General features: G+C 41.1%; 2 protein-coding genes across 2 annotated transcripts; one reads left to right on the top strand and one right to left on the bottom strand.

Annotated features, from left to right (window-relative positions):
- Nucleotides 1–31,150: 31,150 nt before the first annotated feature.
- On the bottom strand, nt 31,151–71,874 carry MCM9 (minichromosome maintenance 9 homologous recombination repair factor). Its single transcript, XM_089530500.1, has 13 exons — nt 71,800–71,874; nt 69,542–69,858; nt 66,025–66,341; nt 64,299–64,380; nt 62,011–62,211; nt 61,187–61,312; nt 58,153–58,272; nt 42,784–42,958; nt 39,856–40,058; nt 38,446–38,649; nt 37,269–37,351; nt 35,523–35,668; nt 31,151–35,008 (listed from the first exon to the last, which is right to left on the bottom strand). Exons 2-13 carry the CDS (start codon nt 69,849–69,851, stop codon nt 33,511–33,513), a joined length of 3,465 nt encoding a protein of 1,154 aa, XP_089386626.1. The 5' UTR covers nt 69,852–69,858; nt 71,800–71,874; the 3' UTR covers nt 31,151–33,510.
- Nucleotides 47,153–56,416, top strand: LOC149311163 (histone chaperone ASF1). Its single transcript, XM_089530498.1, has 4 exons — nt 47,153–47,490; nt 50,487–50,602; nt 52,835–53,011; nt 56,028–56,416. Exons 1-4 carry the CDS (start codon nt 47,382–47,384, stop codon nt 56,238–56,240), a joined length of 615 nt encoding a protein of 204 aa, XP_089386624.1. The 5' UTR covers nt 47,153–47,381; the 3' UTR covers nt 56,241–56,416.
- Nucleotides 71,875–72,089: the final 215 nt, after the last annotated feature.

Genomic DNA, 72,089 nt, shown 5'->3' with positions numbered 1-72,089 from the left:
GGACAGTCTCAGCAGTCAAAAACCTACGGATCCGACGGATGTTCAAAAGATGGAAGTTACATGCCATAGCAGTTGCCCCAATAAAGGGGCGTAGGGTCAAACGATCATCCAGCAGGACTCCAAGGTTTCTGGCAACTGAGACGGGCCAGTGTGTAACCCTTTAAATGGGCTGCCGCCAGTCATTTTCAGTTATGTCTTCCCACAAGGCAATACCACCCACCTTTTGTTACTTTATTATATTTCACTTATCCCCAGGCTTCAGCTGGTTACCTTCATGGTCCAGGAAGGAATTTTCCCATGTTATTGGGGCATAGGGTCTTTTGCCTTTCATGGGGATAAAAGCCCTTGGGGTCTAGCGGGTCAACAAAGGGAGTAACCTGCACTCCACCTGACCTTTAGGGCTAGTCACACCTATTTGCTGGGATGAAAAGATTTGCACAAATATTTACCAGACAGGCATAGCTAACAGCCCCACTTAACTTTGCTGATTATAAAACCATTGGCCCCACTGGCCCCTCAACCTGAACGTGCATACACCTTGTCACCTGTGGAAGATGTTGTCTCTGAATTTGATTGATTTATTATATCTATAACTGCATTAAAGTTGTGCCCATACTGTTAACCCATAACACGATGCCTGGTCCATTTGTCCTTCTGCTACCTAAATACTTGAAGATACACAAACACATACTGAAAGAACCCCACATTAACTATGCTTATTCTGTGCAGAATGAAAATTTATTTTTTTGGACTGCAACTCTCAGATAGCATGGCCAGTTTCTATCTAGCTCTGGTAGTTGTAGGAGCAGGTGCGATGAGGGTGTGACCCTCCAAGGTCTCTGGGGGGGGGGGTTAATGTGATCCCCTAGCCCCCAAAGATGCCCACCCCTGACATAGATCATTGTTCTGTCTAGTGTAGTGTGTTCTGTTCTAATGGCAGCTCGCCAATATCTCCTGAGTCTTCCTGCATTTTGGAGTGACTGAACCTGGGACCTTCTATATGGAAAATCTGCTTCCCTTCAGCGAACTTAACAAACAGTGGTTTTTAACAATTAACGGGCTAAATTTCTGCATTGTACCTCAGATCCTCATTCAGGGTCTGCTGTGGCCTCAAGCCCTGCTGATCAAACATACATCAATGGCTGAACAATGTTCCTTGTTCTTATGAATAATGCCTGAAACAACCCACAGAGACTGCAAATGAGTCATCATGGCCCAGCAGGAAAGGATCTAAAAATATTGCAGTTTTAGTATGCAAGGGGATCTTGTAGCACCTGTGAGACTAACTCAGAGAAAGAGGTTGGTAGCATACACTTTCATAGACGAAGGGGCTCAACAGGCAGCCCCTAAGGGGCGGTTCTATGCCACCCTTATCCTTGCCGGATTGAGACTGTGGCAACCGCACGCCGTGACCCTGATCTGGCCTTTCCGCAGTGCTAAAAGAAACCACAAAAAGCAGCTCCTTTTCACGCCATGGAAAGGGCATCCTAACCACTGCTGCAGGTCTTTGGCTCTCCTTTGGTGCAGCGCGTTTAAACACTGTGCCAACGGAGTGATGTGATGCCCCCTGCCATGCAGTTGGGTGCGCAGTGTAATGCCAGCGGAGGGTGGTGGGGGTGATGGCTGGCATGCATATGGCACACCCTCATATCGCTCCCACAGCAGTGTATAACACCAGTATGTAGAAGCTCTAAGTCTACTTCACCAGTTTTATTAAAATTCTTTCTCAAAAGTGCTACAAGATCGTTTTACATACTGATGCAGACTAACACAACTCTGGCTTCAGATTCTATTGCTGTTTTATTTATTTTTAGTTGTTCAGATTTCAGGGATGTTGTGGGCGGGGCTGGAGTAGCTGGGTGCATGGTGTAGGCTAGACCTCCCAGGAAAATCCTCTCCATGTGGGAAACAAACCTTCCAAGACTCGGAATGCAGCAACAGTGACGCCTTTATTAGCAACAAGTAACACAACAGTACCAACGAAAATAACTCACTCCACAGTCCAACAACAACTTAGCCGTACTTTCTGTTCAGGCCCTACACGGAGTCAACTTTCTCATCGTTCCGGCCTGTAGCTGGGTTGTCGCTCCGCCATCTGCCGGAGTGTTTTTCCAACGCCTCCCTATCCGCCTTCTCCCAGTCTTGCGGTTCTGGGCCCTGTTCCCAGCAGGCCCCTTTGGGGTCCCACCATTCACACTCTAAGGTCTTTGGGTCCCTACGCCACCAGTCTCCCTCGCCCGGGTACCCGAATTCACCTTCCAATCGGGGGTACCTTAGCCTTACAGCCTCGTGTGGTCCGGGGCTCCGAGGGCTCGCCCTGCTTACTAGGGACACAGGCCTCCCAACCCTCTGGGGGCTTCGAGTGACCCTTCCTTCCCTCCACTCGACCGCCTCTCCGCGTCCTCCTCCTCTGCATCTTCTCCCTCTCTTATAGCCCCTTGAAGCTCCGTCTTCTGCTCTCCTGCTCCCTCCCCCAGGGCTTCTTCCCTCATTTCCTCCACCTGGTCCTCCTCACCCCTCTCAACTCTCCCAGTCTCAGACTCCACCTTACTACAGATGTACAGAACAAATTAGGCTCTACCAGAATCTCTAGATGATTTTGCTGTAGAATCAACAGGATCTCCCATTTCCAGTTGTTTAACAGCAGCAGGTTTTAAGTAAAAACTAGACTATTAAGGAGAAAGAATACATTACATAAAAATATTAATCCCTGAGGTGATCTTTTCACAAAAAGTTCCCTCTCCTCCTTAACAGTCCTTTCTTATGTACCCTGTCTGAAGTTTGCTTTGGATGTGATGCAGAAGCATTGCTTTTTCTACCATACTTTTGCATCATATCTGAAACCCATATATATATATATTTCTCTCTCAGTATGCAAGAAGATATGTACACATCCACATGTGTGATGAACTGTGAATGCATGAGTAATATACATTCCATATCACTATCAGATAGATCCATAACTGGTTGGAAAATCATGCTCAAAGAGTCATCATCAACAGGTATCCTTCAAACTAGAAGGAGGTGCCTCCACTTCCACTCAGAAGTGGAGTACCTCAGAAGAACTCTATCCTAGGACCATTATTCTTCAACATCAATTACTTGGGTGACAGGGTGAAGGGCATCTGTTTCAGGTTTGCAGATGACACTAAACTGGCAGAGGTTACTAACACACTGGAAGATAGGAACAGAACTCAAAAGGACCTAGATAAACTAGAACATTGGGCCGAAATTAATAAAATGAAATTCAGTAGGGACAAATAAAAAATTCTAAATTTAGGCCAAAAAACTAAATACATAGGTATAGGATGGGGGTTACATGGCAAAGCAGTACTCCTTGTGAAAAGGACTCTGGGATTATTGTTGATCATAGTTGAACATGAGACAGGAGGCAGTATGATGCAGTGGCAAAAAAGACAAATACTATTTTAGCCTGTATTAATAGAAGCTTTGTTTTCAAAGGAAGGGAAATAATAGTTCCACTATAGTCTGTGTTGATCAGATCTTTTCTGGAATACTGTGCTCAGTTCTGAATGCCTCATTTTAAGGGGGATACAGCTAAATTATAGCAGGTCCAGAGAAGGGCAACAAGGATGATAAGCAGTACAGAGAAGAAAACATATGAGGAAAGGTTGGAGGAGCTGGCTATGTTCAGCTTGGTGAAGAAAGACAGAAGTGTGTACTCTTTAAATACATCAGGCGTGTCACAGAAAGGAGGCAGCAGGCGTGCTTCTTGCTGCCCCAAAATGTAGGACCAGGTCTAATGGTTTTAAGTTACAGGAGAGTAGATTTCAGTTGAACATTGGAAGGAACTTCTTGACAGTAAGAGTGATTCCACAATGAAATCAGTTGCCTAGAGAGAGGTGGTGGGGTCTCCTCTGGATGTCTCAAAAAGAGGCTGAACAGCTACCTACGGGGGACACTTTAGCTGAGGATCCTGCATTGAGTAGTGGGGTTGGTCTAATGCCCCATGAGGTCCCTTCCAACTCTATGATTCTATGACTCTATGCTATAGCTATGGCTCTACGACATCATGTCTGAAGACAATGAGACTACTAACAAGTAACTAACAGTTTTCTCTGTTATTAAACTCCTCTATGAAATGTCTCTTCAAAACAGCAATGTAGTTTATTGTTTCAGGAATCTGATAAACAATAGATATCAGTTTTACAACTTGTATTTTAGAAAATGAGATGAGAAACCTGCACAGCAGACCAGAGTATATCAATATGATTCTGATCTACTGAGACTAGAAATATTCCTTCACCAATTACAGACTGGGGAAACCTCCTCAGCCTTCCAATCTGTACACATTGAACCCTTTCCAAGTACAATGCTGGAAAACACAGCAACCTTCCATTGTAATAGTTCCAAGACAACATTTTTAACTGACTTTTAAAAAAATGTGACAGTTTGTGCAAACAGATGTGCATCATGGGTTTTTACTAAAATAAGTGCTAATTGTACAGCCATCACACCACTCTCTGCTCCTTAGAAACTATCTCTGCAGATCTGTATTTGTGATGGAAGAGTGCCACATGACTACATAATGCAAACATTTGAAACTAACCTATGAGAACTGGGCATGCCTCAAAGTACTGAAATTCAAATATTTCATCCTGCTCAATTCATCATAGGATTGCAGCCTTGGGATTCAAAATACACTGACTTCATCCTGGAATTGGACTAAGGAATATCTATACGTACTGAAAAAAGTGTCAGGATCACATTTTGCTCACACTATCCTATCCATAGCAATATAATTAACAGGATGTGTTGGACCTGGCCCACAGTTAGCAGATGGAGCCCTACATTAAATTCTGTCTGCACATTGCTAACAATTTGTTTGCTGAATCCCAGCCAGTTGAACTTAAGACAATCTGCTATAGATTGCATGGAACACAAAATAAATTGTCTGGACATGGTTGGCTCCTCAGCTTCAGCAGTGCTAAAAATTAATAAATATAGTTTTATCTTGTAGGCACTTTTAGAAAGCATTTGGATTTGATGAAGAGAAGCACATGGTTAGATTTAGGTGTAACTACTCCCATGGCAAAACTGCATCTTGCTGCCACCATGAATCACAGGTCACTGTATGGTTGGTGGGAATGACATTTTGAACGAAGAAGTGATGAAAAGTATTGCTGCAGGATAGACTGTGGGCTGAGTCTTAGAGATATATGTTAATAGAAGAAGAAATATTATTATTATTATTAACCTTTATTTATAAAGCGCTGTAAATGTACACAGCGCTGTACATACAATCTTTTTAATTGGACGGTTCCAATATTACAAAATATTACTGAGAAAAATATGTCACTAACATTCAGGGGCCAGCACAGATGGTCAAGAAAAAGTGGCTTGATCATGGGTTTTCTGAAAGAGGGCTGAAACCCCGCTGTCTGCACTGTCTGTTCTCAAAGCCCAACACCCATGGTCTGTCTACACCACATAGTATCAATCCGCTGAACAGTTATTTTGTTGTTGTTGTTGTGCATGTGCACCATCACACTAACACACGGCCTGCAACCTCCAATTACTTCTCTCTTCCTGCCCAGATGCCATTCCGCTGGATGCCTGCGTGTATGAATGGCCACATAGTTGCAAGTGTGATGCACCGCCTGTACAGGGCATCGGTGTGCCCAGTGATACATTGGCAAGGCATAATCATGGAGGCCCCCATATATGCCTTCTTCAACCCCCCCTTCACTACATGCCTCCCTCTTGTATGTTATAATTATGTCCGTTGCATTATTGGCAACCTGTCCTGTTTGACATACTTTCGCATTTTTGCTTTGCTATAGTCCCCAACTGGTGCTGGGCTGTTTGTATGCTGACGTAATGATGTGCAGTTTCCACACTAAATCGGCATATTAGACCTTCTTTTTCCTCTGGTTTTAGCCCCGGAGCACGGCTTCATTTCACTTTCCACGTGCTTTTGCCTCATGTGTCATCTAAACAGGTAGACTTCCAAGCAGTTTGAAGCTGCTTTATTTGGCCAGATGACCCCCTCAGTTTGAATTTAAATCAGGATATGTGGCTGTGGCTCATGGGTTTTCTTCCCTTACCTCCATTGTAATCAGCCTAGTGAATGCTGAGGGATTATTATTATTATTATTGGAATTGGAATTATCAATATTTGGAGAACATTAATTGCCTGTCCTTGTCTTAAAGTCTTACAACAAAAATTAAGAAAAAGGAAGCTGAGAAGGTAGGTAGATACCAGATGAAAAGAAATAGAAGAAACGGGAGCATAACAAAGGACAAAAAGAAAATTGGAAAAGGTTTAGCATTTAATGATTAAATATAATCAAAAAACAAAACAGTTAAGTTACAAAGAAAACTATATGAGACTAACACGAATAGTAATGGAAACCAGGATCCAGATTTGGCTTACAAATGGATTCTTAAGTAGTATTTAGCATTTACATTTCTATACTGCTTTATACTGAACTCAGCACTCTCTAAGTGGTTTACAATCTGTAAGCCAATTGCCTTTAATAAGCTGAATATTCATTTTACTGACCTATGAAAGGATGGAAGCTTTGGCAACCTGGGAACCCTCTGGGATCTTACAACATTATGGCTGCAGTACTGGCATTTTAACTACTGTGCCACCATTGTTTCCTCTTGACTTACAGCCACCCTACAACCATGGGGCCATCATGATGCGTACTCTTATCAACACATAGGCATTTTTCTTTTGGGTAGCTAAGGGGAAGCTATTCTAGCAAGGCTAATCTGGAAAGACCTGTCTTAATAGTCTTTTTAAAGGCTTTCAGGGTGGTAATAATGTTGTTATTATTATTATACTTTATTTATATAGCGCTGTAGATTTACACAGCACTGTACATACAGACAATAAAATTGATAAAAATGAAACCTGCCAATGGCGTACACTCTACAAAATATGATAGATCTCATCTGGCAGGTCATTCCAGAGCCTAGGAGCGGCAGATGAGAAGGTCCTCTGAGTCTTCGCAGACAATCTAGTCTTAGGTTGTAATAAAGTATTCAGGTTGTAGCAGGTTCTTCCCAGAGGACCAAAGTGTGTGGGGTAGATTATGTGGAAGAAGGTGCTCCCGCAATGTACAAAACATATGTACATAACATATGTACAAAAAAGTGTATCTTTAAAAACATGCTCATCACTTCTTGGCCTTTTGGGAAAAACATTCTCAGAAAACCCTTTATTCATCTGAAACAATACATTTAAAAATGTACACTTGCAAATGTTTGACCCAAAATGTGCACATTTTAAAAAAATCCATACAGAAATCTGTATTAATGGTAATGTAAAAAAAAAAAATCAAAATCAAATATGAAAACAAGATGGAACAAGCTTTGCTTTTAAAACATGGAAACCAGAGCAAAATTGAGCTTGACGGACTTACCACTGTAGCCATGATTCTCTGATCTGTGCCTACATTTCTGTCATTTATGATTAGCTACTGAATCACACCTGAGAACCTTGTATAAGTAGTGAAAATGGAGAGAGAATAAAGAGGTATTAAGCTCTCTGTTGATTAGACTTCTTGTTGCTTTACTTTGTTCCAATTGCACAGCAGCCAATTTATTTGAAAAGAACAAATAAATGCCACTAAATTATTGATAAGTAATTTGTTTAAAGTGCTGTGCCTCTTTACACGTAGTCTTTACATTGGTGTAATGAAAATGAAAATCAATAGTTGAGCAGTGAGGCATGCAGACTGGAGAAGAGCGAGGGGAAATGAAATATTGGTGTTAAGCAGAACTAACAATGCTTGAAATTTATGACAACTGCAGTCAAATTGAGTCTTTCTTTCAGTTGCATAAATGTTAAGCCCAGCACGTTTTTAGTGCATTTCATATCTAATGCCTAGTAATAGAACTAAATATTTTTAGAGCTGTATAACATCTTGAATATTCCTTTTCTATGAAAACCCTATGGAATTCATGGGGTTGCCATAAGTTGATAGGCAACTTGAAGGCACACACATACACACATAAATAAGAACTACAGCACCCTTCTTTTTGTTCAAAAGCATAGGAAGTAAACTCTAATTATACAGTACAGGATATGACAGGGTTTGAAGTGAATTCAATTGCATATTTGTTTAGATAGAAGAAAGTTGTCTGAGAGTCTTATAGTTAGGAGGACCAGGATCTGTAAATACAGTAAATGCGTTGTCGCTTCCATGGGCAAAATAAGGTTTCCCAAGCCTGAATGAGTTCAGGGGATTACCTCCCAAGTAAATGGGCATGGGATTATTGCATCAGTTTCTATGGGCCCTTTTGCACTACAAAATCATAGTGCTTTGATTCCACTGATTCCATCCAATGGATTTCTGGGATTTTAATTTTAGGGAGGGATATTTAGAATTCCATGCAACAGAGCAATAGTAATTCTCCAGACTACAAACTCTAGGATTCCATAGGCTGAAGCCATGACAGTTAATCTAGAATTATAGTGCTATAATTATGTAGTGTGAAATAATCTTTAGCTAACAGACCAATATACTTTTTGCAGTGTGCCCTTTTGTAAGATTGGCAGTCGACCCTTAGTATCATGCGGGGGTTCCATTCCAGACCCCCTCCCTTCGGATGCAAAAAATTGTGGGACTTCAAGTCCCATGGTTTTTAATGGCTGTGTGCATGCCATTAGGGTTAATGGGGATTGCTGTCCACGGGTGCTTAAATCTGTGGATGATAAATTCATGGTTGAGGCGGGCAGGCTGCATACTGAACCACCAACTATATCCAAATGTGATAGTCTGAAGCTTCAGTTCCACATGGTTATGTTCATCATTACTGCCTTTCTTTAACCATTTGGAAATGTAAACAGAAAAATAACCACAGGGTGAAATCAGTACACTGGGCCCTTAGTATACACTGGGGTTCTTTTCCAGGAACCCCCGTGGATACCAAAATCCATGAATACTCAATTCCCATTGTAGACAATGGGATAATAATATGGTGTTCCTGACATCAAATGACAAAAGCAAGGGTTGCATCTGCACCACAGACATAATCCAGTCTGACGCCATGGCTCAATGCTATGAAATTCTGAGAACTGTAATTTTGTGAAACATTTAGCCTTCACTGTCAGAGAGCTCTGGTGCACAACAAACTACAATTCCCAGAATTCCACAGCACTGAGCTATGGCAATTAAAGTGGTGTCGAACTGGTTTATTTCTGCAGTACAGATGCAGACAAGGTTTGCTTTTTGAAGTTTTTTTTTTGGGGGGGGGGGGATATTTTCAAGCCATTGATGGTTGAATCCATGAATGTAAAATCCATGGATATGGTGAGCCTACTGTATTCAGAAGCTAGAATTGACCTCACTTTTCCTAAGCAGATACAGGAGTCTGTAACAGTTACGTTTTGTACCACAGTTCCCAGAATCATCTAGTCAGCACATGCATTGGCCAATGCTGACTAGGGGAGTCTGAAACCTGTAGTCCAAAAACTTTTCTAAGCTCAGGATATAGGTGCCATAGAAACTAGAGACACCTTATTTTCTGTAAGACTCTATCCTTCATGGGCTTTTGCTGTACTAACAGGTGAAGAATGATTACTTTGATCACCCAGTCACAACTTGCATGCCTCTCTGCAAAATATACTGAACATTAATTACATTTTGTGTTGCTTTCTCTTGTATCTCTCATGAAGTTGGATTTATGATTAAATAAGGCCTAAGGATAATTTAAAACAAACCAATGAATAAATCCAGAATACAAAAAAAAGATGATCAGTTCAGAAGGTTCAGAACTGAAGAATGAACCAATATTTGATTTGTTGATTTGTTTACAGTTCAGAAAGGAATCTGAGCTCATAATGCAGGTGAAGAACCAGTGGGCTTTGCTTTAATTTCTTTTTCTTGGTATAACTTCCTCTCCACAATTTATGCAAATTTTTTGAAATTTCATTTTGATAACTCTCACCAACTAAACACCCAGTAAGGACGCTAAAGCAGTAGGTGAGAAAATACTTAGTTGGTGACAGTACAGTATAATCACTTGGGAGTAAAAAAATAAATTAAGGCTCGGCTGCATGTGTTGTTGTTACTTGCCTTCAAGTCAATTCTGACTTATTGTTACCCTATTCTAGGGGTTTCTTGGCAAAATTTATTCCAAGATTTGCCACTGCCTTCCTCTAAGAGTGAGAGAGTGTGACCAAGCCAAGGTTGTCCAGAGGGTTTCCATGTCTGAGCAGGGACTGGAATCCTAGTGTCCCAGGTTCCTACTCCAACATCCAAACTACAACACCACACTGGCTCTATGTAATACAGTTAAAATGGTTTTTAATCTAGTGCTGAACCGCAGCTTGGAAGGCCTACAGTTGCTTTATCTTTTCCATGCATCTGCCCCATCTCTTTTCATTTATGGAGTCTGCCCCAGCCTCCTTCTTCTTATTAGATCTGCTTCTTATTAGATCTGCTGAGTTTATTAATTTGCTGATCAGGTTTATTTATTTATTTCATTGTATGCTGCCTTGCTCCCATAGTGGGATCCAAGGCAACTCACAGAGAGAGTCAGTTAAAAAAACCTTCACAATAAAAATGTAAAAACAGTTAAGATCATCATATAAAATAGTATAAGATCATTTAAAAGATATACAAAAGTTTAAAAAGATAAAGCACTCCAATATACATCATACATTAAAAGCCTGCTTAAACAAAATGATTGTGTTATCAATAAAACAGGAGACTGATTTTTAGGGAACTGTGGAGTGGCTTTAGCCGCCTGAATAGGAAGTTCAATTTATGTTGTCGAAGGGAGGCTGGAAGCCGCAGTTCTCAAACAAACCAAGTATGGGATGGATTTAATTTACTTTTGTCTTGATCAGCAGTATTTGCCTGTCAGCCTATATTCCTGGCTGATGTGGTGTCTGACTCCAGAGTTTTTGGTCCAGTATTCAGGATTTCCAGTGTCTTGAGCTTTGTTTGTTTGTTTTGTTTCATTCTGCTATAATTTTTGTCCCAACACTATGATGCTGAACACATGCACACATACAGTGGGCCCTTGGTACCCACAAGGGTTTGGTTCCAGGAGCCCCTGTGGATACCAAAATCTGTGGATGCTCAAGTCACATTCTACACAGTGAACTAACAAAATGGTGTCCCTTATATAAAATAGCAAAATCAGGGTTTGCTTTTTTGAATATATTGAGGGGGGGGGGGGATATTTCCAAGCTGTGAATGATTGAATCCATGGATAAAAAAACTGTGGATATGGAGGGCCAACTGTATATATATTCTTTACAATGCTGATATGACTTGAGTTTCAAATTCAGAGGCCCACTGTGGGACACAAGTACTATGGAAAAGTATATCCTGATCTTGCCCTCAAGCATGTTCTGGCTTTCCATTACTGAAATACCCTGAAGTGCATTTAAGGGCAGCTTCTCACAGTGTCTTGTGTTTAGGTATATGACTGAGTGCTTTGTGAAGGACACTCTCGTGTGTATAATTTGTTTCTTGTTATTTTCAAATATTAAGAAATGGTCTTGGTACCATGGAGTCACAGCAAAAATTTTAGATATATGATTGATGTATTTCTGACACTATTTAGCTGAATATTAAAGGAAAACCAGATGGAAAATCATATACTTATTTTACACGTTGGATAAGGTTTCTGTGTCAGAGCTGGGAAAGCAATAATACTGCAAAGATGAGATATAAGTGTTGTCAATAAATGAATACATAGGGCTAGGCAACCTGGTACTTTTGAGATGTCTGGACTGCAGCTGCCATGATATTTGACCACTAGCCATGCTGGCTACATCTGAAGGCATTTGGAATCCAAAAATAAATAAAATCTGGAGGGCACCAGATTCCCTCCCCTGAAATACAGGAACTGGTGAATTCTTCTAAATTACCTCCTCTTCACCCATCTCCAAAGTGATGCAAACAAGACCAATCTAAGTGTGGCAGTGATCCAACTGTTTTGAGTTTGGCTGGATTTATAAAGAAGTCTCAGTAATCGAGTCTTGGATTCATTTTATTCAAAAAAGTGAGCCAGTTGCAGAAATCTAGTCTGTCTGTTTTGAAATACGTAATTAAAAAAAAATTCTCTTGGAATCTAAGAATTTGTGCTATAAACTTTATGCTTGCAATGAGGGTGAATTTGCACTTGCTGTTTTATGCCAGGCTTAGATTCTTGAATTCAAAAGAATATGAGATCCCTGAATATCCATATGTATCCCTAGAAGGAAACAAGCATGAAAAGATAGACATTTCCACCCTCTATATGACAAGGTTGTGTAGGAGTGAGGTACAAACTGTTCCAAGCCACTGTGTGATATATTTAGTATAGGCTTGATTAGTACCATTCACAATTGGCAGGCTGAACGCATAATTGTATAAGTAAATGTCAGATGCAGAATCATCCAGCAACGGTGTGCTTCCTACCAAGATACTATACAAAATGACTCTGGGGGTGCATTCGGAGACAATATAATATTACAGTGATATTTTCAGTTGTAGTGAAAGCCTTCTTCATGGTTTTGAATTCTAAATGATAGCTACCCATGCTACAGAAATTTAATTCTGCCGTTATGTTTACTCTTCATCCATACTTCAGATGGTCAAATGTTTAGAATAACACCTATAGATTTTTCTGCTAACCCATTTGGCATACATAAATAAGGATGTTTTATTCAAAGCAGGGATGGACAACTGGGAGAGCTAGCATGGCGTAGTGGTTTGAGTGTTGGACTACATCTCTGGAGACCAGAGGCTGATTCCCAGCTCAGCCAAGAAACCCAAAAGGTGACCTTGGACAGGTCATATGCTCTTAGCCTGAGAGAGAGACACTGGCAAACCTCCTCTGAACAAATCATGCCAAGAAAACCCCATAACTCCCAAAACCGCAAGGGTCACCATTAAGTTAGAAATGACTTGAAGGCACACAACAACAATGGGCAACTGGGCCCTCCAGATGTTGCTAGACTGCAACTGCTGTCAGACCAAGCCAACAGAAGCATAGGTGAAGGATTATGGGAGTAGTACTTCTTCAACATCGGGAAGGCACTATTGCCCATCTCTTTCATTATTTCTTCTGAACATAAGAGAGGGAGTACCTTGGTGACAATACAAATGTCAGCCAATCCATGCTATGCACTGCAGGCATCTGCTTTAGACTTCATGTACTGGATTTTTAAGGCCCAGCCTTAGAATGGGATAGTTACGTTTGAACTGAATGTGATGAGGCTGCTACCAATTCAACTTCACCACTCTAGAGAGGTTCCATCTGTCTGTCTGTTAAATAAACTTGTTTAGGTTTTTTTCTTAAACATGATTCATAAATAAAACTCTTTGAGCACAAACTGGATCCAGATGCACAACAAAATAAAGAATATCTGAATAATGATCACAATCCTATGCACCTTCATCTGGGATGAAGCCCCACTGAACACCATGGGACCTCCTTCTGAGTAAATTTACACAATTGCAAAGTTACTTAATTAATAACAAAACAATCCAGCAGTGCTGTCAGTGCTGATTTATAAACTGTTGTCAGAATCACAAAAAAGCTCATTTAACTGATGAGAAGGCAGCCCTGTGAAGCTGAAAAGCCCACCAAGATATCCTAAGAAATAGCAGTCTAAAAATTAGAACCAGCACAGTGATATTAAATATGTCAGGGGGTATGTTTGAAAAGAACAACAACAACAAAAATTTGTCAGTATAAAAAGTACTTTTTTGTTCCAGCATCATTGCATATAATTTTAAGGCATTTTCCTTCAGAGGGAAATCAGATTTCCATTTGCCCTATTATTTCTCTCCCCTACAATTCTCACTGGAGTTTTTCACTCCATTTGTGCTCTCTCTCTCTCTCTCTCTCTCTCTCTCTCTGTGTGTGTGTGTGTGTGTGTGTGTGTGAGTATGCATCATGTATTATGTATTGGGAGTATCAGGGATGGGAAATGAGTTGGTCTGGATTATAGTTTATTTATAGATTTTTTGTTTGCTTGTTTCCTGCATCCTTTCTCTGTGTTTGCATTCATTTATGACCTCACCTTTCAGTAGCCATATGGAGGAAAAAAAGGGGTGTTAAAAATTAATGCAGCTGTTCCCTTCCCTCCTAAACTGCAACCAAGGGGAAGAAGTAAAATCATGGATGGGATGTTCAAACCTTCTAACATTTCACAGATGAAAATCAGGACACGTGAGACCAAGGAACATCACAGTATGGTCAGGACAGCAAAAGTTATAAATGAGGGTGAGCAGCACACAGACGAGGAGGTGCCTGAGCCGAGATTCAAACCCTGGTCTCAGATCAGCACTCAAACTGCTACGCCAGAAGGGCTCTCTGGTGTGGATGTCACACAGGAAATATTCAATTTCTTCTGCAGAGCACCAGTTATGAAGGGAAGGCAGCAGCCGGATCAGTGGATTTATAGGCTAATCCAGTTTGACAAATCCTGAGAAAGGCTGCATCTCAGAGAATAAGGATGAGGGTGTACATTTTTAAAACACACACAAAAAGAACCTATACTTTTCCTAAACATAATGGAGGAGAGAACTAGTGCTTTAACAGAGTGACTAAATAATAGAGTGCTCATGGTGGCTAAAATACAAAGACCCTAGAATGCTTCACATTTAATTGAAGAAGAGGTGAAAAGATTTGTATGTGTGAAGGTGGAACAGTGTGTGGAGGGGGAGTATGTATGTGTGTATTTGGGGGGGGGGGGGTTGACAATCCTTCAATAAGCCTCTGCCACAACAAACAATAAATCTCCAAAGACACATACCAGCTATAAAGGGACAATACTTTCCTTCTACTCCAAAGGCTGTCCTTGAGACCTGCTCTTCCCGGAGGGATTATATGAGTGTTTGAAGGAGAGTAAAACATGAATGGGTAAAGGGGTTAATTTGAATATCTATTAAAAACTGTTTTGAAGTCAGTTTATTGACAGTCACATAAAACTGTCTGCCAGGCAGTAACTCAATCTGGGTGAAGAGTCTGTTCACTTAAAAAAGGAAAGACCACTCCAGATGGAGTTGGCTGGAAACAGAGATGAACAGATGAAAATCCAAGATATGATTTTAATCATCAAAGAGAAGAAGGAACAGCAGAATAGTAATAACCGCAGCAGTTGTGGTGGTGCTGATAATGATAATAATAACAACAACAATAACAATAGACTAGTACCAGTAGTTTCTAGCTTGTTTGTATCAGTTTTCTATGAAATCATGAGAGGTTTCTCAGCCACCTGAGCCCCAGAATCCTCAGGAGAGGGACTGGCCCTTGATATGGCAGCATCTATAAAAAAAATCTGACTGCTAATTTCATATTTCTCCTCCATTAATATTAATCTTTTCACTCAAGCAACAATAAATGTGACCTGTCAGATTTCCCCTCCCCATATCTTTAGGTTTTGTTTTGGGATAGCCATGCTAAAATGGCAGCATTTTGCTGTTACTATCCACTTACCATTTCTGTTGTTTTGAAAAGGTTTTTTGTGTGTTCTTAACAAATGAAACAGAAAACTCAGGGCACTGCCTTGCTCCCATGGGCTCCTCTAGACTGGCAATTTTGTGCTGCATGGTAGCACACCATCTGATGTTGCTTCTTGACACTTCCCTGTCCAAATGATCTGCTGATGCTTTTAAAAATCTCTGCAAAGAAGAGGCACACTGTGATTTATTTGTGGACACCTTGCTTGTGATGTGGGTTCTGACATTTGATACTGCTGTGCCCAACCCTCTTGCCCACAGATGTGTTTCAATCCTCACATGGTCTCTTTTGTCCTTACTACCTCCTTGCAATATTTTCTTTCAATTTTCCTAGAACTTTAGCACAAGTGCTATACATTTAGAAAGATTTTTTAAAAAAATAAAAATTGCAAGGAGATACTTGGGTTCAATTTCCAACTTGGCCATGGGAGCCCACTGGAGGACATTTGGGCAAGTCACACATTGTCAGCCCAGAAAACTCTGTGATAGGATCACTATAAGTCAGAAACAACTTGAAGGCACTCAACAACAGCAACAAACTATATGTTTTTAGACTGGAATACTCAGGCAATGAGCATAAAGCTTTATTCCTACAGACAGATTCCTACAGCCATAACAACAACAGCAACTTTCAGGACCTATGGAAGACCCTCAGGACGTTCTGGGAGATGCCTCCATTATCTTGTACCTGGCTATCAGAACATAGGCAAACCCTCCTCGGCACCAAATTCTTCCCACAGGGAGAGGGGAAAGTGCATTTGGATAATTCTTGAGCTTATCCCTTCACAGCCAGCTTCATAAAGAACATACAGTTCCTTGCAGAAGTATTCACACACTCCTTTTTGAGTTTTCCACATCTTGTTATGTTACAACTTGGAATTAAAATGAATGCAGTTGGCATAGTTACCACTTGATGGACACAAGATACTCAATACTGTAAATGTGCAAACTATTTTTATTGTGGCAAAAGGGTCAGGTAAACAAAAAACCAAACTCTCACTTGATGTAAATGTATGTGGGATTCTGCTGTATGGTCATAATCCTATGACCATTTAGGGCATAGAATCAAAGTGGGATAGTGTACAGATCTGTGAAAGGCAAAGCTGGAATGGAATGTAACAATAGATGCACCCAAAGGAATTGGTAAATTAACAGACCACTGGGAAGATGATCTCAGCCAGCCAGGTCAGGGCTGATTCTGTGGTTGCAGAAATCTGGGGTTGATTTACCAATCGATTGTTTTTTCAGGGTTAGAACTTAACTCTCTAGCATATCTCTTTGAAGGCTGAGCCAGTGACTCATAGGTAAGTATACTTGATTGATTAGATTTGAATGGGTGGGTGGGAGGGAAGCAGAACTGAGAGATTATCCTCATGCTTGCTAGCAAAAGTCCAGATGAGTCATATCACGCAGCCAAGAAACACAGTGAATTTTGCACGTGGCATTGCCACCATTGTCTAAAGGACTGAAGCAAGCAATCCTTCATATGTTCCAAAACCAGATTAATTTTTTAAATTTTTTTAAAATTGACATGGAAAGAAATATCATGTAGTCAAAAACTATTTACAAATGATTAGTCACAATTAAAGCCTGCAGGTTTTTGCTTGCATGCAACACCGTCCATGTATAACCATTCGTTGTGGGCCTTCAAGTAGTTTCCGACTTATGGTGACCCTAAGGCAAATCTATCATGGGGTTTTCTTGGCAAGATTTGTTCAGATGGTTTTTGCCATTGCCTTCCCCTGAGGTTGAGAGAGTGTGACTTGCCTTGTCATCCAGTGGGTTTCATGGTCGAGCTGAGAATCCAACCCTGGTCTTCAGAGTTCTAGTCTCTAGAACCACTAATTCACACTGCCTCTGTATAAATGCTAGGTAGGTTTTTAGGAAGCCGTCATTTTATTGTTAAAACTAGTTATTATACTTTTCAGGGCTATTTTGAGATTAAAATGAACTTCACATACTCCACTTTACATTTTTCAAAGGGTGAGAGAACAAATATGGCAACCCTTGTACAGGGTTAAAAAGTCTCAGTGATAAAGTGTGATGGTATTTTTATTGCTAATATTGTTTTTAAACAATAGAAATGCAATCGCTATATTTTTAACATCTCTCACCCAGAGAACTTTGGTTGTGGGGAAATGTAAAAACACAATAAATAAAATAAAATATAGGACCCTTTGAGCCTCAAAAGGCATTTATATAAAATCATGAGCCCCGAACCATGGGGCAGGGGAGACTCAAGCTTCCCACCAAACTCAGCTGGGATGTTTGAGCCTCTTGAAATGATCAGGCAAAATTGATCCAGAAAGACTCCTACATAACTGAGCCGTCTCAGGAATCATCAGTCAGAAATATGCCAAATAAATATTTTAATATTGCTTTAGATGGACAATGGGGATTATCATTATTTTAACGCAAAACAACAACAACCCTGTTTCCATTGTCTTGTAAAAACATCTACAAGTAGTCAAAATTAATAACAACCTGCCTGCAAATGTTGACACCTCCTTCCTTCAAAACCAGTTCTGGTGTTGTGAAGTCGAAGGCTTTCATGGCCGGCATCCATGTTTTTTTGTGGGGCCCGAAAAAACCACAAAAAACCATTTCTGGAGTTGCTGCATAAAATATGAATATAATAATAATAATAATAATAATAATAATAATAATATTTACATACCGCCCTGTGGCAAACCAATCCGGGCAGTTGACAACAGTAAAATATAATATACAACAATTAAAAACACTATCCCTCCCCCCCTTAAGACAATATTAAACAGTATAACATATTAAAACACAATATCAAGCATAAAAACAGCAATTAAACTAAAAACCCTGATATTTCCTGAGCAGCCAAAATATAATAAGCACTATATCACATTTTTGCAGTCATGCTTTCTTTTCTCCAAGAAGGGGGTGTTCGTGATCCACCACCCCACACACATGTCCTAGCCTGGCCCTTCATATTCATGCCTCTCTTGTGTCATTTTGTAGCTTTGTCACTGCTCAGTCTAAAGCTACTTTGATGCCTTTAGATACATGTATTGCAAAGAGCTTGTTCTTTCTACTTGGTATGTAATCCCAGACAACGAGAGGGAAAGGAAAACCATCACTTGTGTTGTCCTTTCTCTGAAATGAGGTGAGAAGACAAAGAGCTGCTTCAGCCTGTTGCCAAGACAATTAGGCCGATCGTTTCTGTCATCCCACATTGTGATGTGTTTTCGCTGCCTTCTAGCTCTGTTTTCTTGGCAATGCAATGTATCCTCTCTTCCCTGACACAAACACTTCCTCAGCTATTTAGGTCTCCCAGTTGGTCAAAGTTGGAAGGAAGGCAAAGTCTTTCAGTCCTAATTTCAGACAACTGTATGAAATTTCTGAGATGATTAACATGAGAATAGTGGTTTGTTGTTGTTGTTGTTGTTGTTGTTGTTGTTGTGTGCCTCCAAGTCTTTTCTGACTTATGGCAACCTTATGAGGTTTCTTGGTAAGATTTGTTCAGAGGGGGATTGCCTTTGCCTTCCTGTAAGGCTGAAAGTGTGATTTGTCCAAGGTCACCCAGGGGGTTTCCGTGGCCAAACATGGATTTGAACCTATTCTTGAGTTGTAGGCCAATGCACAAACCACTATAATACAACAATCAATTTATAGGATAGGGACTTTAAAATTGTGTGGACCTCACAAGAATGAACTGATGAGGTGTTGCAGAGAGTTAGATGTGAATTGGAATTGTAGGTGTAGGTAAATACTAGAGATAAGTGGAGCAAATGAGGAAAAGACAAATGCTATGTCTGTGGCAAGGGGTGGCAGCAGAGTCTATTGGTTGCCCAGTTCCACATGTGGAAATACGCTATGTCTCTCCTCTCAACACTCCAGCAGACTCACTGTTTAGCCACTGTATCCCCATCTCACAACCATTCTGTGGCTGGTGGAGACTGGGGAGGGTCAGAGAAGCATCTGGCTACCTCTCTAGCCAGATGCAGAATGACTCCATCATCTGCTGATATCCGCTCGGGTCCCATGTGGTGAGCAGAAGAGAATACAAACTTCTACAATACCAAAAATAGATATAATCAGCCTTCTGTATCCATGTATTATGTATCCATGGATTCAGCCATCTACACTTTGAAAATATTTTATTTAAAAAATCCAAAAGACAAGCCTTGATTTTGCCATTTTATATAAGGGACACCATTTTACTATGTTGCTGTATATAATGGGACTCAAGCGTCCACAGATTTTGCTATCCATGGGTGTGGCCAGAACCAAACCCCAGCAGATTCAAGGGCCCACTGTATCTATAGGCATAAGGTGGGCTTACATCTGTACGTGTCATAGCAGGATGCCAACCACAGACTGTGAAGTACAGGAGGGACCATCTTGGGATCATGTAGCAGGGACGTAGCCAAGGGGGGGGGTTCTTGGGGTCTGGACCCCCCCTTCCATTAGAAAAATGAATGGTGCATGCTGCTGCCCCGCCGCACCCAAGCCCCATTATAATGGTGGCACTTAGTCTGGACCCCCCCTTTCCTAAAATCCTGGCTACGTCCCTGCATGTAGATCTTGACCACTTGGCTCAATAACTTCCTCCTCCTCCTGCCCTTTTTGCGCCATTTGTGTTGGTGGTGGAAAAAGTCAAAAATTGCTAGTTACCTCTCTGGGACAATAATCTTCAATTCTCAGTACATGATTGCATTCTTTCTCTGTATAGAAAAATTAGCCCTGTAGAGATCTAAGGTCTAGGTCCACAGGTTAACTAAAAACAAGTTCATACTGTCTTATTCTTCCATAAGATGTCTTTACTCTGAACATAATTTCTGGCAATCTTTGAGAATGTTCCTCCCCCCACCCCCGTATTTTCCAGCTCAAAATGCCAATGACAAAAATGACATTAAGAAATTTCCACTTTGGAAGAAATGCCAAGAAATTGACAAGTCCATCTGTAAGAAACTGGCATGAAGAAGGCCTTGAGTGAGAAAGACAAGAGATTGAGAATATTCAGCAAAGATCTCATTTCAAACCTCTGGGGCCTTGAACCTAATCCTAACAGTGTGTTTTGTTGCATTCAGTTAAACTAGAATGTCATACACTGATATATTCAGTCATTTCAGATTGTGAGCAGTAATGTTGTTGTTATTGTTGTTTCTGGTTTATGGTAACCCAAAGGCTAGCTTACCATGGAGTTTTCTGGGGCTGAGTGTGTGTGACTTATCCAAGGTCACCCAGTGGATTTCCATGGCCAAGTGAATATCAATCCCTGAATGCCAGAGCTGTAGTCCAACAGTCAAACCATTGCACCATGATGGCTGTCTAGTATTACTCTGTTCTGCTTTGGTCAGTTCTGACTTGGAATACCATGGCTAGTTTTGGGCACCACAGTTCAAGGCGATATGATCTGTTCACATGTTGAAAGGCCAGTTCTGTGGTGAATCTGGTCCTTTAGGCTGGTAATCCAAATCCAAATTAAAATAATTTCCCTTTAAGCCAGAGTTCTCTGAAAAATGTGGTGTTTTGCTGGCTATTGCTACATGTGAACAGCTGGATTGTGCCAGATTCAGGTGGGTGGCAAGCATCACCATTTTGTTAAAAGTGCCAATGCTATTTGCCACCCACTCTGAGTCCAGCAACTTGTTGCAAACAAAAAAAACAAACAGTTTATTTTTCCTTGGGTCCACTGCTGCTACTGCCTTCCTGAGTAAGCACACATCCTCAGCAGAGCCCCAGTGGGAAATCGCTTGCTCTGATGTTGTCAGGAGGTGGCCAGGCTTTCAAAGACCTCGGAACAAGTGATTGCTTCCCCCTCGATTGCTTTCCTGGACACCAGAACAAGCAATCCCCATCCTTACTCACTTGCCTGGATGCTTCCTAATGACATCAGAGCAAGCGTTGGCCCCCACCCCCTTGAGCGCTTGGTTGGCTGCTTCCTGTCTAGCCAAGCATCCATCTCTGCTGTTGACACATCACTTACCTGGCATCAGAACGAGGCGTCCAGCCAGATGGTCAGTGATGGTGGGGAGCGATTGATCTGATGCCAGGGAAACTGAGAATCCAGAGAGGTGTTTGGATGGGATGACAATGGTGCAGCAGTCTGGGGAGAAGGGAATGGCACAGCGGTGCTGATTCAGCTTTGGCCTAGAGCAAGATATGGAGAGGAAGATAGCGCTGGATTGATTTCAGACCAGTATGTGTGACACTACTGGGTTGGATCCCAGAAAGGGACCCAAGGCAGCTCACAGATACTGATACAGGCTAACACTGAATTTAAGATGTATTGGTAACGTTTAATCTTCCTTGACATGTCAAAGTTTCATTTCAATATTTTACTATAGACATATTATACCACTTCACATGTAATTGCACTGACACCCATTTCAGGAGATGCTGGGTCCTCCAAGGCCCATAATATGTGAAAACTATTAAACACAGAGAATGATCCTGTCTTTGGTGTTGCTGGCTTCTTCCTTTCCCAGTCCTAGGCCCGGTACAGACAGGCCCTTTGCAGCATGCCTATGACATGCTAGGGTTGCTCGAGGGTGGGGCATGCACACACCCTGCAACCCTAGCACGTCATGGATGCGCCGCAGCTGCACAGTGCTGTATAGATGGTGTACGCAGAGATGACGTTGCAGCTGTGCCGTGTCCAAACATTGTGGTGCAGCTGTGATGTCACCATGCCGTCTCTGGCACTTTGCAGTGTTGCAGCGCCACCGCAAAAAGAAGCTGCTTCCTTTCTTGCTGCAGCGCTGCACAATTTGGTTGCTGCGGTGCTCCTGCGGAGCAAAGAGAGGTGCCGGGGAGGTACCTCTTTTTGGCGCTCTGTACCGCGCTATAGTTAGCATTAGGTTCAGCTGCTGTTGTCCTGAGGAGAGAAAATAAGAGAGTCAGATCAAATATGCTGCATTGGATATATAAGGTGGTAAATGTTAAGTTAATGAGTAAAGTTATGCGACCCCCAAGCAAATTTGTTACAGTTTTTCTTCCTCTTATTTATAGTTTTTTCTTTTTAAAATATGTTTTATTCTTTTAATAACTATCTGTTTTAATATTGTAAATTTAATTCTTTTTAATGTAATAATAATAATAATAATAATAATAATAATAATAACCTGAAAGAAGAAGAATCCTCCTTCCGACCACCATTTTGAGGGGGAAAGAGGCCTATGTGAGAGAGCAAATGAGCTGGGCTTTCCCCCTTCCCTACTGTCATTCCCTTCTCCTTTTGACCATCCATTAAGAACCCAAGCCCTTCCTCCATTCCATCTGCCTTGGTCCAGGTGTCAGAGGTAGAGAAGAACTACTGGACCTGATCCTATTCCCCACCACCTCTCCCTTCTCCTTTTGTGTCGTGTCTTTTTAGATTGTAAGCCTGCGGGCAGGGAACCATCTTATTAAAAAGATTGTATGTACAGCACTGTGTAAATTTACAGTGCTTTATAAATAAAGGTTAATAATAATAATAATAATAATAATAATGTACTTATTATTATTTATTTTTAATTTAATTTAATTTTTTATGTTTTTAATTGTACTGTTTTTAATGCTGTGAAGCTGCTCTGAGTCCCAGTCCTCGGAAAAGAGTGGGATACAAATAAATATAATAAATATAATAAAGTATAAAGTGAGAGATTGTAAAGTCAGCAATTCACAATATCTATATATCTTTAGAGTTGCGGTTTTCTTTTCGCTTATTGCAGTATTGGATACAATTGATGGAAATAAATTTAGATTAATAGGTAGAAATCAAAAGAAAAGAAACGAAACAAACAGAAGCCATTGCAAGATAGTATTAAAGATCAGTCCAATGAAAGTGGGAAGTACTATCATTGCAAGGTAACTAAATAACTATGTATTGAATTTGTATTTCATGTGTTAATCTTTTTTAATATTTGGAATCAATAAAAATATAATTTTAAAAAAACCTTTAGGTGGTTCAGTTGCTGAGCTCCTGCAGAAATGCTCTCCATTAGAGGCATTAACACATACTAGTTCCTTTGTCTGCACAATAGAAGGTGCAGGAGACATGCAGCCACTAAACCACTCTGCACTTATTATGTCAGCTCTGGTTTGATTCTGCTTTTCAGCTCACATTGAGGAAGTGAACTCTAGCTGGAAGTGGACTAGGCCAGCCCCCAGGCTGAGGCATTCAGGAGATCTTCCTTTATAAGAAAGCAAAGGCTTGGCTTCTGCTCTTACTGAACATAAGCACAAAGGTTTGGTGGGATGTAAATGGCTTTTAAAGACAAACACTCTAAAGCAAAAAAATAAATAAAAGGAGGGATGGAGGGAGCGAAGGAGGAGGGGAGGAATGTTGGTTTTACACGCTGGAGAAGTGTCTAGAATGTAGATGGTAGAAGGCAGTGGTTCTCAAACTGTGGGGCTGGACCCCCCCCCCCCCAGGGGAGCATGAGAGTTGCTCAATGGGGGCCCAAGACTGATCCCTGATCCTTCCTCCTCCTGTTTGCAAAATTTTTCTGTCCTGGAAGGAAAGAGAAAGGCAAAGAGGGCATTTGGAGCCGCTGCTTGAGGGAGGAGGAAGAGAGCTATTTCCCTAGAAGATGTTAAAATATGAGTATACATGCATGTGTGAATGAAAATATGCACACTAAACAAACATAATATTGTTTATTCATATACTGCTACAAGTGAGGGGAGGTGGCATCCAGTTGTAGAAGTAAGGGGGTCACAAGGGTAAAAAGTTTGAGAACCACTGATGCAAGAGTTGTTTAACACACACAGTCCTTTTCTGAAAAAATGTAGAGCTTACTATGAAGCAAAACCTAGCGATGTGACCTGTTATTATGAGTAGAAAATAATACCACACCTCACAGAAGAGGGAGGCATCAGCAAACTGGGGAGTCTGAAGTTTCCAGGTCAAGCTTTATCACATTGTTCACTGCAGAAAAACCACTGTAATGGAGCCCAACACTTTCTCCAGTCCCCATCTTGCCAATGCGAATGCTGCAAATAAACAAACAAAACTTCCACCTAGATAGAAGGCAAGAAAGTTGGGCTGAGCTGGGTAGGCTCCCATAAAAAGGCTTTGTAAAAAGGAGGTTCTTTGTCAGTGGCTTTGTTAACCTAGGTATACTTGTACTTGCAGGAGGAGGGCAAATTACTTTCCCTATCCAGCTACCCTTAGGTAGGCACCCTTCTATAGGTACAATATGTTTTCCCCCCAAGTAAGTGTTCACAGGTTAGATTTCAGATGGAAATTGCTATTCATACAATAACTCAAATACAATTGCAAATTTATCAGTGTGTGAAGATTTAGTACCCTTCTGATTGATCGTGCTAAAGGAGGCTCAGCTACATAGGGATTTTGATGGTCTAACTTAGCAAGATCATTTCAGAGGGGCTTAATCCCCCCCTTTACTTGTAGGGGGCTCTCCTATTCCAGGCTCCATAGCACCAGTCAGCGGAGGCATATCCCTGTCCTGCCCACCCCCTGCCTGCCACTCCAAATGTCTGCCTTGCTCTCCCCCCACCGCAGTCTGCCTGCCAGCCTATGGAATACTTCAATACTTCGAGCTACCTACTGGCAGGTTCCCCTGGACAGCAAGTTGCCAAAGTCTCTTGCTACCTCTCAGGAAGTCAGGGAGGGAGCAAGGAAGGGGTGTGGAAGAAGAGCCCCTTCCTTGGATCTCTCCCCTTCACACACAGCCAGGAGCCCCTTTCCACTCTGCTGAAAACCACCACCTGGTCCCAGAGTCACAATGAGAAAAGGGGTTAAACCTATTAATCTACCTAAAGCTAAAACAGACCAAGGGAAACAGGATGACACATTGATCAGGAGCATTTCACCATGGCTGGCACATTGAACAGGAGCATTTCACAGTTGCCTTACTTGGATATGTATTGGTTTTATGTGCGTACATACAGTTGTGCATGTAATAACAATTCATGCTACGTCCTAAGGGGGGGGGGGAGAGATATTTACACAATTTAAATCTGAGGTTGTGTCCCATCTAGCTTTGGAGGAAGTGTTAGTTTCCCAAATAGATCTGGCAGGAAGATGTTTGTCGCTTGGGGGAAAAAGGGGCACCTGCCATCCATATATCAAGGTGGATGCTCAGAGGCATTGTTCAGATTGCTGGCAGTGTATGTCACACTTGGGCTTCTGTGGGTCTCTGTACTATGTAAGATAGTTCTCATTGTCCTTCTTTTATTTCAATCGTTTCTCTCTTCCATCCTGGCCCTTCCCCCAATCCCAGGAGATGGAAATTCATCAAGGGCTGTGGTCACATGAATTCAAGGAGAAATGAAAGTGATCTGATGCAGGAGAAAACACGCAGATTTACTCGGCTCAGCAACTTCTGCAGTTTGACAAATAAGAGATCTTTTTACATAGGCACCAGCAAAGTAAGTGCCGCTCAATGACACATTCTCCTTGGACAAAACCTCCAAAGAGGAGAAGGAGGGGATAATGCTTCCGTCTCCTGTGACTTTACTTGAAAAGAATCCAAGTTCAACTTATTAGTATGTCTGAGATTAGAAAGCTAGGACCAGCAAGCACCCTTTCCAGATTTGTCCCTTGGGACTTTATCAGGAAACTACCTTGTACTAAGCAAATTTGTTTAATAGATTCAATATATAAACTGCCTTTGAAGACTGATGTTTTTCCCCCAAAGAATTTTTCAAAATATAATTTTTTAAAAATTAAAATACATATCAATAATAATAGAAATAAAAACGAGCAATAAAATGATTCCCTGCATACAGGAACATGTGTCCAGGCTCCCCTAGGGGGATTAGGAGGTATTTGGAGGCAGAAGCAATTTGACTTTTAACCCTGAGAGTGTAGTAAAAATTTGTGGCCCTCCAAGATCCCCATGTATCTCCTGGGGTGCCAAAGCAGGCCCCTAACTGCCACTACTGTCTTAGGAGATATGTTCCTGCTTGATTGTCGTTTTGGCTAGCCTTAAGAACATACACTATTTCGGACGTTAAATTTAGAGCAGTGCTAGACAAAGGAAAGGTCCATGGACCCACACTAGTTTGTGAGCTACTAGCTTCTGGTTTTCAATTAATTTCCAGGAAAGAAAGGAACCATTGTAGCCAATAGAGATAAATATGGTGCCGGTGCCAGTCCCAGTCTGGCACACTAGGGGAAAGCCCTGCCAGTCCTCCACAGGAGAGAGCATAAGAAGCACTGATACAGAAGATGCATTAAGTTTCTATCTATTATTTGTGGCTCAATGCCTATTTTTTAAAAAAGCTCTTAGGCAAGAGTGAATAGCAGTAATTTAAAAGATTAAAAGAATGTGGTTAATGAAGGCAGTAGCCATTAAGTATCACCAAAGCTACTTTTTCCCAGGTGTAATTGCAGTTTAAAAACAGATACATATAGTAATCTCCTATATGCCTTTTATTGTATTTGCTGTATTTTTATAAACTGCCTTGAGCCTCAGCCAAGGAGAAGGGTGAGATATAAAGAAAGGGATGGATGGATGGATGGATGGATGATTTCTTCCATACAGTAGGCAACTTGTAAAAGTAGACGCACTGTGGGAGAAGTGGGATTAAGAGAATGCCAGTAGAGAAGACAGCCTTTCCCCATTCACTCAGTGTGTGTGTGTGTGTGTGTGTGTGCGCCTTCAAATTGCCTGTATACTCTCAAGTAATCCAACTGCAAAAGACATCAAACATTAGAAAAACAAATACCTCCAAAGGCTCGCAGCCTCTTAAAATATGAACAAAATTATTCTGGTACAAACTTCCGTAAACTTCCTGACACAACATTATGACACTTGTGGTATCCTGGCTCGTTTTTGGTTTTGGGATACTATGCTAGGCTCTCTATTCATTGGTTTTGCTGCAATTGACAAAGAAAGTGGTGACAAGTTTGTAAATCTAAAAGTTAGAGTGACCTCTGGTGGTCAGAAAATGACTTTTCCAATGAATATTTCGAGCTCCATCATACTGCCCCAATAACTAACAGTAAAAGGATAACAGTCTAATACTACTACTACTACTACTACTACTACTAATAATAATAATAATAATTCTTACCTGCCTCTCCCCATGGATCAAGGCAGGGAAACAACAATTAACAGACAAACAGCATCATTTAAAACACACATTAATTTAAAAGGACAAATGAGATCTACACATATTAAAACAATCCATTTAGAGACCCTTCTTCCAATGGCAGGATTATATTTTAGGGTATATTGAGTGTTTTAAAAGCTCCACCTGGAGTATTTGGTTTCTGATTACCATTTCATGCATGCAGGTTTTCACCGATGCCACAGCTACCAAGTAATGAAAAAGCCTATGTGGATCTATGATGTAAGGTAAAAATCTATTGGGAGGGGATGAGAATATGATATGTTGGGAATGGCTGAGGATTGACTGGATGCCTCAAGATCTTTTCTTTTTTAGCAGACAGGTGTGTGATAGTTGGGTCTGTCAGAGTTAGATTTTGGAGTTAGAGATATTGTAGGATCAGAGGTAGAGATCAAAGTCAGTGTTAGTTAGGATATGAGTGAAAGATGTGTGCTAGAGTGTGAGTCAGGGTTTAGATGTATTAAAGAAGCAATCTGTGATTCTGTGTTGCATTTCAGTATACTTAATCCATTTTTTGTATTATACACTTTTTCCTTTGGGAACGCTACACAAGGGACATTGGAAAGTTTACGTTCTGACACATGGTGTCTGCGGTGGCAACAATTAATCAGTGGGGATAGTGACCAGTGGGGATATAAGATGAATAAAGTCTTGCACAGGAGCATCTAGGACAGTGATGTCCAAACTCTGGCCTTCCAGGTGTTTTGGACTTCAGCTCCCAGCATCCCAGACTATTGGCCAAGGTGGCTGAGGCTTCTGGGAGCTGAAGTCCCAAAAACACCTCGAGGGCCAGAGTTTGGACATCGCTAATCTAGGAGGTCCCCATAGTTGGTGGCCATAGTAGTGGGACAAAAGATGGTCCTCACAGTTGGTGGCAGTGGAGAAATTAGTGGAAAACCTCACAGGATGCACCCACAGAATATATATGGGAGGGCATTTTCCCAGCCTCTCGTTGTTGCTTTTTCCTATCAGCCTGTAGAATGAAGAACAAACATGCATCTTGTAGTATGTTACCAGCTCACAGAATATGTACCAGTCCAAATGTTGACCTTACAGAGCTCAAGCGAATGAAATTTAAGACAATTCTGAGGAGTGAAAGAAAAACTTGGTAAGACTGGAAGATTTACCCTTTTAACATTTGGTCCAGTTCACTGGATCCGATTAAGATCTTTTATACCCTGTCTCAAGGGAGTGGAGAAGACAGATATAAAGGGGAGATGGCAGATATAAAGGAGAGATTATGTGCATTTTAGCCTGCTAGAAAGCCAATTAACTAGCCTGTTTAGTCGCCACTCTTTTCAGAAGCAACATAAGCATCTTTCAGAATCGGATGTAATCACTTCACAGGATCTGTGGTCATGAACTGTTATAGTATCTTGGATACTATTTGCATTATAGTTGTATGTGGCATTTGTTTCTTCCAGCTTTAATGATGATATGCTATTCCCTTGGCCTAGGATGCAAACGCTGGATGAAAGGTGATGGTGAACCAGAAGTCACTGAGACTGAGAGGAGAAGAAAAGGAATGTGGCAGCACCTTTAAGACTGACTGGTTATTTTTGCATGAACTTTCATGGATATAAACCCACTTCTTCAGATGCAGTACTGAGTAGTATGAAGGCCTCAAATATAAAACATATTTATATATTGCAAGTGCTGGCAATCTCAAGGCTGGATTTATGCTATGCTCTATATGTAGAGTAATATCTGTGCAAAGTTTGGAAACTTCAATTAGTTCTAAATATAGCAGCCAGATTGTATGGAGTGTATTACTGGGACATCTAGAAATGATCGTATTACACCGATATATAACTCTACTGGCTGCCAGTTGATTTCTGGGCAAGGTCAAAATGTTGGTTATTACCTTTAAAGCCGTATATGATTTGGGTCCAGGTTACCTTCAGGATCATGTCCTCCCATATAATCTGCCCCGGCCCCAAACACCCATGTCCTCTGGGGGACATTTACTCCAGTCAGCCAGGACTAGGTTGCCAAGTGTCAGCCAGAGGACTTTTTCTTCAGCCACCCCTAGACTGTGGAATGACCTGTTGGAAGAGATTTGACAGCTGAATACGCTGTCTGAATTTAAAACAGCATTAAAGACCAGCCTCCTCTGGCAGGCCTATCCAGATAATTTTTAAACTATGGACTGATTTGTTTAAACATGTATTAGCCCCATATATTATTTTAAACTGATGCTATGTGCTTTAACTGGTTTATGTATTTTAACTGATGTTATATGTTGCATGTTGTTCCCTATCTCGATGCATGGGGAGAGGCAGATAAAAAATAATAATCATCATTTGTTGTGGGAGTGGGATAGAATGTAGTAAGATCCTGAAAGGTGTGAATCCCACTCCCACAACAGTATAAATATGTATATCCTCATGTATAAGTCTAGATGTTTTAGTAAAAAAATTGATCCCAAAAACCTGGGCTGGCTTATCCACAGTTGAGTGTAAGTACTATACTTATCAAAAAAGGAACCATCCCCTGGTGAAAGGTGAGAGCTTAATCCCTTCTCAGAGCATCTAAAAGAAGCATCAACCCTCTGTACTATCTCATCCACCCAGCCTTTAGGGTGAGCAAAACAATTATGCTTGTCAAAATGTTTAGGTTTTTAGCATCGTTTTCCTTTGCTTCATCCTTTACATCCTTTGTTATGTGCTGCTAAGTTTTATCCTTGACTTATCCACGGGTCATATCAAAATCCCTAAGTTTGACCTCAAAACCTGCCCTCGACTTATACATGAGGTCGACTTATAGTCGAGTATATACAGTATGCTATATACCTAAGGCACTTATAACCGCATCCAAAGAAGTGGTTTATATATCCTAATGCAAAAATAAAAACTAGTTAGTCTTAAAGGTGTTGCCACATTCCTTTTATTCTCCCTCTCTCATCCACATGTTTACACTGCAAGAGACTAACACAGCTACTTCTTTGCAAACAATACGCCTGCATGTGAAACAGCCAATATGTGCAGAATCAGGTGGGGTGATCTCTCTTCTTCATCAAGCATGTACTCCAAAAATAAGGTTTGGAAGGTTGGGAAACCCTCTGCAGCTGGCTTAGAGCAATCACAGAAGGGTGCAGGAGGAGTGAGAGGGAAGAATATTCTGTGCAAACTGCCACTGGGGTGTTTGTTTTAAGCATGCACAAACTTGTAGCTGTCAGTGGGTTGGTGCAAATACAAAAATAGGCAATGCAGTTAAAATCAATGGGGTAAGCTGTTAGACAGGGTGACCGGACACCCTCCTTTTCCAGGACATGGCCTACATTTTAACCTTCTGTCCAGGAGGAATTCCAAGATCTCCTCCATTTTGAGCATGATTAAGCAGCATGAATTCATATTTATAAGAGTGTTTTCAAGCTTTTATGTGGCCATGTCCTATATTCATCTCGATTCTCCTACATTTTGCAGTGCCTTGTCCTCCTTTGCAGCTAGGGCATCTGGTCACCCTGGCTGTTAGATAAAATGATTGCGTTGAAAAGATAAAAGGTGTTCTTACAGAAATTCCTGTCAAAGGAAAAATGGTGACATTCAAAGGAGGAATTTTTTTTCTGTGCAAGTGTCATGCTTAAGAAAAAGTAATATATTCTAAAAAAAAGATAATCATCTTTATTGATATATTGTGGATAAAAAGCATAGTATTTATTATTAACAGAATTAATGATTTCATTGCAACCAATACTGAGCATTTACTACCTAGTTTTTGATCAATAAGTGCATCATGTATGATATGCAACAGAAGACCCAATTAATGTTTTATAATTCACCAAGAAGTCTAGCTTGTATTTCAGCATGACCTTGTTTGTTCTCTGTTCACAGACACTCTGTGTACATTAATACCTCTTGTGGCAAGAGGGTGCTTCAAGGATCAGATTGGTGTGTCTGTGGCATCTTGATTTACTACTAAATAAAGAAGAAATTGATATTTGATATTAAATTTCACAAAGCCACAATGAATCTTGGACCAAGGACTAGGCAATCAAAGGACAAAGGCAAATGCTGTCATTCATAAGATTTCTCAAGTACTGTATGCAATTACAGTACTTGTAAAAATGTACCTAGATATAATTTGATGGCCAGCATTACGTTTTATAATTGAATTATTTAACTACCATCTGTTGATACAAAGCTTTATCAAGGCAGTTTCTGAAGGTGGGTTACGCAGCTAAGTATGTGATACAGAACTGTCGCCACAGATTGACATCCTGAATCAATAGACATACATCTCACATGTAGTTACCTCCCCATAGCTAGATCTTCTGGTACTACCCCCCACAAACCCACCTCTAAATCCAGGGTAAACTTGCACTGGAGTAAGGGCAAATTGGTCACAGTGGGCCACAGAACTGGGTGCAAATCACAGCTACCCATCTTTACCACTTCCCTGAATCAGATGAGGCCCTGCATGGAAAGACGACTCTTCCCTGTGATAAATGCATCAATACTGATAGGTTGTCACAGTACATAGCTAGGTTTAGGTTCCAGATTTGCTGTTTGCTTTGTTGATACTGGACACTAGAACGCAAGACTAGAACGCTTGCTGTTCTCACAATTACATGTACATGTACCAACATTCAGTTTTGAAGGTATTGCGATCCAAGACACACTGCAGAAATAATCCCATTTGATATCAGTTAATCCCATTTGATATCAGCCTTGGCTCAGTGTTAGGCAATCCTGGGAATTGTAGTTTCTTGTGGCACCAGAGCTCTCTGACAGAGAAGGCTAAATGTCTCTCAAAACTACAGCAGTGAGCCAGAGCAGTTAGGTGATCTCAAACTGGATTGTTTCTGCAGTGTATTTTGGACCTGTATGCATATATTTGTCTAAAACATTGAGCAATTCCCTTTTTATTTTGTTTTGTTTTTTTACTCTTTCTAAGAGCCCGTTGTGACTTTCTTTGCATTTATCAAGTAACTAGATTGAAGCCAAGGAGAACCTACTAATGGACATTTTACACAAGGACAAAAACCAGAAATCATAAATTTTAATTGATACATGATAACCAAACTCCACTTCCTCAGTCATTTTAAGCCCTACAGTGGCTTAACCATCCCAGTTTCTTTTGACTGGACATAAGATGCAAGCCTAAATAAGCCAAATATTAGGAAGCCCATCGAATCTACAATACAATAGTGAAAAGAAGAATGTGTGCTGAGGAGTCCATAGTAAACAAATAAATGAAATTCTCCAATAAAATACCAATGAACCTATCCATGATGAATAACTAGACTACCATAGCCTATTCCCATTCTTTGCATGAAAAGGTGTATAGCTACAAGAGATCCAGGAAAATACTTTTGGCTATTTATACCAGACAGTACTATCTAACTGATACAGTGTGAAGATCACTTGAATACCATAGACCTAAAACCATTATGGAATAGAACCAGTCCTTGATAAAGCAACGAAGTAAACATTAAATGGCGCGGGGGGGTGGGGAACGGGACACATAATCATTATTTTTAAAGTGCAGTTTGCAATTTTTCCTTTTACTTGAAAAAAGAGCCTAACTGAACCTGACCAAATTGAGCATTTGTGTAATAAGCAGATGGTAGGATAAAAATAAGGGGGAAATTCTGATTTATTTTTAAGGATTACTCTTTCAGCAGTTTTACCAAAATATGCCATCTGAACTATTAATGGAATTAGACATCTTGAAACAGTTAGCTTGAAAGAGTTAGCTACAACAGCATCTGATCTACTGCTTTCTTCAAAGGACTCCTCTATAGTTAGTCCTGCTCACTTCAATAAGATTTATTCTGTTTGAGGCTAACAGTCTGAGTGTTCTCAAAACACCACCATCCAGGGGGAAGAGATTTCAAAGTATGATCATTTTATCATCTGATCTATAACAAAGCCATTTGGGCTCTTATTATTTTAGGGCAAGATGAAACTAGATTTTATTTACCACAGTTTTCCCCAAACCCCAAATTAAGCCAATTACAGAAACTGTCAAAGTATCTTTTTGATGAGGCCACAGAAATTATGTTTCAAGATGTGTTTTTTTCTTGGCTCTCTTCATTCCAATCAAAGTCTAACTCCGTATCATCAAAATCAGTCACTGAGAACAAAGATTTGCCTGTGACCATGCCACCTTTGCCTAGTTCAAAGCACTTCCTTGTGTGACCTGCATTATCACTTTGGGTCTTCAGGGGTTGCTTTTGCCTGTCCTCCTTTTTACAACTGACATTCAAAGAAACTGAGTGAGGCTTTGTTTTTGATTCTGTAGGCTCTTCTCTGGATTCAGCAGGTGGCATGAAGGCAAACCTGGCCAATTTTGCTAATGTGCTGGAGCACACCTTTTTTGTGTTCAGGCCACCCAATATTTCTTCTCCCATGCTGGTATTTTTCATAGCTGAAGGGGCAATAGTTTCATTTTGCTGCTGTTCCTCTCTTTTGTTATCACAGGGTGGTTTCACCATGCTCTTAATTCCTACATTAGTATCATGTTCTTTCTGGTGTTCCTCAGAACATGCTTTTTTGGACCTTTCCTCTACTAACACACTTGTGGTAGAAGAGCAAGGGCTGCAAACAGTTTTGGGTAATCTAGCATGGGCGTCATTTTCAGATGTGTGAGAAAGCCTTGGCTTCTGCTTAAAGGAAAATTTGGTTAGTTTAGGAGGTGCAGGTCCTGAGTTCTTGAGGATTTTAGGTTCACTGCTTTCTTCTCCTCCTTTCTCTGCCTGGTCTCTGTTTCGCTTTCTGGTTGAAGTTACCATTTCGTGATATTTTGAAGACACATAGTGAGAAAGGGAAGCTTTTAAGTCCATTATAGGAGACTGGGGAGCAATGCCTGGATGAGAAGATAATGAAGCTGGGAGATTTCCAGTCTTAGGATCAGGTGTGCTTGCACAAAACCCACGAACTCTCTCAATATTCACCCTTTGCCATTTCTTAGAGGCCCTTTGAGTAACTACTAAGTCAGGGGATGGAGGGGAAGGCAAACCTTTGTGGCTTACTCTTGGAGATAATGTCAAAGGCTTGTCTGCCTCCTCAAGATGAGAAACACACTGACTATAAGGATTTCCTGCAGCTACTGTTGTCAGTGATTCCTGCATCTCTGCTTGTTTGGCTTCTCTGAAATAATTTCTCTCTTTCAAGCAGACCTGGTTGCTTGGTGTTTCCAAAGAGGAATGGTCTTGAGATGGTCTTACAACTGCAGACTTGCAAGTGCTCTTTTCAGCTTCATTGCTGCCACCTGCTAAAGATTCAAACCAGTTCAAACTGCTGTCACTGCTGTTCTCATTACGTTTGCACGGTAGTTCTGTTATTCTGTTATCATCACACATTTGGCTGTTTGTGAACACTGGATCCATATCAGTTGTAGGGTTTATTTTGGCTAAGGGGGGTTGCAACTGAAAATCTGAATGATTTCCCTCTTTGTCCAAATGTTGAGGATGAGACACTGCCTTTGATTTCCCAAGTGAATGATGGTTCAAAGATGATTCTTTGGATTGCAGAAATTGAGATGAATTTTCATTCTGTAATCTACAAATTAACACACACACACATATATATATTTAGAAAATGAAGTTCTAATTTTTCATAACGTCAGAAGAATCCCTTGCATTTCAAAAGACAGAGAAAATACCATTTCATATTTGAGTTAAAAATCCAGTATACTTGGTTTCTTTTGAGAGAACAAAAGAGTTCCCATGCAAGTATAAATTCTTATTCTTAATTTCCTTTACAGTGCAGTGCAATGCATAGTTGCACAAGAATGAGTCTTCCTTTTTAAATGGGCCTGCATCCTAGAAAGCTTGTTTCAAATTGCAGACACAGTTGTTTATGCTGATTTTGTATATAGACGAACAAGTAAACAAAACTGACCAACCCCCCTTTCAGCTATTAAATATTTAGCATCATGTGCTTTCAGACCATTCCCCAGGACAGCAGCGCTATTAGCGTTCATCATGTGACATTGCTGAAACCGTATGGGTATTATCTTAATCCAACTGCATTTAACCATCTATTTTTTCCTCCCATATAAATGTTTCCCCACCTGTCAAGCCTTTTCAGTTCTTCATACAGAAGCTCTTGCAGCTCCAACTTCTCTAAGATCAGTTCACACTGCATTCGGTATTGCTCCACTGGGTCCTCAGGAAACGAAGTGTGCAGTGCATTGACCCCTCCAAGAAGTGCACCACCCTACAGAAAGAAAAGAAATGCAGTGCAAAAACACTTCAGTTACCTAAGGCTGAATTAAATTCAACATAGTGAAGATTAACAGTATTTTTAAACACTGAATAAAATTATGAACCTACATGAGCCCTTCATTTATAGCCAGGGTGGGTGACTATCGAAGGCTAGTTAGCTTTGTTAGGCCTTGGAGACCTTGGAGAACAGCACCCTTCACCGTATCAATAAAATCATAATATTTTATGCCCTCCAAATGATCAGGGTTTGAATCCCTGCTTAGCCGTGGGAACCCACTCGGTGACCTTGGGCAAGTCATACTCTCTTTGCCTCAGAGGATGGCAATGGCAAACCCCCTCTGAAGAAACCTGCGAAGAAAACCCTATGATAGAGTTGCCATGAGTTGGAAATGATGTGAAGGTACACAACAACAATAACAATGACAAAAGGACACAAATGCTCTCTAGGAAACTAATTTTGTGACGAATTTCTTTATATAAAAATGAAGATAATAATATCTTCCTGTCTGTTAATATATAGATTAAATTTATTATTGGGTAATTGTAAAGAACTTTGACATCTTAACTTGGAATATGTTATAGTTACCTGAACAGTTTAGGAAATATCATAGTTCTATTGGGGGTAGATGGTGTACTATGTAGAAATTAAATTTACATGAGTAAACAGGATAATTTTCTTTTTCAGACACTGACAAGACTGAAAATATAACAGCTGAGTACAAGGAGCAGATTTCTCCTAGTATTGATATCTTCCTAACTAAGCCCTAACTTATTATAATCCCCGAAATTTCAAAAGGGCAGAGATAATTCCTAAATTCAGCCACACAGAAAAACATTGAAGTCATACGACTGAAATCATATGGAAGTAATTTTGGTGAAGCTGACTGTATTATTTCATGTGGCCTCCAGTCCTTAAAACTGGGAGTGTCTGCTCCATCTGTTTTACCTGTATGTAATATTTAGCACATTTTAAAATTAATTTGTTTAGTCTGTTTTTATTTATTTATTATTTTATTTATTTACCTTATTTGCATGCCACTTTTCTCCCAGGAGGGACCCAAGGTGGCTCAAAGATAAAAATAGAATACGGTTAGCAGTAGTTTCCTGCTGTAATAGTTTTTTCACAACCCCCTTTGCTATCATTTTGTAATATACATACACCCCCACCCCCCACCCCCTTAGACTGCTTGATGTATATTGTAAGCAACCCTGAGGTCACTTCCCTCTCTCTCTCTCTCTCTCTCTCTCTCTCTCTCTCACACACACACACACACACAGAGCAAGTTTTTTACACCATGCTGGCTTCTAAGTTATAATACTAGTGACTTGAAAAATAGTTTATAAAATTCTACCAAGATTCCAAGCAAAGAAAATTCTATTATGAATTTGTGTGTGATGTGATAAGACATCTTCTGTACTAGATCTAATGTGCATAATAGTTGGCAAAAGATTGTTGTTGTTCAAGGAACATAATTCTTAGATGGAAGATCATGCCTTTTTGTACCATTGGTGTCTACAGCTTCTGATCACAGGCACCAGACAGGACTGGTTTGATTATGTGCTCTAAAAGAACTGTTTAAAAGAAAACCTACCTGCATAGAAGACTCCATCACCGAAACCACAGTTACAGCATCTTCCACAGTTACTGTCTCCCTAAACATCAATCGAGCATGTGCTATAAAATGGTGAAATATGAACAACCAATGTTAGAAACCTTTATGAGGAAATAATGGGATTAAATGTACCAGTGAATACATAACTTTAGGCACGGCAACATTAGCCACAATTACTTCCTTAACAAACTTTTAAAAACCAGTTGCATTTTTTAATGAGTGAAATTACATAAAATAAGAAGTGTGGTAGAAAAATCACACAGCTTGAAGGTGGCCTTCAGAAAAATGGCAATCAAAGTATTTTTAAGAAAATGGGCAGCCACAGATAGCAACCACTGGATGTATCACTGATACTTTCCACCCTCTTATGCTGGACAAAAAGCATATACATCTGCTTTCCTGAAAAAGATGGTGGTGGCCTAATCTCTCATCATGTCAAGCTAATGATAAGGCATCTAGTGGTCTACTCAGAGGCAACAGTACACTATGTGATCGAATGTGGGCCTCTTGTGAGAAGGCCTCCGGTGTACAATCCATCACTGAGGGAATTTCCACAAAAAAGTGCTTCCTCATATTTATTTAATTTTTATTCCATCATCCTCCCACTATAGGACCCAAAGTGATGCTCAAGATATTCATGCTCCAATAGTGGCTGTAGTATTTAAAAGCCTCTTCACTAAAGTTCATGCAGCTCATACATGTGCTAACCACTACCTGGAACATATAATGCTATCATGGGAGAACTTCATGCACGAGCCAACGTACAGATTAAAAATCTTGTAAACAGTATTACGAGCATTGATATTTTTGCAGTCTCCATATGCAAATTGCATTTAGGAGGCAAGTCTAACTGCATTAACAGTAACTCTCCAGTGATTCCATGAATGTGTGTAGTGTGTGTGTGTGTGATGGTAACATAAATAGGGAAGAAACTGTCAATATTTATTCAATACTGGTGTGTTTTTGAAAATAACATTTTCTTCTTTGGGGCATTCAGCAATCTGTAAAAGTAAACTGCTTAGCTTTCTTGTTAAGTTAGGCTCTTATGAGCAGTTTCTCTCCTTTTTTTTGGCATGCATTTAGGGTTTCCCTTTTTGGTTTGGTTTGACTGATGTAACAATTAAAAGAGAATGGAGAAGGGTCACCAAGCTCTCACCTTCGGCTAACCGTATCAAGCTTTCTAATAAGCGAATGGTGGTCCGTGCAGCATTTCTGCAGTCACTCTGCCTTTGCATCTGGTAATAGCGGACAAGAATCAGGTTGCTTTCATCAGTCAACACTGGCTGTAGGTTCTTTATAAGGCAAAAGTATGTTTTCATCTTTTCCATAGTCCAAAGCTTTTCACACACACTGGGGCAGCCTATCAAAACAGTTTTCAAAAGCAACCATATTACCATAAAACATTAACACAAAGCAAGCCAGAATACTGCCTTTTAGTAATGAATTGCAACTTAATGTTAAATAGGGTTACCAGATCTCATGTGCCCCACCCTCAGGACAAGGAGGAAGAATCTCAGAGCAAGAATGCTACCTTGCAAAATGTGCATTTGTATATTTTCTTTTATACAAAAGGTTATTGTAGCCCCTTTGAGACTAATTAAGATTAAGAAGTTTGTAACATGAAGTACAACATGAAGATGAAGTAGTCTGAGGGCCCAAACAGACAGGCCAAAATAAAGCTGCTTCGGGTCACTTTGGAGGTATGCTGTTTAAATGGAACACGCATCTTAAGACGCCAGAAGCTATACCAAAGCTGCGCTCCAGTACCTAGGGCTGGAGCATGGCTTTGGTGTGGCTTCCGGCCTCTTAGCCGGAATGTGTCATTTAAACAGCACACTTCCAAAATGGCTCAAAGCAGCTTTATTTTGGCCTGTCTGTTCGGGCCCACAGTCCATGAAAACTCATGCTACAAACGTCTTTCTCTCAGTCTCAAAGGTTCTACAAAATCTTTTTGTAAACTGATACAGACTAACATGGTTACATCTTTTTATATATTCTCCTTTGCTCAACGTTATCACTAGTAGGCACTTTTTGTGACATCACCAGGGCATTTCCAGCAACTGTCCCCTAGAATCAGGTTTTAGCCCTGAAATCTCAGGGTGTGGGATGGCACTATCCTGTCAACCCTAATGTCTAAAGAAGCTTTATTATATTTAAGAGAGGTCTTTGATATAACCTAAACCTAGTAAGAATTCAACAACCGTATTTTATCTTCTTGATTCTTCCTTCCCTCTTAATACAGCCTATTTTGCTGTAGCATGCCATGTGGCACTCTCAACCCTACACTCCATAATCTGATGTATAGAGTCTTGACCATTCATTTCAATGATGTGCAATTGCTGGTGTGCTTTTTTCTTTCAAACTGGAGTCATTTTAAAATAGTAGTAGCCAAAATAAATGCTGAAATAAATAAAAACACAACAGATCTCCCTGGAGGGTTATCAGCTGTTACTCTTGATCACTTTTCAGTGTTGATAGCATGGAGTAATTTTGAGCTCAACAAGACATAGTTTAGTTGGCATACAGAGATCAATATATTGTACAGAATCAATATATAAGTCACTACCTTTATTTTCTAATATGAAGGAAGAAACAATGCGATCCCACTCTTCATTTCTTGCATCCAACAATACCAGGACAAGATCAAACCTGCTAAGAAGAGGACTTCCAAGAGCTATGTTCACTGAGACAGATTCATTGGGGTCATACTGGCCCTTGGGATTGGTTGCTGCCAAAATAGTGGTCCTCGTGTTCAGTTTGCACACTAAGCTAAAGAGAAAGGAGGTCTACATTTACACATCAAACATATTAATCAAACTATTTAAACAACATCAAACTATTTTTTAAAAAATGGTTTAATATCTTGACAGAGCATCCTTATTTTGGACTTTACTTGTCTAAAAAGTACTTCATAAATTGTATGCAGAGTGCAATGTATGTATGTGACAAACCATACACAGGGAAACAGATGAATAGACCAGGGAAATGCTGCTTGGGCTGCAGGCCACACTCAAAATTTTAACTTTCCCAATTACCCAGTATTTGGTTTGATTTAACTGGTAACATTTGCCATTGTTAGACAACTGGAATTTAAGTCTGAAAAGCCAATCCTAAAATCTTCTATTCTCTAGATTCTGCTAGGCACTTCACATAACCCTATCCAGTTCTATCCCAACCTTTGTTGTGTGCCTTCAAGTCATTTCCGACTTATGGTGACCTTGTGGCAAACCTATCATGAGGTTTTCTTGGCAGGAATTGTTCAGAGGAGGTTTGCCATTGTGTTTCCCTGAGGCTGAGAGTATGTGACTTGTCCAGGTCACCCACTGGGTTTCATGGTTGAGCTGCAGGGAATTGAACTCTGGTCTCCAGAGTTCAACCTTCAAACCACTATCACATGCCCTACCAGACTGTTATTAAATCCCAACCCAGGGGAATTATTATTTAAAAAATTCTATGATACCTGAAAATGTATATATACATGTTTTTTGACTGACATGTAAGATGTCTAACACTTCTGACTCTGACATTCCCATGTACTGATATAGATACTGCATGTATGATGAGACAAGAATGTTCTTCCTCTCAGTGTATATTATGCACACAGATGTTTTCACACATGCTTACAGAGTTTCAGCGTATAAACAACACTGGTTATAATAAGAGTATCTGAGATCCAGTATACATTTTCCCACTTCCTTAATTTATTTGACCTTGACTGAAGCTTTGTTTTCGGAGCTCTAGAAGGGTGTTTTTGTTCAGGCACTCACAGCATAACCCCTTCTTCATTGCAGACAGCTAAACAGCTGTTCTAAATCTGATTTAGGAATAATCTATTTCGAGTTGGTGCCATCTTAGCTCTTACCTCATGTATCGAGCGGGAACAAGTGTAGCACCAATAATCTTAGCTTTCATATCAGTAGTACATAACATGGGAAAAGTATTTTGACTCTTAGCCAGAAACAACAGAGATTCAAAAAAGAAATCAATGTTGACTCCACTCCACATAATGCCTTAAAGATTTCTAAATATGGAAGCAAAAAGGTTGGAGCCCCAGAATACATACTTGGAATGGAAGAAGGGTCTAAAATTCCATCTGCAACACTAAACAACCGTTTCATTGCTCTCCTGACTAAAAATGGGTTTTTCTCCCTTTTCACTCAAGATAACATCCAATAATGGTCATTTTAAGGATGTGTTTATGTTCAGTCTTACACTGGTACAAAAAACATTATTGTAAGCATAAGGTCAGTGGCATCACTAGGGGTGTGGGGTGTGTGGACCAGGTGACACAACCAGAGGAAGTGACACCTGGTGGGGTGATCATTCACTGAGCACCTCAAGACCACAACGGTCACTCCCTTCTGTCAGCTAGGGCACCCCTGCCATTTGTCTGCTATGGCCATTAGTGGGGTGGGTGTGGAGTGCTGCTGTTGCTGCCCACCAGCCCCTCATGGTCTGGCAGGGCTGGGAAAGGGAGGCAGTGATGGCCATGGACTCTTCCCCTTCCCCAGAAGGAAGCACAGGGCAGTGGGAGGGAAGGGAGCTAGTAGCGCAGAAACCACTACCCAGAAATTGTCTCCTTAGGTAATTGAAAGGTTGTTACAGTATGTTACTCCCTCCTGACATTTTCTCCCCCCCCCCCCCCCCCCGTCCTGAATGCATTTGTGCATACTCAGAGGAGGAAAGGAGTCGCATTCAGTCAGAAGACATACAGAGAAAGACAGAGAGATCCATAATTACTCTGTGTACGAGAGTGGAGAATGAGAATAGGTGACCATGTTATGTGTTGCTTTTTATGAATGAAACAGGACTTGGAGGTATTAACAGGGATTTCTGGGAGTTGTAATCCAAAGAAGTAATTTCCCTTCAGCTGTGAAATAATGGTCCTATCCACACTGCAGAAATAATCCAGTTTGACACTGTTTTAATGCTAGGGGATTCTGGGAATTGTAGTTTTGTGAGACATTTAGCCTTCTCTGTCAGAGACCACTGGACCCACAATAAATCACAACTCCCAGGATTCCCTAGCACTGAACCAAGGCAGTTAAAGTGGTGTCAAACTGGATTATTTCTCCAGTGTGGATTGGACCAATGAATACTTTTTATGTTGGTCTGCATATCCTACTGTTAATCCAAACTGTTAGTTCAAACTCATGGGATTCCCCTCCATCTATTGTTGTTGTGTGCCTTCAAGTCATTTCTGCCTTATAGGGACCCAAAAGGGAACCTATTACAGGGGCCTTCTTATCTGTTTGTCTAATTCTATGCTTTCTGATGTGTGCTGCTTACCACACAGCCCCCCCCCCCCCCATCTTCTATTTCATTATCAAAATGAGAAAGAGGGTGGGTTGTAGTGTCTTTATTTTGTGAGAGTCTAAGCTGCCACAGTACACCACACTGGCTCTCATATAGTGCCAGTGCAAGTGTCAGGAGATAAAAGTGAAAAGGGGTACAGATGTTAATTCATCAAACATACTAAAAAACAAATACCTACCCAGCCTTTGCTACACTGATTGTTTGCTGCTCCATTGCTTCATGAATGCTGGTTCTGTCATGTTCCTTGATGCTGTTAAACTCATCAATACAACAAAGGCCACCATCCGCCAGCACCAGAGCTCCAGCCTCCAAATTCCATTCTCCAGAGTCTTTCACAGCAGTGACTGTCAAACCTTCAGAGGGGAAAATGTTTCTTGTAGTAACTTAGTTTTTTTTAAGAGGGTGCTGAGCTCGGGCTCAGAGTTCCCTATGAGTAAGACTTGCTAAAGACCCTTTCAACTATAGTGCTATACTCCATTTCAACTAGCCAGGGCTCCATCCTGTGGACTTCTGAGTTGGTTGTTTGGCAGGGCACTAAAGTAACTCTCTGGCTAAGAATTTTAAATATCCCTCCCTAAACTGCAAGCCCCAGGATTCCACAGGAAATTGGCATGGTACTTAAAGCGGAATCATGTACTAAAAAGTGCTATACAGTGGGCTTTTTAAATTCCAAAAAGCGAACCTTGATTTTGCCATTTCATATGTGACATTATTTTATTACACCATTGTATATAATGGAACTTGAGCATTCACAGATTTGAACATCCACAGGGGTCCTGGAACCAAACCTCACCAGATACCATAGGCTCACTGTATTTGCATATCTCTGCAAACTGCAATCTGCTGAAAGAGAAATTGCCAAAGCAAAACAGAAACTATAGTTTTCTGTGGGTTTTTCAGGCTATGTGGCCATGTTCTAGAAGAGTTTAAGTGTTGGGCTATGACTCTGGAGACCAAGGTTCAGTTCCCAACTCAGCCATGGAAACCCACTGGGTGACCTTGGGCGAGTCACACTTTCTCAGTCCCAGGAAACCCTGCCTTAGGCTTGCCATAAATTGGAAATAACTTGAAGGTACACAACAACATCACACAGTAACATCTTAGTCACATACATGCAAGAGACAATATATAAAAAATACAAATAGAAATAGAGGGAGAATGCAATAGGATAGCATGAACAATGGGAAGATTGGCATGAAAGGAAAAAGTTTCTTTTATGAGGCAGATAGCAATAGCAATATCAAGTACATTTCTATACCACTTATCAATGCACTTAAGCACTCCCTAAGCGGTTTACAAAGTGTAAGCTAATTGCCCCAACAATCTGGGTACTCATTTTAGCAACCTCCTTGGAAGGATGCAAGCCTGAGTTGAGCTTGAGCCCTTTGGCTGGTATTGAACTTGCAACCTTATGGTTAGTGAGTGAGTGGCTGCAGTACAGGCCCTGAACTTTCAACCAAAAGGCAATAGTTGAGAGCCAGTGTGGTGTAGTGGTTTGAGTGTTGGACTAGAAGCCAAAATGACCAAAGTGAGGCTATCTAACTTTGGACATGAATCACAGAGTTGGAAGAGACCACAAAAGTCTATTATCATTATCATCATCTTATTTATTTATATCTCGCCTTCCTTCTGGTACAGAGACTCAAGGCGGCTAACAAAATTTAAGAGTCCAAGTTAAAACAGTACAAAGCATTAAAAGTCCATCCCCCCTGCCATGCAAGAATACTCAATCAAAGTACTCCCAACAGCTGCTCATCCAGCCTCTGTTTAAAAACTCCAAAGGAGGAGATTCCACCACGTTACAAGGCAGCATATTTCACTGTCAAAAGAGCTCTTACCATCAGGAAGTTCTTCCTAATGTTGAGAAGGAATCTCTTTCCCTGTAGCTTAAACCCATTACTCTAAGTCCTAGCAGAAAACAAACCTGCTCCTCCTTCCATATGACATCTTTCAAATATTTAAAGATGGATGTTATGACACCCCTCAACCTTCTCTCCAGGACATGAGATAATTTGATTCATTAGAAAAGACTGTACTGCTCAGTAAGTGGAAATCAGTTGGAAAAGAAGACCCTACTACAGGTGGATCGAGTAATTCAAGGTAGTCCCAGCTGTAAATCTGCAACACCTGAGCATCTGGTCCTATAAGTCTCTCATTCAGAGGGGTGCCATAAGTTGAAGCCAACTTTAAGGTAATTAACAACAACAATTGTACTTTGGACACATCTTGAGATGAGATGATTCATGAGGAACAGTCATACTTAGTAAAGAGAAATAAATAAATAAAAGTTGGATGCAAAAGTTTGAGATGCGGTCTTCCTCTTCCCTCCACCTTTCCCAGCAGCATTGGTCCAAACCACACTGCAGAAACAATCCACTTTGTGACTGCTTTAACTGCCTTGGCTCAATGCTAGAGAATTGTGAAACTAGTTCTGTGAGAAATTTGGCCTTCTCTGTCAGAGACCTCTGGTTGCAGAATAAACTACAGTTCCCAGGATTCCCTAGCAGTGAGCATGGGCAGCTAAAGCAGTCTCAAACTGGATTATTACTGCAGTTTAGGACAAACAGCAATAAGTGGGCTGAAATACCCTGCAGAAATAATCCAGTTTGGGACCGTTTTAACTGCCCTGGTTCTGTGGTAGGGAATCCTGGGAACTGAAATGTATTGTGCCACCAGAGCTCTCTGACAGAGAAGGCTAAAAGTCTCACAAACACTACAGTTCCCAGGATTCCCAAATAGCACTGAACCAGGGCAGTTAAAGTGGTCTCAAAGTGGATTATTCCTGCACAGGGGCATCCTTAAGGTTGGTGTCACCTGGTGCAGCAACTCATGGCGTCACCCTCCCCTTGACCTCCTCTCTTTTCACACCATACAGGATCCCGTTTTTCATGCGTGATAAACTCCCATGATTCTCTAATGCCAATAGGTGAGACTTAATCAACGAGCAAAATTAAAATTATATATCTTCAAAATTACAGTATTGTACGCACAATCTGAACGTATTTACAACATATACATAGTGAAGATTTGGTTAAAATGTGATATATAAAAGAAAAACTAAAAAGAAAGTTTAAAAATCATTTTTTAAAAAATTAAAATTTTGAAATTTTAATTAATTTTTTAAATTTAATTTTAAAAATGTGAACATTTAAATTTTTAACATTAAAAATTTAAAATTTAGGATGTGAAAATTTAAAATTTTGATTTAAAATTTTAACATTTTGAAATTTTAAATTAAAAATTTGAAATGTGAAAATTGGGGGTAGTGTCTGTCTCTGCTTCCTCATCTCCCACTGGGCTTCTCCCTTGCTCCCACCATATCTTAACAGCCTTTCAATGGGAAACAGATGAACGCCACCCAGCCTGGTTGTGCCAAAATACAGACGCCCGAGGAGCAGTGGTGCCACCTGGTGGCCCCCTAGTGACTGGCGCCACTGTAAATCCTGCAGTGTGTTGTTGTTGTTCTTAAAGGTAAGCCCTGGTGGCGCAGTGGTTAAACGCCTGTACTACCATAAGGTTGTGAGTTCAATACCAGCCAAGGAAGGGCTCAGGACTGACTCAGGCTCGCATCCTCCTGCGGTGGCTAAAATGAGTACCCAGATTGTTAGGGACCATTCGCTTACACACTGTAAGCCATTCAGGGAGTGCTTAGTTCACCGATAAGCGGCATAAACATGTATTTGCTATTGCTATCAAGGCATTCCCCGTTGACAAGGTTGTCAAGCCATGTCCGACTCTAGGGGCAGCACTCATCTCTGTTACTAAGCTGAGGAGCCAGCGTTGTCAGAGACTCCTCTGTGATCATGTGGGAAGCATGACTGCACAGAACGCTGTTTACCTTCCCACCGGAGTGGCACCTATTTATCCACTTGCTTTTGCATGCTTCCGAATGGCTAGGTTGGCAGAGGCTGGGACTAGCGATGGGGGCTCGCCTCACTTGGGCCAGTCAGCTTTGGAGCTCATCACTTTACACTCTTCCTTTTATATTTGTGTCTTTGATAATTCACGGATTTGATTAATATCTTCTCTCCAGGAATATCTGGGTCCTCCAGTGCAACTCTATGGTCAACTTGAACTAAAAGTTGCACTGAACGCCCTAGAGATTCCCAGAGAGAATACTCTCCTAGGCCTTAGTAGCTCCTCCAGTCCAGTTCTAGGGTCAGTGTCTGTCGGACGTTGACCACAGAGTTGCACTGGAGGGCCTGGAGATTCCTAGAGAGGTAAAAACATGCTGCTGTTGTTGTTATTTAGGCTTTTTCCATATCCAGGGGGGCCTTGTGCCCCTGACCCCAGCGAATATGGAGGGACCAGCGTACACTCTTAAAAGGGGGTAAGGTCGCTTTAAGTCACAGAACCATAGAGTCGGAGGAGAGAGGCCACCAGGGGCCTCCAGTCCAACCACGCAGGAAATCACCGCCGAAGCTCCCGCTGCCTTCTGGGACTCCTTCAATGAGAGAGCTCCTAAATCCTCTGAACTACAAAACCCACAATGCAACGGGAGGCAGAGCGCAGCATTTAAAGAGACCTTCGCCCCGCTGTGTACAGAGTATTGAAGCCACAAGCTCCAGAGCCGGCGCCTTAGGGCCACCGTACCCCGGCTGTCGTCCCAGGCGATAAAAGGCGGGCCTTGCCTGGCAGAAGAAGAAGAAGGAGGAGAAGGCTCTGCTCCAGCAGGTGGAGCCCCTCTTGCTGGGCCGCAGGGAGGAGGCAGCCATTGCCCGAATGGGAGGCTGAAGGGGAGGGAGGCCGCCGCCGCCGCCGCGCTTTGGGTCCCCGATGGCCAAGGTGCAGGTGAACAACGTGGTGGTGCTGGACAACCCCTCGCCCTTCTACAACCCCTTCCAGTTCGAGATCACCTTCGAGTGCATAGAGGACCTCTCCGAAGGTAAGGCCGCCCAGGAGGAGGCGCAAGGCAGGCAAAGGATGCAGACACACTGCAGAATTCACCCGGTTTGGCAGCGCTTTAACTGCTCTGGGCCCCTCAACAAACTCCAGCTCCCAGAATTCCATAGCAAAGAACCAGACAGAGTTAAAGCGCTTCCAAACCGGGTTATCTCTCCAGTGTGGCTGCAGCCTGGGTGAGAAGCACGGGCTTAAATCTTTCTGCGAGAGGTTTTTCTTGACGCCTCCATTTGGAGCCTGACTAAGAAGCAGGCCTTTCTATCTCTGGGAGTGTTCCGGAGTTTCATGTGGCCACGGCCTCTGTTTTTCCTGAATGCTCTCCATTTTGAGCCCAAGAAGCATGCCTTTATATTTGCATCTGTCTGGGTGCTTTGAGCTTTCCTTTGGCCATTCTCAGCATGGCTGAGCAGCATGAGCTTTTCTTTCTACTGCTCCTAGCTTTAATGTTGCCGTGTCCTACATTCTGAGCACGACTGAGGAGCATGGGCTCGTATTTACAGTCATTTCTCTTTGCTTTTATAATGTCCTACATTGGGGGTCTTCCCCTTGAAGGTCCTCCATTTTGTGGTGCCTGGTCCTCCTTGGAGGTTATAAGGACATGATATGGTGTCCTCGCAGAATGGAGGACCTCCAAGGGAAAGCTAAATACACTATATGTAATACATATACATTCTTGTCTTTGGTTTTTATATACATATATATATGATATGCATACATATGTATATATGTGATAGGTCTGTGTATATAAACACATACACCAAGCACTCAGAAGAGTGTAAACTTCATGTTCCTCAGTCAGGCTCAAAATGGAGGAGGAGGAGGAGGACCTTTTGGGATTCCTCCTGGACAGGAGGAGGCTGAAATGGAGGACGTGTCCTGGAAAAGGAGGACGTGCCAGTAGTCACCCCCCAAAAAGGGCGGGAAAGGGGGTGCCTGGGAGCCCGCCGGCGGGAAAGGGAGGGCAGGGCCCAAGTTGGGAGGAAGGCGCTTGTGTGGGGCAAGGGATGGGAGCAGCCATGTTGGAGGGAGGGAAGGACTCCCCGGGGGGGCAGAAAGCAGCCCAGAAAGGGAGGGGGGGCAGGGGCAGTTGAGTCTCCTTCTCCCTCCTCTCCTGCAAAGAAGGCTTTTATCTGGGGCAATTCATGGGCAGAAACAGGCTGCCTTTCTGTTCCAAATCACTCTCTCCTATACTCTCTCTGTGTGAGAGAGATAGTGATATATCAGAGAGATACACACACACACATATATATGAGAGAGTGATTTGGAAAAGAAAGGCAGCCTATTTCTGACAATGAATTGCTCATATATATATGTATGTATGTGTGTGTGTACAGTGTGTTTGTATGTCTATATGAGAGAGAACTGATAGTGCTTTGGGGGAAAAGGCAGCCTGTTTATGACAAGAATTGCTCATCTCTCTCATATATATATATATATATATATATATAAAATACAGCAGCCCCTCTGTTTTCATGGATGATCCATTCCAGATCCCCCCATGAAAATGGAAAATCGCTGGTTTCAAGCCCCATTGGCTTGAATGGCAGCGCAGGCACCCATGGACGCCTGCCCCATTTTGTCCCCTTCCGTTTACTGCCTGCAAAGTCCGCGAAAACGAAGGGGCGACGGCATATATATAATATATGTAATAATAGTTTGAAAAAGAAAGGCAACCTGTTTCTACTAAGAATGCTCTGGATACACACACACTATGTATAACACACACACACACACAGTGGTCCCTCCACATTTGCTGGGGTTAGTGGTGAAGAACCCCCATGAATGTGGGAAAACCACAAATAAAAAAGCCACTATTCCTTTTACGTAAGAGAACACCTCTCTAGGAATCTCCAGGTCCTTCAGTGCAACTTTATGGTCAACGTCTGCCAGAGGTTGACCACAGAATCATGCTGGAGGACCTACAAATGCTTAGAAGTGTTTTCTCTAGGAACTTCTAGGTTCTTCAGCACAACTCTGTGGCCATCTTCTGTCAGAGTTTCACTGGAGGACTTAGAGGTTCTTAAAGAGAACATATTAATCAAATCCACAAAAGTCAGAAGCCGCAAATCTGGAGGGCCAACTGTAATCTCGCCCTCTTCAGGGGTATCCATGTTGGCCATACAGCAAAGTACAGTTAGCATCCCAATAGTTATACCTTTTTTGGGCCAACCAGAAGGCGCAAAATTCAGTCCTCTGTGCCTAACAAAGGAGCTTGTCACTTCACAAAGGAGGGAGACAACTTGGGTTGCATCCACAGAGCAGGAATAATCCATTCTGACACCACTTTAAATTGATATGTGTTTTAATTGTTTTTCATTCATTGTTGTTGTCCCCTGCCCCAAGCTATAAGGAGTGATAAGAAATAACAACAACAACAACAATAATGCCATGGGGCAGTGCTATGGAATTCTGGCAGTTGTATTGTGGCACCAGAGCTCTTTGGCAGAGAAGGTTAAATGTATCACAAAACTACAGTTTCTAGAATTTTATAGCACTGAGTCATGGTTCTTAAAGCGGTATCAAACCGTATTATTTCTGCAGTGTGGATCCAGCCTTGTATTTAAAGGTGCATCTCTTTTTGTTTTGCTAATTGAACTTAATTGTGTGGTTTTGATTAGGGCTGACCCACAATGTCTGGTGTCATCTTTGAGTGTTTCTCCTCGCCTTGTAATTCTGTACAAGGCTCCATTTTCCTTTAGTGACACCAATTTTAAGGGATTAGTACAGCTAATAATAAATGCAGATCCCTCAAAATTAAGAGGTGTAGAAACCTTCTTGGAAGTAAACAAGTGATTTTTAACACTTGAGCTAAGTTAAGGATGGTTACGATCGCAAGTTCTTTCTCTTCTCTCTGTTAAAGATCACAATTTCAGGAATTGGAAGAAATAGCGGTAAAAGTAATTCTTATCTTTGTGTGGCTCCATGTGCAATAGAAGTAGTTTATGCTGTTTCATTAAAACTTTTTGTCTTCTAATGTAGATTTGGAGTGGAAAATTATCTACGTGGGCTCAGCTGAAAGTGAAGAATACGATCAAGTTTTAGATTCAGTTTTGGTGGGCCCTGTACCCGCAGGAAGGCATATGTTTGTATTTCAGGTAAGTTTTGTTTTTATGCATTTTGGGGATGCTGCAGAATTAATGTTAGCTGGGTACCTCTCTTTCTAAATGCTAATTTTAAATTGAGAACATGTGGATGAGTGCAAGTCTGGATACCTGTTATTTATTATAATTTATTATTTATTATAATAGTAAGTAGTCTCTCCCCACATAGAGAGTTGCTGAAGGTTTTGGGAGGGGCCTGTTCTGTGTGTCACCAATACCTGATATGCAATTGTTAAACAAGCAGAACAGGGCAACCTTGGTAGTGGTGCCTAGGCTCTAGAGTCCAAGGTAGGCGGCATGTGGCCTTCCAGATGTTCACTGACTGCAGCTGTCCAGCTGCCTTAGCCAACATACCCAGTGGTGAGGGGAGGTGCAGCTCAGGAACATCTGGGCAGCCAATCCTGTCTAGAGTTTAGGACTTACTCTCCAATGACCCTTCCTTTTCAACCGAATGGTTTGCAGATAAAGCCTTTTCAAACATGCATTTAATGTTGTTTAACCACTTTGTTAAAAGTGGATGGGCGAGGGCGGCTATGAAGGAACTAAAAAATATCCTGAAATGCAAAGATAACAACTGTGCGCAAATGTTAGAATCGTACAAGTCACTGTATTCCCTGTTATCATGTATGGATGTGAGAGCTGGACAGTTAAGAAACAAGATAGGAAGAAAATCAATGCATTTGAGATGTGATGCTGGAGAAGTGTGCTGAAGATCCTGTGGATGGCAAAAAAGACAAACAAATGGGTGCAATAGCAGACCAAGCCAGAAATCTCCTTGGAAGCCAAAATGACAAAACTTAGGCTGTTGTATTTTGGACACATCATGAGAAGAGAGGACTCGTTAAAAAAAAAATAATGCTGGGAAAGGTGGAGGGAAGTAGAAAGCGAGGAAGACCACATGCTAGATGAGTACTGTATTAAGGAGGTCGTAGGTATGAATTTGCAGGAACTAAGCAGAGCAGTGGAAGACAGTGAGTCTTGGAGATGTTTCAACTACAAAGTTGCCATGGGTCGAGATCTCCTTGAAGGTAGTTAACAACAACAACCACTTTGTTTACTTATTTTGTTATTATGTTGGTTTTAGTCACTGTGGCTTCGTTCTTAATTGGCTGATATGTTTTTGGTAATTCCATATTTTTTCCTCTGAGCCATATTGAGGAACCTGTTGGTCCCCAAATGGACAGAGATCTTGGAAGCTAAGTAAGGTCACATGAAGGTCTACTCTCTCACACACACAATATTAAATATATATAAATAATGAGAAAATTTAATTTCTCTTGCACTGGTTCTAAGATAGAGACATAATTTTTAAAAGACACAAACAAACACATAACACCGCCATAGGAAAGACAGGCCACTATTGAAGATGTGTGTACTATTTTGAGCCTATATCCAGTGGCTAGTCCTACCTGAGCAGATCCATTGAATGGATTGCTGAACATCGCATATTACCTCCATTGATTCAGTGGGTCTGCACTAGTTAAGACTAGTAAATCTACAGTGCTATATAAAGCATAATAATAATAATAGTAATTGGGTCTGTACTTAGATCTTTTCATTCAATAAGCCATTGCCTATTTTCAGAGGAATCATCTACTCAGAGGTTCCCAACATGGGATGCCCACACCCCCAGGGGGTGCGAGATTGAATTTCAGCATGTGTGACAAAGACTGGCTTGTGTCCTTGGAATCATGAGTTATTGCTCATTTTATTCTTGAATAAATTAGAATCTAATTGCTCAGTTTAGATATGCACCGAGTTAAAAGCTTAGCTTTTTCTAAGTTCAGTTTGTTCACCAGCAATATTGTACGTTCTTCAATTTATGGTTCAAAAATTATAAATTGAGACTTTAATCTTCAAATGTGTTATTAGTTTTGCAGGGGACGTGGGGCATAGAAAGGGTTGGGAACCACTGTTCTAGCCATTGCCTATTTTTAGAGGATACCTGTACTGGAATGGATAGTCCCAGTATGTGTGAGTGCTTTAAACTGCTGTATAAAAATTGCTACCTGAATAACTTGCTGTGATACTACATTTCTGTATCTTAAAATTTGTAGGCCTTGTGATGGGTGGGTTCAGGCAATTTATCTAAGGGGAAACAAATCAGTGGTGATTTAAAATGCTTCCACATTTTTCAAGATGTGAATCTCTTTATCCACTTAAATAGTTAAGTACTATCAGGTGGGAAGTTTCTAACATTTTTTCCCTTTTTTCTTTTGGCTGCAGGCAGATGCTCCTAATCCAGGACTTATTCCTGATGCAGATGCTGTAGGAGTCACAGTTGTATTAATCACCTGCACCTATAGAGGTCAAGAATTTATTAGAGTTGGCTATTATGTAAACAATGAATATACGGAAACAGAACTGAGAGAGAATCCTCCAGTAAAGCCAGACTTTTCTAAGGTAGGATATGCATGTCTTTAGTTGTGCAACATCTTTTAAGTTCAATTTAAATAAAAGGGAATTGAAACCAAAGAGCAAGCCAGACATTATTTAAATCAAAATATATGACTTGTATTGGAAATTCAAAAATAATGAGTTTCTCAAATTGGATTTATCTTGGGTTATCAGCAGTAGCGTCAGCCCTCTGTGTCCATGGATTTTTTTATCCACGGCTTGAAAATATTTTTAAAAGATAAAAATTCCCAAAAGCAAACCCTGATTTTACCATTTGATATAAGGGACACCTTTTTATTGCACCATTGTATTTAATGGGACTTGAGCATCCATGGATTTTGGCATCCAGGGGGGCTACTGGAATGAAACCCCAGCAGATACGAAGGGCCTACTGTATATTGTACACATCTTTTTAAAAGTCATCAGTTACTGTGACAATTTATTCCTATATATGGAGGTCTTAAGAGAAAGTAGATGCAGATTTGCAGGTGTTTTCAGAGTTCTAATAGGGATTTTTGACTCGTACATTTGTTACAGTATCAGCCCAGATGACTATGTTTTCAAAGCAAAGCAAACCTTGAGGAAATGTGCTTTCCTGTATCCCAGCAGTAGATCTGAGTGTGGAAGAACTTGTTAACCTGGTTCTGAGGTTTACACATTTCTGGGGTGAATGTATGCTCAGAGACCCTCTAATACAAGATGCATTTCTACCTGACTGAGCTAGATTTGTGGGGTTTATTTTACCTTTTAGTTATAACCTAGAAGCCTGCTCATCCATAATTAGTTAGCCCTTCACATATGTGGGAGTTAGGGGCATAACCCCCAACCTCACAAAAGTGAAAAAACTGACAGTAAATAAATAGAAATAAAAATTGCAAGTAGTTAGCTTCTGATGGACATTGACCATAGATTCCTGCCAGACGACCTAGAGATTTCCTAGAGATAACATATTACAGTGTTATTCAATGAATGGCGCACGCACGCGCGGCACTTGCACCTCTGCACCGCTGCTTGCAGAAACCCCATTATCCTCAATGGGACTCGAGCATAGGCGGAACTTGCCTTATGTGGCGGGGTCCGGAACGGATCCCTGTGCAAGGAAAGGGACCACTGTACTGTAATCAAATCTGTGAATCATCAAATGGGCAAAAAGGGAAACCAGCAAATATGGAGGGCTGACTGTATATTCACATATTGGAGAAATCACGGCCTACTTGCTGCTAAGACATTTAGCCACACAGTTTGTTTTTTGTCCTGTAAGCCAGTATGCTATTTTGCTGGCATGTCGTAGCTAAAATGTTATCTATATTCCAGTAGCACAAGCCCTGTTCAGTTTCAGATGAAGTCTCAGAATATATCAAATCAACACTGGAATGTATGCATAAGTGCTACCGAATGTATTATGTAACATCTTTTCCTTGAAGAAAGAACATAGCTCATCACTCCAAATCTTACTTTGCTTTATGTTTAAGTGGAATTTAAAGAAAATAATGAGATGCAGGTCTGTATTATTCAGAAATATAACTAAGGGCAGCTGTAGTAAAAGGGTTGTTTCTTTCCTCACACCCCCCTGAGTTTTGCTATACTATTTCAGCTGGCATAACAAAATTGTCCAGATCTGTTACAACAATTAAGCCTTCCTATTTTTAAATTTATTTGTGTTTGCTTTAGGCAAGAGTGCATTATCTGTATGGTCTTATTTCATTCAAAATAATGTATATTGATTCTTACAATAGTAGCACTGATCTACAAAAAGTTTGCAAATTGATAAAATACAGTTAGTTTAAATTTTAAATTTAAAGCAAACATTAAAATTTAGTTTGTGTGATGAAATATCCAATTCGCATCTAGCTCTTAACATGCTTATGAAACATTAGATCAGTTTTGGAAATATTAATGCCTTTATGACCATTCTTTGAGACACTAAGGTCAGGTTAAGGTCCAACAGGGCTCTTTCAGCATTAATTTTAACTACTGAGCTACATTTTACAGTGGAACACCAGTTTATTTAATTTTAGAGTATGAAGATCTGAGCCACAAACTGAGCCAGGGGCAATGAATGGAAAATCTGGATCATGGTGTGAAAAATGAAGGGGCCAGGGAGAAGGGATGGTGTGTTACAGTGAGGTGGGGGGGGGTCACTTTCTATGCAGGGAGAATAATATGTGAGGAGGTACATGCTGTCCATGGGTGAGGGTGAAGCTGGTGATAGTTAGAGCCTTATCTTTCACACATATTTGTGCAAGTTGTTGTCATTTACTGGTTAAGGGGAAGAATTAACCTATTCAGAATTTACTTGCTTATGATATTTAAAATGTTGTAATATTTTTCCAACATCTGCTCTTCTATAGTGAGAACACTAGTCAAAATCTAAGCTGACACTAATGGTAGTGGTTGGGTTTTGTGTCCCTTTTCCTTGGCAGCTTTCTTTGGTACTGCAAACCTGCTTCATAGAGTTTTTTGGTCCTTTGGGGCAGATTTTGAGGGTGTATGGCTGGAGGGAGAGGGCCTGTACTCCTGACTGCCTACACTGACACAACAAGCTCTGGCAAGCACCATGACAGCCACTAAGCAGCACAACATTCCAGCATGGGTATACAACTGTGATGGACCTCAAGGCCAGTTTTCTGCCTCTGAGGCCCTATGGGAAGCATATGGACTGCCAAAAGTGCCACATATCCCCTAAAGTGCACTGCTAGTTTTTTGGGGAGGGGGTATGCTGAATAGTGCAGGTGGCTCTTGTAACCTGTTTAAAAGTTGAGTTGTTGCACTTGGGGGTTTCTAGCACAAGCAATTTACCAGCTCTTTGGGCCAGAAAAGGGGGAGTTTGAAGGGGTCAAGGGCCAGAAGAGCTGTCTTGGGGGTGTCATATGGTCCAGGAGCCACAATTCACCCACTCCTGTTCTAGAGCAGGAGCAGCTTCATTATTCTCTCTCCTGTATTTAAATTTTGAAGGTCTGTCTCAGGAATCTTGAATACCTGATATAGTTCCTAAATGTTCATTAACCCCTTTGTTTTCCAGCTCCAAAGGAATATTTTGGCATCTAATCCCAGAGTCACAAGATTCCACATTAACTGGGAGGATAACACTGAAAAACTGACAGATGCAGAAAGTAGCAACCCAAACCTTCAATCACTCCTTTCTACGGACGCACTGCCTTCTGCTTCAAAAGGGTGGTCAACATCGGAAAATTCATTAAATGTCATGTTAGAATCTCATATGGACTGCATGTGACCTTCTGCCCTTCAACGCTCTGTATGTTTGAGCTGTAGATACACACAAGACACAACTATCACCTTGTACCTATTCCCTTGGAACTTATGAATTCAACAAAACTCCCCACATTCTGTAGAAAGTTTATAAGGAAAAAGTATTTGAGTGGCTGTATAAATAAAACTATTTTTAAATAACCCTGAGGCTTTGTTGTTAAAACATATGACATGTATGCTTTTCTCACCTGGTAAATAAGTATGGGTGGAGGCAAGAGAAAAATTTAACTTTGCCTGTAGGTACAATTAGTCTTTTCATGTACATTTGCAAAACAGCCATAATAGCTTATGTGTGGGAAGGCAGGTATAGTCTGTATGTACAGCTTAACTGCCACTTTTAATTGCTAACACAGCAGCTGCGCACAAGCTTTGATTGTAGACTGTGCAACATAATGGCCCAGTCTGCTTTACACTAAGCACTGCCAATTGCAGCAACTAGTTTGCAGGTGTGACAAAGAAGCTTTACCAGAGTCTCTCAAAATGTAAAGCAACATCCCATTAGCTTGGAGGAATGATCTCAGACTGGTGCTTGTATCTGCTTCTTGTCATGCAGTCTTCTAGATTAGAACGCTACTGTTAAATCCAAATGTTTGAGACTTCCTTACCCTGTATGGTTGGGTGAAAGGTGAGAAATAGAACCTAAACAACAGAAATGGGTGCATCTGCATTTTAAACAGGGCATTAAATCATGAGACCTTCCAAATGTTGCTGTTCTACAACTCCCAGCATCCCTCAACATTGGTTATGCTGGCTAGGCTGCTGTAGTCCAACAAAATCTAGAAGACTACATGACTCCCATTCCTCTTCTTAACATCCAGTATGTATTAGTCCTCTTAGATGATGCAGGTTGAGACAGAAGGAATCCATTCCTACGCCTAAAGATGGATATCCTGAGAATCAATCTTAGGTCCTCCAAAAGGGGGTATCTGCAATGTATAACCCGCTGAATACTGGACATCACCTCCCATGATGCCATATTGGAAGATGTAACATCTGAAGGGCCAGTTTCCTCACCTCTGTTCTAAAGACCAATCCAAAACAGCTGAAATCTCAGAAGGTGCTCTTACATGATGCACCATGTGAACAGATGAAGCTGCTTGGTAGTGTGTCAAACCACTCCCCCCGTCTAGCATATTCCTGTCCCAGTAACAGTCATTTTGAGAGCATTAGGCCCAAGCATGCTTTATACTGCTGAGGAATGAAATACTGTTTTGCCTTGCAAAGGTTTCATCAACGTCTTCCACTAATGAGGGATTCAAAGTCATAACCTGTTTCCCAGGGCACACTTTTCCTTTCTTTACATGAGTGACTAAGCAGGGCTACAAAGCTCATGAATAAAATCACACTGATTAAAAGCTGACTTACAAATCTACATAGTTAAAACAACACATGTTACATGCATTAAATGAGAGATCGCCCTTTGAGGGCTTTGCGTCAATACAAATTAGGCAACAGGGAACAAGGTCAGATGAGGGGAGAAGAGCTGATCTGCTAATGACAGTAATTGATGCAGGGGGTGTTTGCGGGGGGGACACATACAGGACAAGAGTGTAGGCTTGCAGAAGGTATAGGAATTTGGAGAAAGGATTCTAGAGTAACAAGGGAAGCACATGGGTGGTGAAGTTACTAGCTGCACAAACTATAGGTGTGGACATGCTGACAACTGGGAACAGCATTGGTGGCATTAATGGGATATTGGCAGGCCCCCAGTAGGTGGATAGCACAGTAGCTGTGAACCCTGGAGAGCTAGAAACTAATTACAGATTATTCTCAAATAAACACTTGATTCAAAATTATCCTGGTGGGCCCAAATTCTGAGGTTGGGCTTTCACCTACCTACCTTAATTTGATGTCTGCATTTGAGCATCTCCATTTACCTGCACTGGTAGATCCAATTCCTGCTGTAAGCACTGCTCGTGGAGTAATCTTTACTGCATATTTCAGAAATTGAGATTTTCCTGTCCCAGGGTCTCCAACCAATAAAAGATGAGATTCACCTTGCAGGGAAAGAAATTTAGAAATGTTTTCTAAAGTGTAAGCAGAATCCAACAGCAATCCAACAGCAAGGCTAAGGAACAACAGAACAGAAATCTGGTACAGTCCGCATTTATACTTTTATTATTCAAATGAAAGACTTTCCTACAGGTGCCTGAATACTTGTATATTCAGAGCATGGAAGGGTCTTACCCATTTGTCCACTGCATTTCATTTGCTCTGTCCACTGAAGCAGATCCTATACATTGTAATTCAAAATTTCCAATATGTGAACGACACTTTCACCATTTGGAGCTACAGAGAAGATATGACCATGTTTTTGAACCATCTAAACAACATCCATACGAACATCCAGTTCACAATGGAAAAAGAAAAGGTCGAAACTGCCATTCTTGGATGTCTTGGTCCTCCTCCCCCTGACTAGAGTAGACCCACTGACTCAACTGGATCTACTTACATGTTGACTTTTGTTGCTGTTATGTGTCTTCAAGTCAACTTTATCTTAATAGTAGCCCTAACACAAGGTTTTCTTGGCAAGATTTATTCGGAAGAGGTTTGCTGTTACCTTCCTCTACAGCTGAGAGAATGTGATTTGCCCAAGGATATCCAGTGGGTTTCTGCATCTGAGTGGGTATTCAGACTCTGGCCTCTCAGAGTCCAGAAATGACTACGCTACTCTGGCTCTATATACCGACTCACCATTGAATAACTGATTCAAAGAGATTACTCTAGCTGGGATTTATGAACAAGATTCCAGCCACTATTACAATCTACAGCTACATTAAACATTATGACAAATGTTACCTTGTCCTACAAGGTACAGATTGAGTCTCCCTAATCCAAAATGCTTGGGATCAGAAGTGTTTAGGATTTTGGAGCTTTTTGGGTTTTGGAATATTTGCACAGGCATAATGAGGTATCTTGTAGATGGGATCCAAATCTAAACATGAATTTTTTTATTCATAGCCTGAATAAAATTTTAAACGCAATATTTTACATGATTTTGTGTAGGAAACAAAGTTTGTACATTTGAACCATCTGAAAGCAAAGGTGTTACTATCTCAGCCACCCATGAAAAAAGTTTTGATTTTTGGAATATTTTGGATTTCAGAATTCCAGATGAGATTGTAATAAAATTACATCCCAAACTGCCTTTGCGTCGTTTGGTATTGAGTCCCGAGGTTTCTCCCCTGCCCAGTGTAATTTTTAATCATTTATATCCACTGCTTCAGAGCTTTCTTATACATTGTTGTATTTTCTCCATGCCTGTAGCAGACAGAACAAACAAGACCCTTTGCAACTTAGATACTAATATAGCCCCAGAAAGAGAAAACTTGTTTTTCAGGCTTTTTGAGGGTAATGTCAGAATATATTGGATTCCTCCAGATATGAAACTGAAAATGTGGCAAGATATACATTTCCCTTATGGGCTGTAATAATGATGATAAGACTAAAAGATAGTATTGTCAGAGAATATAGGAATGATTATTCATTTATTGATAACAGCACAATTTGCTGTTAGTTTCAAGTAGTTAAAAAGTCTGATGAAATACAGTAGAGAATATACAATGGGCAATTTAAAATATAGCAAAATTAAGAGAAGGAAGCAAGTGGATAAATTGTGTGTTGTTATTGTTTTTTTGAGACAAGGAGTGTAAGAGGTAATATAACTTTATGTTTTATTGGCTATATTGTAAGAAAATATTAAGAGTAATATTCTAGGCAACAGATCCTGTCTGATTCTGGAAGCTAAGCAGGGTCAGCCCTGGTTAAAAGGAGGAGCTGGCAAAACCACTGCTGAATATTCCTTGCCTAGGGCGGGATACATACCGCCATTTAGTACGTATAGGATACGTACTAGGGTTAGGAAGGGGCGGTGCTTCCACACCCCCCTAACCCTAGTACGTATCCTATACGTACAAGATGGCGTCGGCCCTTCCACATGGGCGCCGCTATCTTTACGTATCGGACGCTGAGCGTCCGTACGTGTCGCAGCCTTTATGACGTAGCGAGTGCGCCCCTGGCGCCTCGCTACGTCACAAACGCGACTGAAAAAGAAGCTCCATTTTGGAGCTTCTTTTATGGTCTGCGCGGGAGCCGCGCCGTCTGAAGGCTCCGGCTCCCCCACGGATCTACCAGCGGCGGCGCCTAAGAAAACCCTATGAAATTCATGGGGTCACCATAAGTTGACAAGTGACCTGAAGGCACACAAACACACATCTTCCTTATAGTGAAGAATGTTTAACTCTAAAAAGGATGGCTGAAATTCACTAAGGCAGTTACAAATATGTAACCTAGAGTTATTCATTCATTACTGGTTTGTATTCATGACCCCTATGTATTCTCTAGTTGACTCTGAAAGTACTCTGCAAGTACTCTGAAAGTCATCCAGTCCCCACTTACTGAGCAGCAACTGCTATGATCAATGAGGGTCTGGTTCCCCTGTCAATCACCGAAGCAGTTGACTCATGTTCCCACATCCACCCTCTTGCACATAATCTCTGGCGCGAGGGGGAATTGTGACAGGGGATTACTCATAAGAGGTAGTGGGAATGTCAGTCAGCTGCTTCCCAATTGACTGGTGATCTGACCTCCCATCAATTACAGAGGCTGCTCCCTGGTAAGTGGGAATGAGAGAACAGTCTTGGATAATTGCAGGGACTTTTTTGTTCTTGGATAAGCCTTTAATTTATTTCCTTGTGTTGTCAAAATATGCATTACTCAGTTTTGAGATAACTTTTAATTTGATATGAGGACATTCAGCAGGGGTATTCTATCAAAAGAACATTAAGGAGGATGGCTCTTTTAACATGAAAGAGGTACTGCAAATTTAGGCCAGTATCTTACACAGTTAGGGATAAAGAGATGTCTTTTACAGAGTGGGAGCAAGAGGAAAAAGTAGTATTATATACTAACCTCTAATCCGAGTGCCTGCAGCATCTGTTCTCTGTACACCCCCTGCAAGGACCATGGCTACAGCCAACTTCACAAGATACAAGCCAAAAATCTGAGGGCACAAGCTTGCTAAAATTTCATTCCTGCCTGGAAAGGAGTGAAGGATGGAAAAACTGGTAAGACAAAGAGATCAGAAAAATACACTTTCCAAACAAGGTTCTGCTAATTCTACAATCATCTGCTTTTCTTGTTTTAAAGTGAGAAACTGACAAGTGACACCCAGTTTTAAAAACTGCTGTTTTATGTGGCATGGTCTGACAGGATGCTAAAAGCCTAACATTCACATTCAGCAGATTGTACTGGGTGATGATGAAAAGCACAAAGGGCTTTAAAGATGAGATGCATAAAGGTACGGAACTCTCCCATAAGTAAAATCTTCTATTTTTGAAATCAAGGGCAGGGAATTTGTGGCCTCCAAATGTTGGGGGACTACATCTTTCCTTAGCCTTCATCACCAGCTATGATGGCAAGGACAGATGGTAGTTGGAGTGCAATAAACTCTGGAGGGTCACATGTTCCTAGCTCCTGTTTTCATGGAAGAAGGAAAGCACAGATTGGGTCTGTCCTTTGGAATGAACAGGAGACTATCCATCAGCAGAACCTCATATCTGAAGGCATACTTTTCACTGGAAGTGCTACATAACATGGTATAATTGTTGTTGCTGTGTGCCTTCAAGTCATTTCCAACAGAGAAATACATCTTAAAGGGGTAAAGATAAATCAATGTATTAGTATGTATTGCTTCCGCCAACATCTGTGCATGGTATTTTATCTTTTTTACAAACCTGACAAGGGATCATTCTTATGTTTTTCCCAAAAGTCTTGAAATTCCTTCCGGACTTCCTCATCCATGATAACTCCTGTCATCTGCTCATTGTTTACTTGAATGAAATTGGCTTTCAAGACAATCTCTACATCACAGCGTGAATCTTGATGAAAAGGTTTCCACCTCTGCATTACTATTCCATAAACTGTTATGTCATCACCTGAGGATAAAAACAAGAATGGCCACCATAATATTGCACATGTAACAGTCTGTGAATATGAAGCTTCCTTATGATTAATCTACTGAATAAATCTGCATAACTTCACATACAAATAAATACTATATATATAATGATAAAATGCACTTTTAAAAAATTAAACATATTTTGTTGTCCAGGAGGCTGTTCGTAAAGGTTAATAAAAATAAGCTATAGCGCTTCTTAACATGGATAACACATGTTTTGCCGGCAAAGATTTCTTTATCATCCTGCATTCAGTCACAAGCTAGATGCCACCAAACCCCCCCCCCCCGCCCCGCCCTTAGAAAGAGAAGCATATATTCAGGAGATATGAAACATCTCCAACATCCTTTGCTGAGCTCTCCAAGACCCAAAGAGGTAAGACTGCTCAACACAGCAGGAAACTGTCTTCCCATCAACAGAGGCAGACACACAGTTCAAACTGTGGGATTCATTGCTCTAAGAAGGCTGCTGACTCAAGTGGGCTTTAAAAAGGAATTAGATAAATTCACTAAAGTGAGGGCCATTAGTAGCTACTAGTTAGGATGGCTATATATATGACCTTTAGTACCAGAAGCAGAGTGATTCTCTATAGCAGATGTAGCAAATGTGAGATATAGAGCAATTGTGTTCTGCTGGTGGGCCTCTTGTAGTAAACTGGTCAAACACTGTGTGGACAGAATGCTAGACTAGACCAATGCGATCCATCAGAGTCCTTATGTTCTCTGTGTGCAACAAACAAGATCTTGTTACTGCCACCTATCAGCAGAGACAATAATAATGGTTGCTGGATAAAGGGAGTGAACCAGTGGCCTTCCTGAGCTCCATAAATAGAGGAACTCCACAACACTTTCTGCATTGAGAAACTGTACGTCAGCCTAGAGGCTTCTGCAGTTTATTGATGGTAGCAATCCCTGGGAAACAAGCTGTGAGGCATAGATTGGAATTCTCAAGTAGAACAAAGTTGAGAGGTAGCTCATACTCAAACTCAAGTTGAATCCAGAGAAAACAGAGGTACTTGCGATAGGTACCCCAAGTCCAGGGACGGAATTTTGTCAACCAGTCCTGGACGGGGTCACACTTCCCTTAAAGGACAAAGTTTGCAGTTTGGGACTACTCCTGGACCCATCTTTACAGTTATTATCCTATATGCATGGTACCAACTTCGGTTGATACACCAACTGCGTCCTTACCTGGACCAAAAGGACCTTGAAGCAGTGGTACACGCACTGGTAATCTCTCGTTTAGATTTCTGTAATGCGCTCTACATGGGGCTACCTATGTACCAAGTTCGGAAGCTTCAAATGGTGCAAAATGAGGCAGCCAGATTGGTCATTGGAACCACATAACACCAGTTTTAAAATCTCTTCACTGGCTACTGATTAGCTTAGACCACATGAGTGCTTTTAAAGCTGTAGCCTATTAATGATACATGCATATGTTGGGAATAGTTTGAGAAATCAGGGTATTTAGTATAAAGGTGATTCAATCAATTGGTTTAGGGTCATTAAAACTAACGATCTACCTGTCTTTTCTTCTGTACTGTAGTACAGAAAATACACAGACAACCAGAGAGTCAACATTCTGTAAGCTTTAGCACAAGGGTCCAAAACTTAGGGAAATTTATCACACACTATGTTGTCAGAAATTTTAAATGGCAGATGTTATACAGCATGATGTTTTGACATAAGACAATGACTTTTTCATGTTGTATGATGGCAATGATTTTAACACCAACAAAGCAGCCTGACACATGCATTTATGCACTCAGACAGGATTTCAACAGTGACAGCCTTGGTAAAACACTAGTCTGCTCTCTCCTTTCTCAAATATGAACTATCCTAAAAAGCAGATGGTATTTTCTATAGGAAATCAAACAGAACTCATGATTGTAGATATGAGTTGTCTGTAGGTTAAAATATGGCTTATTACGATTGTTTGCTTGTTAATGTTCAGGGGTTTCTTTTTTGTCTACTGGTTTGTTTTTTGTTATTGATGCTGCTGTTTGTTTTTAGTAATATGTAATAATAAAAATGATTTTTAAAAAAAAAGAATCAAACAGAACTCACCAGATTTGCAGTTATCAACTAAGTCATCTTCAAGGACAACCACCATAGAACGAGGAATGCTTCCAACAGATAGCCTTTGGACCTGGAGACACATGACATTTATTTTAGTTTCAGATAATCAACAACTCCAAGTCTGGATTAGTCTTGCAAAGAATTCTGCAGAAGTTCTGACATCCTTCTCTTTTACATGTCACCATTTGTTGTTAATGACAATGAAACTAACCTTGGGCCTCAGTATTTTACAGTTGGCCCTCCACATTTACAGTTTTGACTTTTGCAGATTTGATAAAAAGGTTCTCTGTATGAATCTCTAGGTCCTTCAGTGCGACTCTGCCAGAAGATACACTGGAGGACCTAGCGATTCCTAGAGGGGTGTTCTCTCTGATAAAAAATAGCGTTGTTCCACTTTCACAGGGGTCCTGTGCCCTAATCCCAACGAATGTGGAGGGCCCATCTGTTGGTTGCTTTAATTCACTGCTTTATGTATTGACTGAAAAAAATACATACAGAATACATTAGTCACCAGTGTCAAATGGTGCTGTCATTTATGGTTTATTTAACACATAACTAATGTGATTTTCTTTTTCAGTTTAGTCACTGTTGCCTGTTTAAAAATTAAATAGTTTCTCATAAAAGGAAGCAAAAAAATGAGATTTTGCTGCAGCACAAGGATTTAATCTAATTTTTTTTTAGGTTTGTCGAAAATAGGAAAATATTTATAACAAAAATGAAGCAATTGAAAATATGTATTGGGCTGGAACCAGAATATGCCCCCAATGAACAGAAGGGCTCCTTTGATCTATCCCTCATACACCTGCATGGTCTGCTAAGCAACCCCCAATCTCCTCTGAAATATTGGAAGACCTTCTGAAACAATAGGAAAGGTACCCCTGGAGACTGCTGAAGTGGAAAGAAAACAGCAATAATGTTCCCAGCTGAAAGAGTAAATGATGAAAAATACATATTTGTTCTTGAATCCAAGTACCGTAAGTGGCAGTCATCGGTGCAATATATATCCAATACAGGGAGAGGCGGGATATAAATAAATACTATTACACACACACCTCCTTTGTGTGATCCTTACTGTGAATTTCTGCAATTTTGAATTGTGATATAGTTGCCTAGTAATACAGTACACATCAGGAACACATGGCTTCCAGCAAAATTCAAAGAAACCTGGGCAGGCAATCTTTCTATTCCAGTGCACCCCCAAAACACTCTGCAAGGCTGGGAAACCCATCAGATCCCATTTTGGGTTAAAGCAGGGAGCTGCAATGAGGAGGAGAGCAAACAAGTGTTCTGTTGTGAAGACCAGAACAATGTTGAATTTAGCTCCATTGAAACAAGCTACTATTTCCTCTTGTCAGTAATCCAGGAAATAGCCTCTAATACACAGGACTCAGTGTGGTGTGGTGGTTTGAGTGTTGGATTAGGACTCTAGAAAACCATTGTCCGAATCTGTGCTTGATAATGGAAACCCACTGGATGAACTTGGATAAGTTGCACTCTTTCAGCATGAGAGGAAGGTAATGGCAAACCTCCTTGGAGGTAGGGTCACTATAGGTCAAGATTGACTGGAACGCACTTCTACAGAACACACAACTACAGGAAAAGGAACAGCAGATGTCAAAAAGGTTTTTCACTGAAGCAAACATTTACCCCTTATTCCCCTCAGAAAAATTAGGACCCAGGAAATGTATAGCATTAATGTAAATATTTTTGAGACCTGTTCCTGAATCTTTATTTCTTGATAGTCTCTGCAACTACTGGGAGCAAATGATGTTCCGGAGAGACAAGTGAACTTTGATGAGTTGCAGCCTTCTTTGCTAGGGCAGGCTGACGGGCGGCAGAAAGCATAGTATTGCTCAAAATCAGCTTTGATCACAAAGACATGCTTGCACTTGTTACACATGTAATCCCGTTCAAACTCCAGGACCTTCACTAGGCTGGTGCGAATCACAGTGCCAGTGACCGAAAGGAAGTGTCCAACATCTCTGGTCTTTGGGATGTGTTCTCTGGTTAGCTCTGGGCAAACGGGTAGACCTGGTGAAATCAGCACACAGGAAACATTAAATCATGTCAAGAAAACATAGTTATAGTTACGTCACTGACAAAATTATGGCCATACTATGGCCATTAAAAAAAAGTAGCACTACAGAGCAGGGACCTATTTGCCTAAATCCAAGAAAATGATAGCAGAGAAATGTGCACTAGCAGATTTTTTTTCCAGTTGTGCAAGAAGCAGGACATATTTGCTTGTAGTCCCCAGTCCCCACTGCTTGAGTGACTGGGTTTATAACCAATTGGATTTTTCCACTGTTCAGTGTCTGTTGCTCACATAATTTGCACTTGAGGAAGGACACTGCTGAATACAGGCCAGATACACGTTAGTCAACTATAGCCCAGTATAGACTGGTGCAAAGCGCCGGCCTGGGGCTGATTTTAGGCCTCTGGAGGGCTGGGCGTCCATATGCACCCAACCCTACTAGTGCTGCCCGTGCACCATCTTGCCATGGCTCCTCCCACAGGGTGCGTGACAATGATGCACAGGTGTCTGCATGCCCAAATAGCGCTCGCTGGAAGCATTGTTGTCATGGTGCACGAGCGCCATTCTGGCGCTACTTAAAAGAAGCCATGGTGTGCAGTTGGAGTGGCACTGATGAGGGGCAAAGATGGGCTGCATGGAGCCACCCGTCTGTATCCCCCCTATATCATGAATTTGGGCCACTATTTTTTATTTCTTAGCTGCCTTGAGTCCCCTATCAGGAGAAAGGCAGAATATAAATTAAATTAATACATAATAGCTATTCATGGATGGGAAAGAACAAGTGACAAAACTCAGGAAAGCACTTCTTCACACATATGCCAAGAAGCAAGTTATTATTTATGCCATACAACCATATAATTCAATACCTCAGTAAAATCCAGTGTTTAAAAAGCTATCCAAGTAACTGTTGGAAGCCACTGAGTTTAACTGGACTCGTATTCAATACCCAAATAGTTCAGTAACATTCAGTGTTTAGAAAGCTACTCGACTAGCTGTTCAGATGCAAACCCCACTGAGTTTAATAAAATGAATATATGCTGCAGAATCCTTAATCCTTTTTTGGAAAATGTTCCACCTAAGCAAGTTTATACAAATTTCAAAAGCAAAGATTAATAGGACACAATATGGATAACATCTATGCACATGCAGCTGGCTACAATACAGGAAATGCAGGCATATTTTTATGAAGATAACACACACGAGACACACCATGCATGCTTAGAAATGTTAAATAGAGGCAGATGCCAAGCTTATGATGTACGCTCTCTTGTTTACAGTAGTGGAAGGAACCATTCAGTGGCTATATAGAACGATTTTTCAAAACACACAGTGTTTTAATAACAAAGATATTCTTGCACCAATCAGTCAGAGAAACAAAATAATTGCTGATTCCTCCTCTCCTAAAGAGTTGTCCTTTGTGTTAGGTAACTTTGGATATATTATACTTGCTACGAAAATTAAGAAGAGCTTTATGTTTTCTGACAATTTGGCCTGAAGCATCCCTTTTCCTATTAATAGGCCTAAACTCCATGACCTTCTTAAAGCACAGCTTCTGTACCTCCAGCCAGAGAGAGTTACAGGGCTTCAATGAGCTAGTGCATATCGTTTTGGCAAGACTGTCAGAGCATTGGACAAGCAGACAATTGGTATCCAAAAGTAAAATATGAACAATTAGAGGATTGTTTTCTTTTGCTCTCTGTAAAACAAAATATACAAAACAGGGAGCCCAGCAAGGAGAGAAATATAATAGTCCAGATGAGAAATAATGAAGACATTGATCTGAGAATAAACATATTACAGTGTTGAAAGAATCTACAATCAAAGATATTAAAGCAAAAATGTTTGCAAAATTGAGGATCTGGCAGGATTTATTAGCACACTCTTCAGAGGGTAAGAAAAATTGAAGTGTCATGTGTGCATGTGTTTATATAGCAATTCCAATATTAATCCTGAATAATTCCAGAAAGGGCTGGAGGAAAAAATAAATCTGGTGTCAACTGATAGGTTGTACATCAATTGATGTAGCCAGAGGAGCTGGAGTGGGTGGATGGGTGGGTGGATGGAGGCATTGCCTTCACAAATAAGAATTCTGCCACCACATGAAATTTTCTTTCTGCTCCCCAATTTCTAGCATTGCGGTAATTTACAACAGTTGAGAATTTAGAAATACAATTTAGGCATTAAAGAAAATGAGCAGGCAAAGCTACCTAGGAAATATGAGCACAGCACATGTAAGAGTTCTGGGTTTGAACTTTTCAATATCTCACTCTCCGGAATGCTAGAAATTTGGGGACTAAAAGGAAATTTCATTGAGGGGCAGACTTATTTGGGGAGGTAAAGCCCTCATTTTGACCTCTTCCCCACAAACTACAACCATGGTTTCTCTTGTCTTCAACAGTCTAACCAGCAGGCCTCCTTTGCAACTCTCTGAATCTCTAGCTCACAGGCCTAATAGAGTCTGTGAACGTACTCCCTGCCACCTGCCATTCCTCTTGGGGATGGTCCATTCCTCAAACTAAGTTCCTTTGCTTTCTCTTGAGAATTAGAATCATAATATGAGCTACTCCTCAAGGCACTGGCTCAGAGGGATTCAGCCCTACCTTCCCCAACAGGAGAAGGTGAATGGTGGGCAAGAGTCAAAGGCCACTCTATGGGTGTATATGATTGCATGTCCACACGTCTGGGTGTATGTGAGTGAAGGGCTGGGGCAAGCAAACTGGGGGCACGTGCCAGCAGCAGGGGTAAACCCACGCACTTTAGGATATTGTCCCATCCTCTGTTGCTACATGACCTCTGATATGCTTGTCTGGAACCCATTAAGCCGTCAGCTCCCCCAGCCCTGAATAATCAATATTTATATAGTAGTGCAGTTGCAGGCCTCTTTACATAATTAAACTGGTCTAATCCTCATTCCTTCTTCTCAAGGCATCTTGGGAGCAGAAGTTCAGGGGACTGGACTACAGATAATAAATAATTCTAAGTATTTCACTGATCTACAAATCCCAAGGTTCTGCAAAAGGGAGCCATCACAGTTACAGTGGGATCAAACTGTTGTAACTGTCTAGTTCAGATAGACTCATAATTATACAATAGTATAACAGTACAATGTATTACAATATATAATATACATATAATACAATAAACAATGTATTTTAAAAACATTCTTATGATTAAAGAAGCCCGAATTATGCCTTACCTGATATTCTGGCATGAAGATTCTGTTTAACGATGAAGTCATGAGCTTGAGAAACGGACTGGCATACTGTCATAGCTGCCCTGCGCAATGCATTATCAAAAATGGGAAGCACTTCATTGGGGACTGCATTAAAATATTCACCAATTTCCATATTGGTCTCAAAAAGCGTTAGAGCGTCGATAACAACTGGGTAATGGGCATCATCATCTTTCTCTCTTAAAATCTGCAAGATATCATTTTTGTGGTGTTCCAAAATATACGACTCAAATACTTGTCCAATTAGGTTTATCTGATCAGTATTCAGAATCATAGTGAACCTATAATTACAAGAAAGACAAAATGAAGTTGGCCAGCAATATTAAACTGTATATTGACAATATTTTCCTCTTCTGAAAAAAAAATATCCTAGAATATGCTTCATCCACAGGGTTGCCATGAGTTGAGATCGAATCGAGGGTGGTTAACAACAACAAAGGATAACCTTTCATTGAAATCTATTATGTTCTTTATGTAGCATAGTTTTATTTGTGTGAAATCTCCCCATTTTTCTAGTCGTATCTTTTCAGAAACATTGGCTGGCATTCTGTCAGGGACATATGCATACGTAAGTTTCTCTTACATGCGTGCATGTGCTCTTTTGGGGTACTCTGAGGGTTCGTATTCCCCTCTTCCCTCTGCAGCATTCAAAGACCTCCCTCCTTCCTGCCATTGAACACCCGCTGAAGCCCCCTGCATGAGTATTCCTTGTTTCAATGAGGAGCATGTATATCACAGATAAGACTCACTGTGGCTAGATGTGAAAGACATTGGTGCTGAGCATTCCTCCATTTCAACCTTCTGTCCAGGAGGAATTCCAAAAAGTCCTTCATTTTGAGCCTGACTCAGAAACATGAATTTAATATTTCTGTGTGTAGAGAGATCTTGTAGCACCTTTGAGACTAACTCAAAGAAAGAAGTTGGTTGCATGAGTTTTCGTAGACTTAAGTCTACTTACTCAGACCAAATGCATCTGAGGAAGTAGACTTACATAGCTCATGCTGCCAACTTCTTTCTTTCAGCTAGTTTCAAAAGTCCGTCAAGATCTCTCTACATATTAGTTCTTTAGACTAACATGGCTATATCTTAATATTTCTGTGAGAATTTTTTGAGCTTTTCTTTTGTCAGCCCCTCGGTTTTCCTTGAAGGCCCTCCATTTCACAGTACATCATCCTCCTTGGCAGTGAGGACACCTGGTCAGGGTGACTAGATGCCCTAATAACCGCCAAGGAGGATGAGGCACCACGAAATGGAGGGCCTTCAAGAAAAATATAGGGCACGAACAAGTAAATGCTTGAAATATTCATAGAAATATGAATCCATGCTCCTCAGTCATGCTCCAAGTGGAGGACACGTAAGAAAAATGGAGGACATGACCAAATAGAAACTCAAAACACTCATGTCAATATAAATTCATGCTTCTCCGTTGTGCTCAAAATGGAGGGCATACATTTACATGAAGCATGAATTTATGTTTATATGAGTGCTTCTAGCTTTTATCTGGAAGCGTCCTGCATTTTGTGGTGATGACATCTGGTCACCCTGCTGCTTCCCTGGAATGTGTCCAAACTCTGAGCCCTCCAACATGGTGCATGAAGGCCTTCTTCCTGGGCTAGCTTTCCCTTCTTGCGCCCGCTTTCCTGGGTGCAAATGTGGGGCAGGTCTCTGCCATGGTGGCAGTGGTGGGAAGAAGCAGTCAGGCAGTTCCTCTTATCCATTAGAGCAATGGTTCCCAAACTTTGTTCCTCCAGATCCTTTGGACTTCAGCTCCCAGAATTCCTGACTGTTGGCCAAGCTGGCTGAGACTTCTGGGAACTGAAGTCCAAAACACCTGGAGGACCCAGCAATGAATGGTCCCCAAACTGTGCTCGTTAGGGGATTTTGGAGGCAGCCAGAGCAGTTTATAGCAGAATAGCCGCGCTATAACCGTGTGGTGCGGTGCATTCTGGGGCTTGCAGTTTAAAGGAGGTGCGTTTAGAATTCTCAGCCAGGGAGCCCTTAGGCCTCACTGAACTACAAGCCCCAGAATGCAACAGGAGGCAGCCGGACAGAGCAGTAAAAGTGGAACAGCAGCAGCAGCAGCAGCAGCACTATAAGAGTGTAGTGAAGCCTTTAGACCCCTAGGAGTGCTCCTGGCTTTGTGTGTCCTCCTCGCCCTCCCTTGTTATTCCGTGGCAAGCCCTCCATTTCGTCCTCTTGGGGCTCAGAGGCCCTCTGCTCACCCCGGTCGTCCAAGGCGCCAAAAGCATCCCTGGCCCCAGAGGGCTCAGTCTTCAGGCAAGGCTCCTCCCGAAGAGGCGCCAAAACTGGAGGCCGGAAGGAGGAGGAGGAGGAGGAGGCCTCTGACGCCGCCGCCGCCTCCTCCTCAGCCCCCCCCCCGAGGAGGGAGGGAGGGAGGCCTCTTTCTTTCCTTCCTCGGCCCAAGGAGGGAGGTTCATGAGGTCCAAACAGACTGCAGCAACAACCCACTTTCCCTGCCCTGGCTCAGCGCTTGAGTGCTAGGACCTTTATG

Source organism: Sceloporus occidentalis, unplaced genomic scaffold (genome assembly GCF_023333645.1).
Source record: "Sceloporus occidentalis isolate IW3139 unplaced genomic scaffold, rSceOcc1.0.p SCAF_6, whole genome shotgun sequence".
Classification (NCBI taxonomy): domain Eukaryota; kingdom Metazoa; phylum Chordata; class Lepidosauria; order Squamata; family Phrynosomatidae; genus Sceloporus; species Sceloporus occidentalis.
The sequence above is the reverse complement of the archived record's forward strand: the minus strand, read 5'-3'. Positions and strand labels throughout refer to the sequence as shown.

Bases quoted from the DNA above. Each gene is read 5' to 3' on its own strand.
- LOC149311163 (XM_089530498.1), top strand. From the start codon at position 47,382: ATGGCCAAGGTGCAGGTGAACAACGTGGTGGTGCTGGACAACCCCTCG. The intron at 47,491-50,486 runs GTAAGGCCGCCC...CTTCTAATGTAG, and splicing joins CATAGAGGACCTCTCCGAAG to ATTTGGAGTGGAAAATTATC. The intron at 53,012-56,027 runs GTAGGATATGCA...TTTGTTTTCCAG, and splicing joins TAAAGCCAGACTTTTCTAAG to CTCCAAAGGAATATTTTGGC.
- MCM9 (XM_089530500.1), bottom strand. From the start codon at position 69,851: ATGATTCTGAATACTGATCAGATAAACCTAATTGGACAAGTATTTGAG. The intron at 66,342-69,541 runs GTAAGGCATAAT...TGATTTCACCAG, and splicing joins TCTTCATGCCAGAATATCAG to GTCTACCCGTTTGCCCAGAG. The intron at 42,959-58,152 runs GTAAATGGAGAT...TCCCCTCTGAAG, and splicing joins AATTGGATCTACCAGTGCAG to GTTTGACAGTCACTGCTGTG.